Here is a 72,089-nt window from a genome sequence, read left to right on the forward strand (position 1 = left end):
GGTTGTCAGGGGGTACATGGTGATGTCCCATTTCTGACTATTTCGTCATCCACCCCTTCTGAGGTTCCAGAGTTCTTGTCTGATTACCGGGATGTATTTGATGAGCCCAAGTCCGATAAACTACCTCCGCATAGGGATTGTGATTGTGCTATCGATTTGATTCCTGGTAGTAAATTCCCAAAAAGTCGACTGTTTAATTTATCTGTGCCTGAGCACGCCGCTATGCGGAGTTATGTGAAGGAGTCCTTGGAGAAAGGGCATATTCGCCCGTCATCGTCGCCATTAGGAGCAGGGTTCTTTTTTGTAGCCAAGAAGGATGGTTCACTGAGACCTTGTATAGATTACCGCCTTCTAAATAAGATCACGGTTAAATTTCAGTACCCCTTGCCGTTGTTATCTGATTTGTTTGCTCGGATTAAGGGGGCTAGTTGGTTTACCAAGATAGATCTTCGTGGTGCGTATAATCTTGTGCGTATTAAGCGAGGCGATGAATGGAAAACTGCATTTAATACGCCCGAGGGCCATTTTGAGTATCTAGTAATGCCATTCGGACTTGCCAATGCTCTATCAGTGTTTCTGTCCTTTATGCATGACATCTTCCGAGAGTACCTGGATAAATTCCTGATTGTGTACTTGGATGACATTTTGATCTTCTCGGATGATTGGGAGTCTCATGTGAAGCAGGTCAGAACGGTGTTTCAGGTCCTGCGTGCTAATTCTTTGTTTGTGAAGGGATCAAAGTGTCTCTTTGGTGTTCAGAAGGTTTCATTTTTGGGGTTCATCTTTTCCCCTTCTACTATCGAGATGGACCCTGTTAAGGTCCAAGCCATCCATGATTGGACTCAGCCGACATCTCTGAAAAGTCTGCAAAAGTTCCTGGGCTTTGCTAATTTTTATCGTCGCTTCATCTGCAATTTTTCTAGTATTGCTAAACCATTGACCGATTTGACCAAGAAGGGTGCTGATGTGGTCAATTGGTCTTCTGCTGCTGTGGAAGCTTTTCAAGAGTTGAAGCGTCGTTTTTCTTCTGCCCCTGTGTTGTGTCAACCAGATGTTTCGCTTCCGTTCCAGGTCGAGGTTGATGCTTCTGAGATTGGAGCAGGGGCTGTTTTGTCGCAGAGAAGTTCTGATTGCTCGGTGATGAAACCATGCGCCTTCTTTTCCAGGAAGTTTTCGCCTGCTGAGCGAAATTATGATGTGGGCAATCGAGAGTTGCTGGCCATGAAGTGGGCATTCGAGGAGTGGCGTCATTGGCTTGAAGGAGCTAAGCATCGCGTGGTGGTATTGACTGATCATAAGAACTTGACTTATCTCGAGTCTGCCAAGCGGTTGAATCCTAGACAGGCTCGTTGGTCGCTGTTTTTTGCCCGTTTTGACTTTGTGATTTCGTACCTTCCGGGCTCTAAAAATGTGAAGGCGGATGCTCTGTCTAGGAGTTTTGTGCCCAACTCTCCGGGTTTATCTGAGCCGGCGGGTATCCTCAAAGAGGGAGTAATTGTGTCTGCCATCTCCCCTGATTTGCGGCGGGTGCTGCAAAAATTTCAGGCTAATAAACCTGATCGTTGCCCAGCGGAGAAACTGTTTGTCCCTGATAGGTGGACGAATAAAGTTATCTCTGAGGTTCATTGTTCGGTGTTGGCTGGTCATCCTGGAATCTTTGGTACCAGAGAGTTAGTGGCTAGATCCTTTTGGTGGCCATCTCTGTCGCGGGATGTGCGTACTTTTGTGCAGTCCTGTGGGATTTGTGCTCGGGCTAAGCCCTGCTGTTCTCATGCCAGTGGGTTGCTTTTGCCCTTGCCGGTCCCGAAGAGGCCTTGGACACATATCTCTGTGGATTTTATTTCAGATCTTCCCGTCTCTCAAAAGATGTCAGTAATTTGGGTGGTCTGTGATCGCTTCTCTAAGATGGTCCATTTGGTACCCTTGTCTAAATTACCTTCCTCCTCTGATTTGGTGCCATTGTTCTTCCAGCATGTGGTTTGTTTACATGGCATTCCAGAGAATATCGTTTCTGACAGAGGTTCCCAGTTTGTTTCGAGGTTTTGGCGAGCCTTTTGTGGTAGGATGGGCATTGACTTGTCTTTTTCCTCGGCTTTCCATCCTCAGACTAATGGCCAGACCGAACGAACCAATCAGACCTTGGAAACATATCTGAGATGCTTTGTTTCTGCTGATCAGGATGACTGGGTGTCCTTTTTGCCTTTGGCTGAGTTCGCCTTTAATAATCGGGCCAGCTCGGCTACTTTGGTTTCGCCCTTTTTTCTGCAACTCTGGGTTCCATTCTCGTTTCTCTTCAGGGCAGGTTGAGTCTTCGGACTGTCCTGGTGTGGATACTGTGGTGGACAGGTTGCAGCAGATTTGGACTCATGTAGTGGACAATTTGACCTTGTCCCAGGAGAAGGCTCAACGTTTCGTTAATCGCAGACGCTGTGTGGGTCCCCGACTTCGTGTTGGGGATTTGGTTTGGTTATCTTCTTGTCATATTCCTATGAAGGTTTCCTCTCCTAAGTTTAAACCTCGTTTCATTGGTCCGTATAGGATTTCTGAAGTTCTTAATCCTGTGTCTTTTCGTCTGACCCTTCCAGATTCTTTTTCCATACATAACGTATTCTGTTATGAAAGGCAATTCAGTACCACAATGGACATAGCGGTCAGAGCACATACAGTGATCTGACAATAACCCAAAATCATAGAACGAGCTCTGAGACGTGGGAACTCTGCAGACCGCAATCCCTAATCCTCTCCAAACAACACTAGAGGCAGCCGTGGATTGCGCCTAACTCTGCCTATGCAACTCGGCACAGCCTGAGAAACCAACTAGCCTGAAGATAGAAAATAAGCCTACCTTGCCTCAGAGAAATCCCCCAAAGGAAAAGGCAGCCCCCCACATATAATGACTGTGAGTTAAGATGAAAAGACAAACGTAGAGATTAAATAGATTCAGCAAAGTGAGGCCCGACTTTCTTAACAGAGCGAGGACAGAAAAGGTAACTTTGCGGTCTACACAAAACCCTAAAGAAAACCACGCAAAGGGGGCAAAAGGACCCTCCGTACCGAACTAACGGCACGGAGGTACACCCTTTGCGTCCCAGAGCTTCCAGCAAAAAATTAGACAAGCTGGACAGAAAAAATAGCAAACAAATAGCAAAGAAGAACTTAGCTATGCAGAGCAGCAGGCCACAGGAATGATCCAGGGAAATGCAAGTCCAACACTGGAACATTGACAGGAAGCCAGGATCAAAGCATTAGGTGGAGTTAAGTAGAGAAGCACCTAACGACCTCACCAGATCACCTGAGGGAGGAAACTCAGAAGCCGCAGTACCACTTCCCTCCACCAACAGAAGCTCACAGAGAGAATCAGCCGAAGTACCACTTGTGACCACAGGAGGGAGCTTTGCCACAGAATTCACAACAGTATTCCATAGGTCATTGTTGCGGAGATACGTGGCACCTATGGTTCCATCTGTTGATCCTTCTGCCCCGGTTTTGGTGGAGGGGGAGTTGGAGTATATTGTGGAGAAGATTTTGGATTCTCGTGTTTCAAGACGGAAACTCCAGTATCTGGTTAAGTGGAAGGGTTATGCTCAGGAAGATAATTCCTGGGTCTTTGCCTCTGATGTCCATGCTCCCGATCTTGTTTGTGCCTTTCATATGGCTCATCCTGGTCGTCCTGGGGGCTCTGGTGAGGGTTCGGTGACCCCTCCTCAAGGGGGGGGGGGTACTGTTGTGAATTCTGTGGCAGAGCTCCCTCCTGTGGTCACAAATGGTACTTCGGCTGATTCTCTCTGTGAGCTTCCGTTGGTGGAGGAAAGTGGTACTGCGGCTTCTGAGTTTCCTTCCTCAGGTGATGTGGTGAAGTCGTTAGGTGCTGCTCTATTTAACTCCACCTAGTGCTTTGATCCTGGCCTCCAGTCAATGTTCTAGTATTGGACCTGTTTCCTCCTGGATCGTTCCTGTGGCCTGCTGCTCTGCATAGCTAAGTTCCACTTTGCTATTTTGTTTGCTGTTTTTTTTCTGTACAGCTTGTCTATTTGTTTTTTCCTGCTTGCTGGAAGCTCTGGGACGCAGAGGGTGTACCTCCGTGCCGTTAGTTCGGTACGGAGGGTCTTTTTGCCCCCTTTGCGTGGTTTTTGTAGGGTTTTGTGTTGACCGCAAAGTTACCTTTCCTATCCTCGCTCTGTTCAGAAAGTCGGGCCTCACTTTGCTAAATCTATTTCATCTCTACGTTTGTCTTTTCATCTTAACTCACAGTCATTATATGTGGGGGCTGCCTTTTCCTTTGGGGTATTTCTCTGAGGCAAGGTAGGCTTATTTTCTATCTTCAGGCTAGCTAGTTTCTCAGGCTGTGCCGAGTTGCATAGGGAGCGTTAGGCGCAATCCACGGCTGCCTCTAGTGTGGTTGGAGAGGATTAGGGATTGCGGTCAGCAGAGTTCCCATGTCTCAGAGCTCGTTCTATGTTTTTGGGTTATTGTCAGGTCACTGTATGTGCTCTGACCTCTATGTCCATTGTGGTACTGAATTACCTTATCATAACAGGCGGCGCCCAGGGAGAAGACGGCCGGACGGACACCGGGAGGCCGGGTAAGTATAAGGGGGGGAGATGAGGGCACGGGGGGGCGTCGGAGCACGGGGGGTGGCATCGGAGCATGGGGGGGTGGGATTGGGGCACGGGGGGGGGCAGCCACACTGCAGCGGTTCTGCACCACAAACCGCAGAAAACCCGCAGATATTTTTTTCATCTGCGGGTTTTACTGCGGGTTTGACCTCACAATGGAGGTCAATGGGTGCAGAACCGCTGCAGTTCCGCAAAAAGAAGTGACATGGTACTTCTTTTTTACCGCGGCTATTCAGCGCGGCTTTTTTCGCGATTTTCCGCAATGTGGGCACAGCAGTTCCTGTTTTCCATAGGGTACATTCTAATGTACCCTGCATGGAAAACAGCTGCGGACCCGCAGCGGGAAAATTGCGGCGTTTCCGCATTAAAAAAAGGATGGTGTGAACATGGCCTAAAACGTAACTCCTTCCTTTCCGAGGCCTGCTGTGCACCCAAGCAGTTTTCCTCCACATATGGGGTATTGGTGTACTCAGGAGAAATTGCACAACAAAATTGGCGGTCCATTTTCTCCTGTTACCCTTGTGAAATTTTTGTGGTTAAAATGTGATTTTGTATTTTTATAGCTCTATGTTATAAACTTGTGTCAAGCACCTTGGGGTTCAAGGTGCACTGCTCACCAGACATCTTGATACATTCCTTAAGGGGTCTAGTTTCCAAAATGGGGTAACTTATGGGGGGGTTCTACTGTTAAGGCACATCAGGGGCTCTCCAAACGCAGCATGGGGTCTGGTCTCGATTTCAGCCATTTTTGCGTCCAAAATGTCAAACGGTGCTTCCCTTCCGAGATCTGCTGTGAGCCCAAATAGTAACATTCCCCCACATATGGGGTATCGGCGTACTCAGGAGAAACTGCACAACAAATTTTGGGGTCCATTTTCTCCTTTTACCCTTATGAAAATAAAAACATTGGAGCTAAAATAAAATTTTTGTGGGGAAAATGTGATTTTATATTTTCACAGCTCTACATTATAAACTTCTATGAAGCAACTGGGGGTTCAAGATGCTCACCACACATCTATATTCCTTAAGGCCGGGGTCACACTTGCAAATGTAATGCGAGAAACACGCACGAGTCTCTCGCATCAATAACTGCCGCTGGCACTCGGGACCGGAGTGTGTGACTGCATAGAAATACATGCAGCCGCACACTCCAGTTCCGAGTGCAGGCCGCAGTGCCGAGTATTGATGCGAGACTCGCAAGAGTTTCTCGCATTGCAGTTGCAAGTGTGACCCTGGCCTAAGGGCTCTAGTTTCCAAAATGGGGTCACTTGTGTTTTTTTTCCAAAGTTTAGGCACATCAGAGGCTCTCCAAATGCGACACAGCAGTCGCTCTCGATTCCAGACATTTTCATGTTCAAAAAGTCAAACTTCCCTTCCGCGATCTGCCACGCAAACAGTGGATTTCCCCCACATATGTGGCATCAGCATGCTTAGGAGAAATTTCACAACAATTTTTAGGGTCCATTTTCCCCTATTAGCCTTGTGAAAATAATAACTTTGGAGCTAAAGTCAAGTTTTTGTAAAAAAAAGTTAAATGTTTTTTTATCTTTCAAATTCTTTCAAATTTTCTTTAGTTCCTGTGAAACACCTGAAGGGTTAATACAATTCTTGAATGTGGTTTTAAGTACTTTGAGGAGTGCAATTTTTAGAATGGTGTCACTTTTGCAAAATTGCTGTCATATAAGTCCCCCAAAGTCATTATTTTGTGTAACATAACTCTCTCATTTAAGGGCACAAAAACTTAAAAGCTTAAAAATTGCAACATTTTCTAGATTTCTGTGAAAATTTAATTTTTTTCATAAATAAATGCAAGTCATATCGAAAAAATGTTGCCAGTATCGTGAAGTACAATATTTCACGAATAAACATTCTCAGAATCAGTGGGATCTGTAGAAGCATTCCAGAGTTATTGCCAAATAAAGTGAAGATGGTCAGAATTGTAAAATTTGGCTGTCATGAAGGTCAACATTGGCTCAGTCACTAAGGGGTTAATCAACAGATACATAGTTACATAGTTATTAAGGTTGAAGGAAGACTTTAAGTCCATCTAGTTCAACCCATAGCCTAACCTAACTTGCCCTAACATGTTGATCCAGAGGAAGGCAAAAAAAAACCATGTGGCAAAGAGTAAGCTCCACCTTGGGGAAAAAAATTCCTTCCCGACTCCACATACGGCAATCAGACTAGTTCCCTGGATCAACGCCCTATCAATGAATCTAGTGTATATACCCTGTAACATTATACTTTTCCAGAAATGTATCCAGTCCCCTCTTAAATTTAAGTAATGAATCACTCATTACAACATCATACGGCAGAGAGTTCCATAGTCTCACTGCTCTTACAGTAAAGAATCCGCGCCTGTTATTATGCTTAAACCTTTTTTCCTCCAAACGTAGAGGATGCCCCCTTGTCCCTGTTTCAGGTCTATGATTAAAAAGATCATCAGAAAGGTCTTTGTACTGTCCCCTCATATATTTATACATTAACATAAGATCACCCCTTAGTCTTCGTTTTTCCAAACTAAATAGCCCCAAGTGTAATAACCTATCTTGGTATTGCAGACCCCCCAGTCCTCTAATAACCTTGGTCGCTCTTCTCTGCACCCGCTCCAGTTCAGCTATGTCTTTCTTATACACCGGAAACCAGAACTGTACACAGTATTCTAAGTGTGGTCGAACAAGTGACTTGTATAGAGGTAAAATTATGTTCTCCTCATGAGCATCTATGCCTCTTTTAATGCATCCCATTATTTTATTTGCCTTTGTAGCAGCTGCCTGACACTGGCCACTGAATATGAGTTTGTCATCCACCCATACACCCAGGTCTTTTTCATTGACGGTTTTGCCCAGAGTTTTAGAATTAAGCACATAATTATACATCTTATTACTTCTACCCAAGTGCATTACCTTACATTTATCCCCATTAAAGCTCATTTGCCATTTATCAGCCCAAGGTTCTAGTTTACATAAATCATCCTGTAATATAAAATTGTCCTCCTCTGTATTGATTACCCTGCAGAGTTTAGTGTCATCTGCAAATATTGAAATTCTACTCTGAATGCCCCCTACAAGGTCATTAATAAATATGTTAAAAAGAAGAGGGCCCAATACTGACCCCTGTGGTACCCCACTGCTAACCGCTACCCAGTCCGAGTGTGCTCCATTAATAACCACCCTTTGTTTCCTATCCCTGAGCCAGCTCTCAACCCACTTACACATATTTTCCCCTATTCCCATTATTCTCATTTTATGTATCAACCTTTTGTGTGGCACCGTATCAAAAGCTTTTGAAAAGTCCATATACACTACATCTACTGGGTTCCTTTGGTCCAGTCCGGAACTTACCTCTTCATAGAAACTGATCAAATTAGTCTGACATGAACGGTCCCTAGTAAACCCGTGCTGATACTGGGTCATGAGGTTATTCCTCTTCAGATACTGCAGTATATCATCCCTTAGGATGCCCTCCAGGATTTTACCCACAGTAGAGGTTAAGCTTACTGGCCTATTGTTTCCAAGTTCAGTTTTTGTTCCCTTTTTGAATATTGGCACCACATTTGCTATACGCCAGTCCTGTGGTACAGACCCTGTTATTATGGAGTCTTTAAAGATTAAAAATAATGGTCTATCAATGACTGTACTTAATTCCTGCAGTACTCGATGGTGTATCCCATCCGGGCCCGGAGATTTGTCAATTTTAGTGATTTTTAGTGATCTTGGAATAAAAATAAGCACCACAATTGGGTGTGTTTAAAATAATATTCCCCTGCTGAGATAATCTTATAAATGTGTCCCTGCTGTGTACTGTGTAATGGCTGTGTCTGATCGTGCAGGAACATGGTCTGATCATACTACAGCTCCTAAGCACGGGAGGATGCAAAAGAGAGTATACAGACATTATAGCATGGGATCACAGCTGATTATTTTTGTGAGTAAAACATTTCATTGCCTGTCTTTAAACCATATTGTACCTCAAAGAATCAGCTGTGATCCCATGCTGTAATGTCTGTATAGTCTTTTGCTTCCTCCCCTGGCCAGTAGCTGTGGTATATCTGACCTGTTCCTGCACATAATCTTATACAGTTAGGGCCAGAAATATTTGGACAGTGACACAATTTTCACGAGTTGGGCTCTGCATGCCACCACATTGGATTTGAAATGAAACCTCTACAACAGAATTCAAGTGCAGATTGTAACGTTTAATTTGAAGGGTTGAACAAAAATATCTGATAGAAAATGTAGGAATTGTACACATTTCTTTACAAACACTCCACATTTTAGGAGGTCAAAAGTAATTGGAAAAATAAACATAACCCAAACAAAATATTTTTATTTTCAATATTTTGTTGCAAATCCTTTGGAGGCAATCACTGCCTTAAGTCTGGAACCCATGGACATCACCAAACGCTGGGTTTCCTCCTTCTTAATGCTTTGCCAGGCCTTTACAGCCGCAGCCTTCAGGTCTTGCTTGTTTGTGGGTCTTTCCGTCTTAAGTCTGGATTTGAGCAAGTGAAATGCATGTTCAATTGGGTTTAGATCTGGAGATTGACTTGGCTATTGCAGAATGTTTCACTTTTTGGCACTCATGAACTCCTGGGTAGCTTTGGCTGTATGCTTGGGGTCATTGTCCATCTGTACTATGAAGCGCCGTCCAATCAACTTTGCAGCATTTGGCTGAATCTGGGCTGAAAGTATATCCCGGTACACTTCAGAATTCATCCGGCTACTCTTGTCTGCTCTTATGTCATCAATAAACACAAGTGACCCAGTGCCATTGAAAGCCATGCATGCCCATGCCATCACGTTGCCTCCACCATGTTTTACAGAGGATGTGGTGTGCCTTGGATCATGTGCCGTTCCCTTTCTTCTCCAAACTTTTTTCTTCCCATCATTCTGGTACAGGTTGATCTTTGTCTCATCTGTCCATAGAATACTTTTCCAGAACTGAGCTGGCTTCTTGAGGTGTTTTTCTGCAAATTTAACTCTGGCCTGTCTATTTTTGGTATTGATGAATGGTTTGCATCTAGATGTGAACCCTTTGTATTTACTGTCATGGAGTCTTCTCTTTACTGTTGACTTAGAGACAGATACACCTACTTCACTGAGAGTGTTCTGGACTTCAGTTGATGTTGTGAACGGGTTCTTCTTCACCAAATTAAGTATGCGGCGATCATCCACCACTGTTGTCATCCGTGGACGCCCAGGCCTTTTTGAGTTCCCAAGCTCACCAGTCAATTCCTTTTTTCTCAGAATGCACCCAACTGTTGATTTTGCTACTCCAAGCATGTCTGCTATCTCTCTGATGGATTTTTTCTTTTTTTTCAGCCTCAGGATGTTCTGCTTCACCTCAATTGAGAGTTCCTTTGACCGCATGTTGTCTGCTCACAGCAACAGCTTCCAAATGCAAAACCACACACCTGGAATCCACCCCTGACCTTTTAACTACTTCATTGATTACAGGTTAACGAGGGAGACGCCTTCAGAGTTAATTGCAGCCCTTAGAGTCCATTGTCCAATTACTTTTGGTCCCTTGAAAAAGAGGACGCTATGCATTACAGAGCTATGATTCCTAAACCCTTTCTCCGATTTGGATGTGGAAACTATCATATTGCAGCTGGGAGTGTGCACTTTCAGCCCATATTACATATATAATTGTATTTCTGAACATGTTTTTGTAAACAGCTAAAATAACAAAACTTGTGTCACTGTCCAAATATTTCTGGCCCTAACTGTACATGTGCCCAAGTGTAATGAATGACAGTAAAGGAACATTTGTTTAAAAAAATATCCAATTGTGGAGTTTATTTTCATTTCAAGATCTGTTTGTGAAAATATACTTTTGTTAGTGACATAAGCCCTTTAAGGCAGAAAGACCCACAAACAACTAAAATCAGATGTAGTAACAGTCTGGCAAAGCATCACAAAGGAGGAAACCGAGTGTTTGGTGATGTCCATAGCTTCCAGACTTCAGGCAGTTATTGCTTGCAAAAGATTCTCTACAAAGTATTAAAAATACAAAACCCAAGACAGATACAAAATGAACATATAACCTGCTGCAAGTAAATAAGTAAAAGGAATAGTGCATACAAACAACATAGGGTACTTCGTAAAGTGTTTGATTAAAAAAAAAAAGCATAAAAGCCATCTCACCAGCATCAAGGTGGTCAAATAGGAAGCTACAATGGCATCTAAAATTTTGTGAAACCCTGGTCAGAATTAGTGTTATTGTGTACAGTTAAGCAAGTTGAAGATGAAATGATCTCTAAAATGAAAAAAGTTAAGGAAAATATGGTGATACAGAAGTTTGGGCACCCTGCATGGTTAGTACCTAGTAGCATTCCCTTTTGAAAGTATCACAGCTTGTAAATGCATTTTATAGCCAGCCAAGAGTCTTTCATTTTTTCTTTGATGGATTCTTCCTTGGAAAATTCTTCTAGTTCTGTGAGATACCTGGGTCGTCTTGCATGCACTGCTATTTTGAGGTCTAGCCACAGATTTTCAATGATGTTCAGATCAGGGGACGATGAGGGCCATTGTAAAACCTTCAGCTTGCGACTTTTCAGGTAGTCTATTGGGGATTTTGACGCGTGTTTAGGATCATTATCCATTTGTAGAAACCATCTTTTTTTCAATTTAAGCTTTTTTACAGATGGTGTAAAATTTTTGAAATTTCATTGAATCCATTCTTCTTTCTACCTGTGAAATGCTCCTCGTGCCATTGTCTGCAACACAACACAACACAACGCACGATTGATCCACCCCCATGCTTAATGGTTGGCGAGATGTTCTTTTCCTGAAATTCTGTGCTCTTTTTTCTCCACATATACCTTTGATCATTGTGGCCAAATAGTTCTATTTTAACCTCACTGGTCCACAGTAGAGATGATTGAACTTTTCAAGGTTCAGTTCGCCGAACGTTTAGATATTCACCGAACACGTTCACCAAATGGAACGTACCTGAACCCCATTAGATTCAATGGGAGGCCAAGCCAAAGGTATACACAACACCTTAAGGGGTGACAAAAAGCTTCCCAAACAGCTAAAATTAGGGACAGACACCATAAAAAGTGGCATCAATTGAGCCACAGTAGAAATTTGCAAATGGCCGAGCAGCAGTCAGCCATGTCCATGCATGAGGTATCAGGGTCTGGGCCAGCATTTACAGCTTGGAACTGAAAATTCAATGAGGACCTGGTGGTTAAGGCCTCTTTCACACTTCCGTTTTTTGCCATCCATCGCAATCCGTCAGTTTGGTAAAAAAACGGATCATAAAAATGTGCCCGCAGGATGCGTTTTTTTGCCATAGACTTTTATTGATGACGGATTGCGACGGATGGCCACACGTCGCATCCGTCGTGCAACGGATCCGTCGTGTTTTTGCGGTCCGTCGTGACAAAAAAACATTCAAGGGAACATTTTTTCGTCTGTCGGATTCGCCATTTCCGACCGCGCATGTTCGGCTGGAACTCCGCCCCCTCTTCCCCGGACTTCATAATGAGCAGCGAATGCGTCGGAAAACTGCATCCGCTGCCCACATTGTGCACAACATCCGTCGGGCCGACGGTTTGCGACGGCCCCGTACCGACGGAAATGTGAAAGAGGCCTAAGGGAGCGGTGTAAGACTTTTTAGCTGGGAACCCAGCTACCTCATGCAACAACTCCAATTTTTTTTTATCCAGCCACACTCAGATGGCACAAACGAAAGTGCAGGCCTGCCTGTCTGGGAGTTCTACTTACACAAGCAACCCACCAGTTGGGAGACTCAACTTGAAGTCTCCACATTTCCAAAAATTATCACACACCACTAAAGTGGCATCGATTTCCACATAGTAGAAATATTATTAACTCGATGGAGGACCGATGCTATTGCATCGGGAGGGCAGAAATGTCACGATGGGGGCAGGCTTTGCAGCGTTGAGAACCTCCCCCCCCCCCATGTGCTCATCCACCTATCCACTCTCTCTGTCTTGTGCTGACTTCTCCCGTCTGTGCTCTTCTTTGACCTTTCTACCCACTGTGTAATCCCCCTTGTCTGCTGTCGCTCTCCTTCCTGTGCTGAGTTCTCCCCTCATGTGCTGTCCCATTTGAGCTGTCTCCTGCCTGTGCGGTCTCTCACCCCTGTGCGCTTTCTCTGTCCCCCATTGCGGTCTTCTCCTCTCATCTCTTCTTTGACCTGTGTACCCCATGTGCTCGCCCCCACTGTGCTGTCTTCTTCCCTCATGGGTTCTCTTGTTTGAGCTGTCTCCCCCCTGTGTGTCCTCTTTCCTATGTGCACTCACCCCTCCCCCTGTTAAAATGATAGCAAAGTAGGTAAAGGCCATCTTTGTGCGGACAGATAGCAGCGGTCAAATTAAAATTGTGCATGTGCTCCTCCTGTTCAAAGATGGCGGCGGTCATTGAATCATTCGGCTGATCCTGGCGGCGGCGTGTTCATGACGGTGTTCCGCTGGTGGTACTGTGCAAGAGGCTGCGTACGGCGTAAACAGTGTGTGTGGTGTGTACGGCATATACAGTGTGTGTGTGTGGTGCGTACGCTGTATACATTTAAAGGGTGTGTGTCGGTGTTCCGCTGGCGGTACCGCGAAGAGGCTAGTACCACCAGCAGTTTCCATATTGAGACACCCATCACTTGGAATTCTGGGATCCGGACACATCTGGATGGAACAGGATGTGAAGACATTACAAGGTAAGTATATATTAAGATAAACCATTGCAATGCGGGAGCAGAGGCCTAACGATCAGGCTGCTGAAAGTCAAAGTCCCATAGTGGGAAAAAGTAAAAAAAAAGTTTAAAACAAAGTAAAAAAAAAATCTAATCTTTTTTTTTTAAAAAAATCAGAAGATGATAAAAAATAAAAATATATTGTTTAAATTTCTATTTTTATGTTATTAAAAATGTACACACTTGGTATTGCAGCGTCAGGAACAACCTGCCCCATAAAACTGTCAAACTAGTTAACTCCTACAGTGAAAAGCGTAAAAAAAAAGTCCAAAAAAAGATGCTTTATCATCATATTGCTGAACAAAGGTATAAAACGCAATAAAAAAAAGAATGTAAATAAAAATTGTATCACTGAAAATGTCTCCATGAGTTAAAAAAATAAAAAAGTTATAGCTCTCAGAATAAAGCCATGCAAAAATATTTTTACTGTGTAAAAGCAGCAAAACATAAAAAGACTATATAATAATTGTCTAAGCCTTAGACTCTAAGGGGTACTTTCGTCTGTTCCTCTGTAATGGAAATCCCGTGTCGCTGATTGGTCGCGATTAAAAAATGTCATGTGCCTGAAAATGAGACCACTAAAAAGGTTAACATGTCTCACAATATTGCTGTAATCACCCCAACCCGAATAATAGTGTCACCTAATCACTTATACATGAGGAACAGCGTAAAAAATAAATAAAACCAATTCTTCACATGCTGTTGATTTTTTGATTCCGCCTCCTAAAGATTGTAGTAAGGCTCGACACTTATCCTGTGCTCTGCGCTGAGCGCTTACACTGGGGTTCCGTGCAAATCTCTGAAATACGTGATTCAGATGGAACCCCAGGTGGAAGATTCCCTATATGTGCACTTTTGAAAAGGATACCGCTGAACAGAGGCCAGACGAAGTCCAGAGTAACTCTGCTGCCTCATTATAGTGAATGGATCCCTCGGGAGTTTCACCTGAATCCCGCCACTTGGAGATTTTGATGGAAACTCCAAAGTAAGTGCTCAGCATAGAGCGCTGGATAAATGTGATCCCAAACGTTATGAAAAAAGTTCCCAATAAAAGCTTCAACTCAATCCACAAAAAAGGCAAGTCCCCACTCAGGTCTGTCATCTGTTAACAGAAATATAGGGGGCTTCCACGTTACTGGTAGCAGAAAGGCTCAGGAAAAGCTAAATGGCTCCTCGCTCCCCAAAAGAAATTAAGCAAATTCTCCATTCCCAAATCCAAATGCCCCCTCGCTTCTGAGCCCCACAGTGTACCTAAACCACATATAGCACCCACATGTCTGGCATTTCTATAGTGATGAGAGCCCGCCTAACTTACAGGTGCATGTCTGCAGAAGCACAGGCTGGGCACTAAAATGCACTGGTCACTACAATAGCAGTTTGCAATTTACTCAGTAATATGCACTTCTGCTTGTTTCTGGAAAACACCCATGGAGTCAAAATAGACACCTGTAGATAAATTCCCAAAGGGGTATAATTTCCAAATTGGGTTCACTTGAGGGGTGATTCTGCTCTTCTAGCCATTAGGGGCTCTGAATATGGAGTCCGCAAGCTATTCTAGGAAAATCTGTGCTCCTGGAGGCAAATAGAGCTCTGTCCCTCCCGAGTCTCTCCGTATAGATAAGCAGCACTGTACGACCATATATAGGGTATTTCTACACTCAGCAGGAATTGTGGGACAAATTTTGGTGCCATTTTTACCCATTTCTCCTTGTAAAAATATAAAATCTGACGCTACATTTTTTTTCTGGTAGAAATTATTTATTCTTCAGTGCGAAATGGTATAAAATTCTGTGACGTCAATATGAGCAGCACCCCTAGATGAATCATTGAGAGGAGTAGTTTGTAAAATGAGGTCACTTATGAGTTCTGCTGTTCTGGCACCTCATGGGCTCTCCCAGTGGGTCATGACACCCGCAAACCAGGACGGTAAAATCTGCACTATAATATGGCGCTCCTTCGCCTCTGAGCTTTGCACTCTGCTTGAAAATATTTCCCGTTTACGTGTAGAGTATAGGCATACTCAGAAGACATTTTTATAACAGGTCCATTTTTTCCTATTAGCCCTTAGAAAAATTAAAAACTTGGGAAAATGGAATTATTTTTTCTTCACCGCCCAATGGTATAAAATTCTGCGAGACACTTGTGGTGTCAATATGATCACTGCACCCCTTTATGAATTCATTGGGGAGTATTGTTTGTAAAATGAGGTCATATATTTAGGGTTTCTACTGTTGTGGAACCTCGGTGGCTCTGCAAAAGTTACATGGCACCCTGAAACCTTTTCAGCAAACTTTGATCTCCAATATGGCTCTTCCTCCCTTCTGAGCATTGCACTGTGCCTCAAAAGTAGTTTTCATCCACATATGGGGTATTGGTGTACTGAGGAGAAATTGAACAACACATTTTGGGGTCCATTTTGTCCTGCTATCCTTGTGAAAATGAAAAAAACATTTGTGTGTGAAAAAAATATATTTATTTTTTTCATTTTCACAGATAGATGTTGTAAAATTCTGCAAAGCACCTGGGGTTCAAGGTGCTCACCACATATCTAGATAAATTCCTTGAGCGGTCTAGTTTCCAAAATGAGGTCATTTGTGGGAGGTTTCCACTGTATAGACACATCAGGGGCTCTCCAAGCAGGAAATGACATGTGCTTTCGATTTCAGCTAACTTTGCTTTCAAAAAGTCAAATAATGACTGCCGTGTGCCCAGACAGTAATTTCCCCCACGGCTCTGTACACCAGAATGGTAATTTTTATAGTGGTGACTGTGCAAGGTATTGCTGCCTAGTCCCATCCACTGCGGTCTTCGCTACAACCTAAATTACCACAATTGTTTGTCTACACATATTGCATGGATGTGTGCTTGATTTTATTGTCAGCCCCTTCACTTTTAGGAAAAAGGAATTGACGAAAGTGTGCAACCACTGTTTGATACAACTATACCCATGCATATAATAAAGAATAAGCAATATGAAGTCTTAGTATTTTTTAACAGCAAAACAGCACAGTCCATAGCAATTACTACTACGTTGCAAGCAAGTCAGCCGACAACTCCGGCAAACATTTTCACCTTCTTTAGAGTATTGTACTCCTACAGAAGATAATATGGATGCTCAAATGGAACGTGATGGTTTATGTCTTTTTTCTTTAATATGTACTATACACAGTGAAAAGGTAGAAGAAATGCACATCAATTCGTTTAAAAGAACAACATTCTTAATACATTTCATATAACACAATACTGTTACATACATGCAAAGTATCACTAAAAAAAAAATATTAGAGAATACGGATCAGAAATTAACAACAAAATGAGTTTAAATATATTAACATACAAACTAAAAAAAAAAAAGTCCCGTTAAGTAGTATATGCAGCAGGGTATCACACTAAATATACCATAAAGTTTGAACTGTAGCAATAAATAGGTTAATAAATGATGAAATAGACTAACTAAAAATCCATTCAAATATTACTAGTGCCATGAAGAGTTCATTCCATTGAATAGTGAGCACCCTGTGTGGGAATGACATAATAATACAAAATACAAATGCCGCAAACAGATGCAGAAACATTCTCAGGAAAAAGGATAACCACTTAGCAAGAATACCATGAAATGCCTACAATATCTGAACGATAAGGGAAGAAAAGCAGTTGACACTTTATGTAGCAGCATCACCCCACAGATCGCAGGGTCTCCCCCCCAAAAAAAATCTAGCAAAAATAACAACTAAGACAACAAATATTTGAATAATAATAAAACAAATTCTCTGATTGAGACTATAAAATTCATAATATTGCAATAAACAGTCCAATACATTCTAAAGACTAGAACCAAGCATAAATTGAATAAAGAAATACAAAAGCATTAGAGGTGGAGGGCGCACTACAGTAATGAGTAATTACCATGATCTGAAAAAGATAACAGCTACAGAGTTTCCTTGAAAATAATACCTACCCAAAAATAAATGTTTGCATGATATTGCAGAATTTTTGGAGTATTCTTGAAATATATGCCCTACGCTAAAAATAAGCTCTAGCTACAGTCAGGACCGGCGTTTTGGGATGGTGAGAAAAGTGGTCGATTGACCAGGGCCTCCACTCTTATGGGTTCCCAACATTTCTGTTCCAAGCTTAAAACTGCTTAAGGACCTTTGCTGATATCACGGTCATGTGACTATGATGTCACGAAAAGAGTTTTAACTGCAGGATTCTAGTGGAACTAAATAGATGGGCTGATAGGTAGGGCCGGTGTTAGAGGAAAGAGGGAGCAAACTGGGAAAATTCTCAGAATTTCTATTCTGAGGTTGAGACTGGTTTAGGACCTTTTGGCGACATCATGGTCATGTGACCATGATGTCACTAATGGTCCTTTAACTGCAGGTGCCTAGAGGAACTGGAGGAGACAGGGTGGTGTGTACTGTATGTGCGTGTGTGTGTATATACATGTCTATGTGCAGTGTGTATGTGTGTATATACACATGTGCATTGTGGGTGTGCATACGTGTGTATGTGCAGTGTTGTGTGTGCATACGTGTGTATGTGCAGTGTGTGTGCATACGTGTGTATGTGCGTGTGTGTGTATATACATGTTTATGTGCAGTGTGTGTGTGTATATACACACGTGTATGTGCAGGGTGTCTGTATACCTGTGTATGTGCAGTGTGTGTGCATACGTGTGTATGTGCAGTGTTGTGTGTGCATACGTGTGTATGTGCAGTGTTGTGTGTGCATACGTGTGTATGTGCAGTGTTGTGTGTGCATACGTGTGTATGTGCGTGTGTGTGTGTATATACATGTTTATGTGCAGTGTGTGTGTGTATATACACACGTGTATGTGCAGGGTGTCTGTATACCTGTGTATGTGCAGTGTGTGTGTGCATACGTGTGTATGTGCAGTGTGTATGTGCTGTGTGCATACATACGTGTATGTATAGTGTGTGTGCATACGTGTATGTGCAGTGTGTATGTGTAGTGTGTGTATACGTATGTGCAGTGTGTGTGTATACGTGTGTATGTGCAGTGAGAGTGAGTGTGTGTGTGTGTTGAAATTATTATATTTGAATAACTGTGTTTTTTGTTCAAGAATACATGTGCATTGCTGTTAATGGAAAAAAATACGACAGCCTCTGAAAATAAGCACACACTATCTTTCAGAACAAAAAAATAACAATAGCCCCAGTCTTATTTTCGAACAAACACAGTAAATGAGAACAGGTTAGCTTCTTAAATTAAATAGAGAATACATTCTAAATCTTAAATAACGATCAAAGTGCAATAACTAAACCTTAATGGTGCTGTATGAGGACACCCTGTGGTGTGTGGGGTAATGCTGCTACTAAATTGCTTTTCTTTCCTTTTGTAATTCAGACTTTATAAACATTTCATAATATTCTAACTTAATTGAGAAGAGAGTTTGTTCTTATGAAGTGGTTGCCCCTTTTTCTGGGGATGTGTATCGGCATTTGACTGCAGCATTCCCTCTTCAATTGTACCATTTCCCAAGTCAAACTTTACCGCATAGTTAGTGTGATACCATTAATAATCTGTATATGATTTCTGAATCATATTATTCTCCAGCATTTTCTCTAGTGATATTTTGAATGTATCTTTGGAGGGATCTGTATCTATAAGTTTTAGATATATATAGATATATATATAGATATATACACACATGCAAATGAATAAAGTTACAGCAAAATACTGCATTCAGACAAGTAGTGCAATAAATACGCCCCTTGATCTACAACCCAAACTGATCATTTACAGTAAATTCAAGTCATTTTGAAACAGTTATAGATCAGTGAAAAATTAAGATAAATGAATGTTCCCATACAGAGGAAAGTGTTACTACAAAGCACCCCCAGCAAAGATAAGCTCCAGAGCAGCCTGAATGTCTCCTCCAGTGGCCTGCAATGCTCGCAGGCTGAGTTCTTCATCTCGGATGCCCATATCCCGCAACTGTTGTAGTTGAGGCTGCCACTGACTCTACAAGACATATTAGAAAACAATGTATAGTATACAGAAAAACATGGAATATAGAGCATATTCAGATGAAATATGCCGCATTTCCTGTACCCCTTCCGGAGCATCTACTTAAAGGAGTTTTGCGGTTGTCTGATGAAAGTTTACAGTCACTCTATGCATCTGCAGAATTCTGAAACCTTTCATCAGGCGCACCACACACTGTCAGGATTCAGCCGTTCTTGCTGGCAGCACTGGGGGTTATGTCACCGCACATACGTGATTTATATACTTCCAGCCACGTTCTGAGTAGACATACTCGGCCTTACTCAATACACTTCAATTATTTCTGTTAATTGATGACTAATGACCAGAATCACAAATACATACTGTATTTTCAGACTATAGGACACACCGGACCATAAGACGCACCACAAATTTTCAAAAGGAAAATAGGGGAAATAAAATAATGTGTCAAATGGTGGGTCTGTCTTACAGTCCGAATTCAGCTTACTAGGGGGGAATAGGCACAAGTGCAGGAGTGGTCGGGTTGTTCTGTGGTCCAGGCTGGTGTGGTGGCCTCCAGGAAATCCTGGGAATGCAGCGGTGCTCTGTGCTGGGGCGGCAGCGGTGCCCTGTCGCCATTTTGTCAAAGCCCAGAGGCCACCGTGTCGTAGCAATGGAGCTGGGGGTGGAACATGCTCAGATTCAAATCTCGGCAACGAGATCTCGTCTCCCGAGATCTCGGTGCAGAGATCTCAATCTGAGCATGCGCCGCCCCCAGCGGCCTTTTTCCCGGAGGCCACCTAATCGCAGCAATGGAGCTGCGGGGGCCTCTGGGCTTTGACAAAATGACAGCGGAGCCCCCCCACAGCACAGAGCGCCACCGCCCCAGCACAGAGTGCAACTGCTGCCCCAACACAGAGCACCACTGCCGCAGCATCTGTAAGTATATTCCGACTATAAGATGCACCCTCATTTTCCCCAAAAAATTTTTGGGAAAAAAAATGCGTCTTATAGTCTGAAAAATACGGTAGGTAAAACAAACACCATTTACCATAAAACTCAGCTTGTAAGCCAACAGGCTCCTGTCATACACACCATGCCATTAGCCTGTTAATTTACATAGGGTTGGTAGGAAGGGGTTCATGTATGGTCTGCTAAATAGCCTATAGCTTACCTGTTGCGTTGTTTGACTGGAAGCTTGCAGTGCATGTTGTAAAGCTTGGCTGAACAAGTCGTTGGTGATGGGTGTTCCCGACTGGACACTAGAGGACATAGGGGATGTTCCCGAGGAATGACCCTGCGGAATATAAAACCCTTACAATTTAGTTCCTGTAATAAAGGAAACAAGCAGAAATATTTCAATGCTAGGACATAACATCAGGATGTAGGATGTGTTCAGGAAGCTTCCTGACCTGTGTTCCAGGTGTCGGTGTGTGAGAGCTGCTCTCCGGGGTGCTAGCAAGAGCTAGTGCAGTAGCCAGTTCACTCTGAGTTATCGGACGAGGACCCGAGGCTCCGGTATATCCAAGAGAAGCTGGCCGGGGACCAGATGTGCTACTAGACGATCCTGAGCGAGAGGTCTTCACAAATACCAAAAAGAAAAAAAAACACATGTTAAAATCATAAGCCCCAATTTAGCAAGGCTGATGTATCAATATGCCAGTCTTGTCTAAGTTAAGAGGTGCCAAATTGGTTAAGAAGCATGCACCGCTAACAGAATTTGGCACATCTTTAACCCCTTCATGAGCCAGCCTATTATGACCTTAGTGGCCTGGCCATTTTTTGCAATTCTGACCAGTGTCCCTTTATGAGGTAATACAGTTTCTTTGCAACAGCTATTTCAGTTTCATATATCTAATAACTGTTGGACACAGTAATGTTTCTGCCTTGAAATGAGGTTTATTGTACTAACAGAAAATGTGCAATCTGCATTCAAACAAAATTTGACAGGTGCATAAGTATGGGCACCCTTATCATTTTCTTGTTTAAATACTCCTACCTACTTTTTACTGACTTACTAAAGCACTTTTTTTGGTTTTCTAACCTCATTGAGCTTTGAACTTCATAGCCAGGTGTATGCAATCATGAGAAAAGCTACTTAAAGTGGCCACTTGCAAGTTGTTCTCCTGTTTGAATGTCCTCTGAAGAGTGGCATCATGGGCTCCTCAAAACAACTGTCTAATGATCTGAAAACAAAGATTATTCAACATAGTTGTTCAGGGGAAGGATACAAAAAGCGGTCTCAGAGACTTAGGCTGCCGACACACTAGCAGTATTCGGTCAGTATTTTACATCAGTATTTGTAAGCCAAAACCAAAAGTGGGTGATAAATACAGAAGTGGTGCATATGTTTCTGTTATACTTTTCCTCTAAGGCTGCCGTCACACTAGCAGTATTTGGTCAGTATTTTACATCAGTATTTGTAAGCCAAAACCAGGAGTGGAACAATCAGAGGAAAAGTATAATAGAAACATATGCACCACTTCTGTATTTATCACCCACTCCTGGTTTTGGCTTACAAATACTGATGTAAAATACTGACCAAATACTGCTAGTGTGACGGCAGCCTAATTGTTCCACTCCTGGTTTTGGCTTATAAATACTGATGTAAAATACTGACCAAATACTGCTAGTGTGACGGCAGCCTTAGTGAGGAACATAGTAAGGAAATGGAAGAACACAGGTACAGTTCTTGTTAAGGCCAGAAGTGGCAGGCCAAGAAAAACATCAGAAAGGCAGAGAAGAATGGTGAGATCAGTCAAGGACAATCCTCAGACCACCTCCAGAGAGCTGTAGCATCAACTTGCTGCAGATGGTGTCACTGTGCATCGGTCAACTATACAAAGCACTTTGCACAAGGAGAAGTTGTATGGGAGAGTGATGCGAAAGAAGCCGTTTCTGCAAGCACGCCACAAACAGAGTTGGCTGAGGTATGCAAAAAGCACATCTGGAGAAGCCAATTTCTTTATACAAAAAGGCATTATGCATGGCGGCCAAAAAACACAGCATTCCAAGAAAAACACTTGCTACCCACAGTAAAATTTGGTGGAGGTTCCATCACGCTTTGGGGCTGTGTGGCCAATGCCACACCGGGAATCTTGTTAAAGTTGAGGGACGCATGGATTCCTCTCAGTATCAGCAGATTCTTGACAATAATGTTCATGAATCAGTGACAAAGTTGAAGTTACGCAGGGGATGGATCTTTCAGCAAGACAATGATCCAAAACACCGCTCCAAATCTACACAGGCATTCATGCAGAAGAACTATTACACTGTTCTGGAATGGCCATGCCAGTCCCCAGTCCTGATTATCATTGAACATCTGTGGGATCATTTCAAGAGGGCTGTCCATGCTCGGCGACCAGCAAACCTAACTGAACTGGAATTGTTTTGTAAGGAGGAATGGTCAAAAATACCTTCATCCAGGATCCAGGAACTCATTAAAAGCTACAGGAAGTGACTAGAGGCTGTTATTTTTGCAAAAGGAGGATCTACTAAATATTAATGTCACTTTTCTGGTGGGGTGCCCATACTTATGCACCTGTCAAATTTTGTTTGAATGCAGATTGCACATTTTCTGTTAGTACAATAAACCTCATTTCAAGGCAGAAACATTACTGTGTCCAACAGTTATTAGATATATGAAATTGAAATAGCTGTTGCAAAAAAAACAATTTTTATAAATTATTAAGCTTAAGATTAATAGGGGTGCCCAAACTTTTTCATATAACTATAACTCAGGAACGCTTCAACGGATCCTAGCGATTCTGAGATTGTTTTTTCGCGACATATTGGGCTTCATGTTAGTAGTAAATTTAGGTCGATCATTTTTGCATTTATTTGTGAAAAAAAATCGGAAATTTGGCGAAAATTTTGAAAATTTCGCAATTTTCACATTTTGAATTTTTATTCTGTTAAACCAGAGAGTTATGTGACACATAATAGTTAATAAATAACATTTCCCACATGTCTACTTTACATCAGCACAAGTTTGGAAACATTTTTTTTGCTAGGAAGTTATAAGGGTTAAAATTTGACCAGTGATTTCTAATTTTTACAACACCATCTTTTTTTAGGGACCACCTCATATTTGAAGTCAGTTTGAGTGGTCTATATGGCTGAAAATACCCAAAAGGGACAGCATTCTAAAAACTGCACCCCTCAAGGTGCTCAAAACCACATTCAAGAAGTTTATTAACCCTTCAGGTGCTTCACAGGAGCAGAAGCAATGTGGAAGAAAACAAATGAACATTTAACTTTTTAGTCACAAAAATGATCTTTTAGCAAAAATGTTTTTATTTTCCCAAGGGTAAAAGGAGAAAGTGGACACCAAAAGTTGTTGTCCAATTTGTCCTGATTACGCTGAAACCGCATATGTGGGGGGAACCACTGTTTGGGCGCACGTCAAGGTCTCGGAAGGGAAGGAACGCCATTTGACTTTTTGAATGAAAAATTAGCTCCAATCGTTAGCGGACACCATGTTGCGTTTGGAGAGCCCCTGTGTGCCTAAAGATTGGAGCTCCCCCACAAGTGACCCCATTTTGGAAACTAGACCCCCCAAGGAACTTATCTAGATGCATAGTGAGCACTTTCAACCCCCATGTGCTTCACAAATTGATCCTAAAAAATACTTTTTTTTTTTTTACAAAATTTTTTTTTAGCCTCAACTGTTTTATTTTCACATGGGTATAAGGATAAAATGGATCCTAAAATTTGTTGGGCAATTTTTCCTGAGTACAACTATACCTCATATGTGAGGGTAAACCACTGTTTGGGCGCACAGCAGGGCTCGGAAGGGAAGGCGCGCCATTTGACTTTGAATGGAAAATTAGCTCCAATCGTTAGCGGACACCATGTCGCGTTTGGAGAACCCCTGTGTGCCTAAACATTGGAGCTCCCCCACATGTGACCCCATTTTGGAAACTAGACCTCCCAAGGAACTAATCTAGATGAGTGGTGAGCACTTTTTACCCCCAAGTGCTTCACAGAAGTTTATAACGCAGAGCCATGAAAATAATTTTTTTTTCCCTCAAAAAAGATTTTTTAGTCCGCAATTTTTTTTATTTTCACAAGGGTAACAGGAGAAATTGGACCCCAAAAGTTGTTGTCCCGAGTACGCTGGTACCCCATATGTGGGGGTAAACCACTGTTTGGGCACACGTCAGGGCACGGAAGGGAAGTAGTGATGTTTTGAAATGCACACTTTGATGGAATGGTCCGCGGGCATCACGTTGCATCTGCAGAGCCCCTGATGTGCCTAAACAGTAGAAACCCCCCACAAGTGACCCCATTTTGGAAACTAGACCCCCAAGGAAGTTATTTAGATGTGTGGTGAGCACTTTGAACCCCCAAGTGCTTCACAGAATTTTATATAACGTAGAGCTGTAAAAATAAAAAATCATTTTTTCCCCCCACAAAAATTTTTTTAGCCCCCAATTTTTTATTTTCCCAAGGGTAACAGGAGAAATTAGACCCCCAAAGTTGTTCTGCAATTTTTCCTGAGTACGCTTATACACCATATGTCTGGGTAAACCACTGTTTGGGCGCACGTCGGGGCTCGCAAGGGAGGGAGCACCATTTGACTTTCTGAACGCAAGATTTGCTGGAATCAATGGTGGCGCCATGTCGCGTTTGGGACCCCCTGATGTGCCTAAACAGTGGAAACCCCTCAATTCTTACTCAAACCCTAACCCCAACACACCCCTAACCCTAAACCCAACCCTAACCCCAACACACCACTAACCCTAATCCCAACCCTAACCATAACCCTAACTACAAGCCTAACCGCAACACCCCCCCAACCCTAACCACAAGCCTAACCCTAACCCCAATCTTAACCCTCATTCAAACCCCAACCCTCAGGCTATGTGCCCACATTGCGGACTCGTGTTCAGATTTTTCCACACCATTTTTGAAAAATCCGCAGGTAAAAAGCACTGCATTTTACCTAACTTTTACCTGCGGATTTCCTGCGTTTTTTGTGCAGATTTCACCTCTTGTTTTACACCTGCAGATTCCTATTGAAGAACAGGTGTAAAACGCTACGGAATCCGCACAAAGAATTGACATGCTGCAGAAAATACAACGCAGCATTTCCACGCAGAATTTTCCGCACCATGGGCACTGTGGATTTGGTTTTCAATAGGTTTACATTGATTGTACACCGCATGGAAAAATGCTGCAAATCCGCAGCAAAATCCGCTGTGGATCTGCAGCCAAATCTGCACATACCCTAATTCCAACCCTAACCCTAATTCCAACCCTAACCCTAATTCTAACCCTAATGGAAAAATAAATATATTTTCTTTATTTTATTATGCTCTCTACCTATGGAGGTGATAAAAGGTGTGGGGGGGGTTTACTATCTTTTTTATTTTGATCACTGTGATAGGGTCTATCACAGTAATCAAGATGTACCTGGAATGAATGAATCTGCTGGCCGGCATGCGCCCACTATTTTGGAAGATGGCGGCTATCGCTGAAGATGGACGGACACCGGGACTCGAGAGGTACAGGAGGTGGGATCAGTCAGCGGGGGAGGGGGGTTGGGGGCGGGCTTAGGACAGGATGGAGGGGTGAGGAGGGCAGTTGAGGACAGGACGGAGGGGAGGAAAGACTGATGGCAGCGGCAGATCGCCGCCGTCAGTCGGTGGCAGATTGCGGTCTACAGCCATGGCCGATGATATTGCAGCATCGGCCATGGCTGGATTGTAATATTTCACCAAGTTTCATTGGTGAAATGTTACAAATTGCTCTGATTGGCTATTGAAAGTGCAACAGCCAATCAGAGCGATCGTAGCCACTGGGCGGGGGCAAAGCCACCCCCCCCCCCCCCCCCCGGGCTGAAGTACAACTCCCCCTGATCCTGGGTTGGGTGAAATTTCAGTTAACCATTTCACCCGACCTGCAGGAACGCGATCATTCTGTGATGCAGCATATGCGTCACAGGTCGGATTGGCACTGACTTTCATGACGCATACGCTGTGTCACAGGTCGGGAAGAGGTTAAAGCTGTCATGTGGACTGGAGTACAGTAACATCGCAAGTTATACCAGAATAAATTACAAAGAATTTACTAAAAGCACTCAACAATAACCCCTCTAATGAAGCTCTGTCCGCTGACTAGAGTTATTGGAACTGCCAAGCACTGGCATAGAAATGGAAAAACTCATTTTTGTGCGCAAAGATTTAGCGATATCTCAAATTAACAACAGAAAACTGGAGTAAACTGCTTTATGAATTGGGGACTAAACGGTTTTCATGAAAATGTTCTCTATTATATACATCATATTGAATATCTGATCATCTCACCTGCGGATACTCATCCTCTTCATCTGACAGCCCATCAAATAAGAAGCCGCCTAACAGAAGACACAAAGGACGAAATGAAAACACAGAACTATAGATGTATAGGCTGGTAAGAAAGAACCTGTATATATCGTTTGGGCTCACAAAAAAAATATCAGACTCATGGAAGAGATACAGATAGAGACGGGAGAACGGATTGGCAGGACTCCGGTAATCTGTGCCCGCTGAAGAGTTCTGCAGATCTCCTTAGCTCGGCTGGCGTGACGTCATGTGTGCGTCATGCCGCAATGACTACTCCCAGAGGATAGGAATCTGTCCTCATCATGTAGATGACACAAAGGTGCACCGCTCACTAGTTACCATAGCCATGTGTCCATCACATGGCCTGATCAGCATGCAGAAATGTTGAAAGCTGTGAAGGAGTATATTGGAAACCTACATATGTTATTATGCAAATTTACATTTACTTTCTGATACTGTCATAACTAAAGACCAGCAGCCACATAGGCGGGGTCTAGCTTTCTACTACATTCATTTCTTACCTGGCATATGTAGGGTTGCAGGAGGAACAGTGTGAGCAGCGCCATCTGTTGGAGGCAGTGAAGAACTTCCAGTCACTGAATGTAGGATTAGTATTATAGCATTTACTAGGGCAGGGTGCGAGGACACAAGCCTGGGAGGGATCAGAGAAAACTGGAGTGTAAAACAAACAGGAGTGGAAAATATGGAAAATGTATGTTTATATGAACAATAATGAAAAACAGTCTACACCAAACCATGGCTGATATTAAGCAGAAGATATTATTGTCTACATTATACATTCTCTCATAACCCAAATGAAAGGCTACCCCTATCACAAATCCTGTGATTGACATGTAGGGTACATTAGGCTGCCTAAAACTGTCCAATCATAGTGGATGGATACTGCTTCCAATTTGTTATACATAGAATATATACATAGTTTATATATCTTTTATGTAGATGTGAAATTTAAAGGGTTTCTGGTTTCATAAAAGTTGTTTCCCCAAGTGCAATTTGCTATAAAGAAAAAAAAAAGCTAACAAATTGTACTTAACTTGTGTTCCTCAGATCCAATGCCGAGTCTCCAGCGATGCCCTGCCCTCTGTTTGTCTGCAGTGCTGATGTCATGTCAACAACATTGCAGCCAATCAAGGAGCTTAGCAGCTTGTGCTGTCTACACGGGCAGAACGGAGCTTAGTGATTGGCTGCAGCACAGTTCACGTGATGTCACCATTGCAGCCAAGCAAGAGAGACTGAGCAGGGAAGAATTGGTGACGGACCTGGGGAGGGCAAGTAAAGCCCTATGCAGCCAGCTGTCAGGCATCTGCATGAGCCAGTGCACAGAGTAGTGTATGGGGCCAATAGAAAGTCTAAAAACCAGTAAATGGCACAAGGCAGTGCGCACTCTGCACATGCTCAGAGAAGATAGCAATTCAGACTGCAGAGCTGCGTGCTTCAGAGTGACCTAATGAATGATCGGTGGGGTCTCAGGTCACAACATCGTTGTAAACATAAGCATGAATGACCTCGGGGAGATCAAAACATCCAACACCACGGAGACACCATCACGTGTTTCTCAACGCAGTGATCCAGAACACTGCCCCCATCTCTTATGGGAAATATGCAAATGCATGTAAAGAAGCTGCGGAGACACCATCACGTGTTTCTCAACGCAAGCAATAAATAGCCAGGTCTTTCACCGGGAAGGAACAACCACGGGAAGGTCAGCATCCAAAAAGGAAAACCACCTATGCCAAAACATGGTATCCATCCACAGACAGCTGTTTCGGTTATTTGCCCCTCATCAGTGTGGAGTAGGAAACTGTCTGTGGATGGATACCATGTTTTGGCATAGGTGGTTTTCCTTTTTGGATGCTGCCCTTCCCGTGGTTGTTCCTTCCCGGTGAAAGACCTGGCTATTTATTGCTTGCGTTGAGAAACACGTGATGGTGTCTCCGCGGCTTTTCTACAACATCGTTGTAGACATTCACTACTGGAAATAATGGTGAACCTCCCTAGCTTTCTTTAATCTTCTAATGGGCTGGAGCCATAATTATCTAAACTTTGTATGTGATATTAACACTTACGTGTCCAACATGCTTGGATCAGTGAATACTGTGAATAGATCTTTATCCTGCAGAACTCCTGTGAAGACAGTTGGAAGATCTGATGAGCATCCTTCTGTACTGCCCACATGTGCAGCAGTCATACATCCATGACCCATGCCTCTACGCACAGATCTATCAAGCTTGCTGTGTAAATCATCCACTATCAGCAGATATGTCCACTAGACCAAACATTCAGATTTTGCAAACTTTGAATAATGAACTCACCCATGGCTACAGGATCAGAACTAAGGCCAGGAGTTGCCACAACAATCTGCTCCAAGGACTCACGGCTACCAAGCAGCTTGAACACCTGAATGACAAAGACAAGGATTAGCACTTCCACTCGCTGATGTGAAATATTAGAGGTTATCCAATCCCACTAACATGTTCAGGTCTATCAGAAACCTCCCCTCTATATAATAATAATGCACATGTGGGAAACACTCTGCCATTTAACTTGAGTTCTAAGGGGTAACATTTCCCATTGTGGAAAACGAAAAGCCCAGCCTGGCATATCAGAGTGAGGAGTTAGAAGCCATGCACGATCCTCTGGGAAATAAGTCTCCTGATACTGGCATGTCACACCTGGCATGTCACGTAACTCAAGGAGAAACGTTACCCCTTAGATCCGAATCTTAAGCCTCTCACACACAGCCAAATCAGATCTCATACTTTGCACTGATGAGGGGTAACACACCGAAACACAGTGCCAGCAAATTGAGACTCTGATTTGGCTTTTATCCTAAGGGTACCGTCTCACAGTGGCACTTTGGTCGCTACGACGGCACGATCCGTGACGTTCCAGCGATATCCTTACGATCTCGCTGTGTCTGACACGCTACTGCGATCAGGGACCCCTGGGATTTAGGGAGCAAAAGAGTTTTACTTTTCTGTTGTTTCTGGTGGCGAATAGATCCACCACTGGTTGACCCCATCTGCGGACGATAAGTTTGAAAATGTCCTCGTTGAGAGACCATTCTCCCTGTTTTAACACATTTCGGCTGAGGAAATCTGCTGCCACATTTTCTTTTCCTTTGATGTGAAGAGCTGTCAAAGATAGAAAATTGAGCTCTGCCACCTGGAACAACCGACCCGTGATCTGCATTAAAGTTTCGGAACGAGTTCCCCCTTGCCGGTTTATGTAAGCGACTGCCACTCTGTTGTCCGACAGAATTCTGACGTGCTGGCCCTGCAGATATACGAGGAATTTTTTAACAGCCAATTCAACCGCCAACAACTCCCTTTGGTTTGATGAGAATGTTGTGAAGGGTTCCCACTGTCCCTGGAGCACCATGTCCCCCATATAGGCTCCCCACCCTGAAGAGCTGGCATCTGTGGTTATCACGTGGGTGACATCTACCATCCAGGGAACCCCTGCTGATAGATTCCGTTTATCTAGCCACCACCTAAGGGAATTCAATGTTATCGGCCCCAACGTCAATTTTCCATTCAATGCACCTCCTAAGGCTCCGTCATGGAACAGGACTTCTTTTTGTAGGGACCTGGTGTGGAACTGAGCCCACTTAACTGCTGGAATGCAAGATGTGAGTGACCCAAGTAGAGACATTGCTTGCCTAAGTGTCATGGAAGGTGTATTGATTGCTCTTAATACAAAACTCTGAATTTGGTCTATTTTCTCTATAGGGAGGAGACACTGCTGTGTCACTGAATTCAACATTAACCCTAGGAATTTTTGAACATTTAGGGGCTGTAATTTCGATTTTTCAAAGTTTATGATCCAACCCAACCGTTCTAGTTTGGTTCTAGCAATCTCCCATTGTGACAGACAATGATCTACCGAGTTACCTACAATGAGGAAATCGTCTAAGTAGGGGACTATAAGGATATTTGACTCTCTTAAATGCGCCATGACTTCCGCAATTATTTTAGTAAACACCCTAGGTGCCGAGGTGATCCCAAAGGGGAGCGCTCTGAATTGAAAATGTTGAATCCTACCCCCCATTAGTATCGCTACCCTCAGGTATCGTTGGAAATCAGCATGAATGGGTACATGATAGTAGGCATCTTTCAAATCCACTACTACCATGAAACAGTTGTTGAAAAGCATCTTTATTGCCGAATTAATGGACTCCATTTTGAAAGTATGTTTCACCAAAAACTTATTGAGACCCTTAAGATTTATAATGGTCCTGTAAGATTTATCAGGCTTCTGGATTAGGAACAGGGGAGAGTAAAACCCTTTCCCTGCCTGAGAATACGGCACTTCTACCAAAACATTTTTGGAGCAAAGAGTCCTCACTTCTTCTTCTAGGGCGAATTGTTCAGTGGGAGATGAGCGCCAGGGTGTTAAACTAAATTTGTCCTGTGGAATATGAACAAATTCCAGCTTAAGACCATGGGAAACAGTGTCTTTTATCTAAACGCTGTTTGTAATTTTCGACCACTCTGCCGAGAATTGCAATAGTCTCCCTCCCACTGGAATTGCCAGTCATTGGTCTTGTTTTTTGTTTTCCGTTTGGTTACGGCGAAACATGAGACCTGTACCTCGTTTTCGCCTATCCTCCCATCTGGGACGATCTCTCCCTGGTGAAAAGGTGCGCTTTCCTCCCCGGTTGAACCTTCTTTTGTTGAAGGGACGACGGTATGGATTGAACAGGTTGAGAAACTTTTTCTTATCATCTCCTGCTTTCTCCAGGAGTTCATCCAGGGTAGGCCCAAACAAATACTCGCCTTTACAAGGGATAGCGCAGAGCTTTGTTTTTGCCTGCATATCCCCCGTCCAGCATTTCAGCCATAGGGCTCTCCTTGCAGTATTAGAAAGTCCTGCTGCTCTAGCTGCCAATTTTACGGAGTCAATTGAGGCGTCCGATAAAAAAGCCGCCCCCTCCTGGATTACAGGTAATGCTGCGAGTATGGACTCTCTAGAGGCCCCTTGTTTTAATTGGGTCTCTAACTGGTCGAGCCAGACCATCATTGACCTTGCCGTGCAGGTTGAAGCTACCGCAGGTCTTAAGGAGCCAGCTGCCATTTCCCAGGTCCCCTTTAGGAAGGTATCTACTTTCCTACCCAGGGGGTCTTTAAGCGTTCCCATATCCTCAAATGGGAGAGAAGATCGTTTCGCAACCTTGGCAATTGCTGCATCCAGCTTTGGTGCTTTCTCCCAGTTACCTACTGCTGGGTCATCAAAAGGGTACCGACGTTTTTGCGCAGGTGGTAAGGAGCCTTTTCTCTCCGGTTTTCTCCACTCCCTATTAATAAGATCCTGTATTTTCTCATTTAAAGGAAACACTCTGCGCTTTTTCTGCTCCAATCCACTGAACATCATTTGTTCTTTGGATAGTTGAGGCTTGGGTTCCGATATACCCATTGTGCCTCTGACCGCCTTTACCAATTTGTCTATTCTTTCTATGGGTAGGCAAAACCGAGCAGCGTCTTCTTCCGAAGAGGAGGATGATGCTGCTGAATCGTCCGATTCTTCAGACTTGTCCTTTTCCACAGATGAATCAGATGCCCACTCAGTTCTCTGCCTAGAACCTCCTGACTGTGAAAGGTTTTTAAAGGACTCCTTAACCTCCATTCTAATCATCTCTTTGAGACTGGCCGTAATAGAGGAGGATTCTTTGGCTACCTACGGGGATAAGTAAGGTAGACTAGAGTGTAAATCTACATGCTATACCCCCTCCCCTCCTTCCAGAACCTCACCGTCTGCTGGATACAGGGGTCACATAGTTTTTTAGGGTGTGAGTCAGGCAAGGGAACCCCGCAGATGGCACATTCCCTATGCTTCGCCTTACTGACGTTTTTCCTTCCCTGCATAAGACATATGAGGGGAGACTAGTCACTAAGTGAACTTTCTCGAAGATCACTTACCAGTGGCTGTTCACACCCAGAAATACCGAAGCACGAGGGGGATCCTTTTTGGCTGATCCTCCAGACCCCTGTCTGGAGGAGCTTCTGCGGCCCGAACCATCGCTCCTCTTTTCATGTTCCTTCTCCTTGGGTTTCTGGGATGCTTGTTCCAGCAGCACCACCTGCTGATCCTGATCCGAATCCATTTTTAGTAAATTGGAGCCAGAACCCGGGAACATGCCGCTGGAGCCGCCTTATAAAGCCCCTCCTTCGGTCAACGCACCTTGCCCAGCTTGCTCGTTTAATTTTCCCGCCCTCCCGCAGCTGTGGGGGATCAATCGTCGCTCAGGAGGGATTGCGGCATGATCTCCGGTGGGCGCCGCCATCTTGGAGCCCCTGCGCATGCGCAGGAGCTCACCGACCCGGAAGTCGTCGCCGGCTCCGCCCCCCGACGTCACCACAGCTTACAGCGCTCCTGTCAGCGCTGCAGCCATCGTGGAACGCCGAGGCCGGCCAGCTACGTTCCGATCGGCGCCCCCTAGACGCTGCCGCGCCCCCCCTGCACAGAGAGACCCACAGCACACGGGAAGAGCGACTTACCATATGCTGGCCCCGGAGACCGGACACCCCCTGGCGACCGCTCCACGCTGTCTAGTCACCGCCGTGCCGCCCTGCCAGGGCCACCGTGACTACTTCAGGTACCCGCACCGGCCGAAGTGGGAGACCCCCTCGCCACCAGAATCGGTCCGGCCGGCCTGGACTCCTGTAGATTCTATATGCATCCAGTCCCTTCAGGAACAGGAAACCAACTGATGCATGGGGAGAGGTGCCGCCCTTTTGTATCTGTAGGTTTCCTGTTCCTTAAGGGCGGATCCCCTCTCTCGTGTGCTGTCATGGGAGTCCGAATAAACTTTCTTCAAGTGTCCCGCTGTGGCGGCATGATCGCATCGTGTAACAAAGGTGTGCACGATATTCTCCACCTCCTCTGCTGATTCTACATAGCAAATACGTCATGAAATTATCGCTCCAGCGCCGTGCATTGCGAAGTGTGACCGCAGTCTACGATGCTGGAGCGATAATGGAGCAACGCTGGAGCGTCACGGATCGTGCCATCGTAGCGACCAAAGTGCCACTGTGAGACGGTACCTTTAGTCATATTGCAAGGCTCGTTAAAGGGTCAATATTGACTTTGAGGATTGCTACTTCCAATAGGTGACATTAGCGTTCAAGTCCTCTTCCTCTCTGAAGAGACAATTTTCATATGCCATTTAAAGGTACCTTCACACTGAACAACATTACAATGATAATGATAGCGATTCGTGACATTGCAGCGTCCTGGATAGCGATATCGTTGTGTTTGACACGCAGCAGCGATCTGGATCCTGCTGTGACATCGCTGGTCGGAGCTAGAAGGCCAGCACCTTATTTCGTCGCTGGATCACCCGCTGACATCGCTGAATCGGCGTGTGTGACGCCGATCCAGCGACGTCTTCACTGGTAACCAGGGTAAACTTACATTCCGGTGGCTGTCGCGTCCCTCGGCGTTCTGCTTCCCTGCACTGTCAGCGCCGGCCGGCCGTAAAGCAGTGGTGACGTCACTGCTCTGCTTTACGGCCAGCCGGCGCTCACAGTGCAGGGAAGCAGAGCGCCGGGGGACAGACACCGGAATGTAAGTATGTAGTGATTGTTTTTTTTACATTTACTTTGGTAACCAGGGTAAATATCAGGTTACTAAGCGCGGCCCTGCGCTTAGTAACCCGATGTTTACCCTGGTTACCAGGGGACTTCGAATAGTTGGTCGCTGGAGAGCTGTCTTTGTGACAGCTCTCCAGCGACCACACAGCGACGCTGCAGCGATCGGCATCGTTGTCTAGATCGCTGCAGCGTCGCTAAATGTGACGGTACCTTAAGAAATGTATCTATCTCCAGCAGAACTGCTAATCACTGTTGTTCATAGTTTGATAGAACATATATATTTGAGTAACATTTATAAAATTCATATGAAAGTTCAATTATGAAATAATAATACATTTTTTTTTAAAGCTGGAGTCGGTACATTTCTACCGACTCCGACTCCAACCAAAACTAACTCTGACTCCACAGCTCTGGTTTGTAGCATAACTTTGTCATACAGGCCTCATCCACACTCAAACAATTCTTTTTTCAGTGACTAACACGATACAGCACGGCATATTTCTCCTTGGAATTTACTGCTGCTGAAATTCAGCTGTTTGCAGAGGTGGTGCAGAGTTTAAAATCTAATTTTTTGCTGCTAAAACTGTGCTTCTACCACACTGAGCAGCATGACTGCGAAAAAATGAGGCTGTGGTGGAAGGGGAATTAGGCTTGATGTTCAAGGTGTACGTGGGGTAGGTGGTAATGTTTGTGAAAGCACTAGTGAAGCAACGTCACGTCCTATGCAAAGACAACTGACGGCTTCTGTTACTGGACGAGCTACTGCACTACCTTTCTTTGGCAGACGCACAGCGGTACGCCTTGTTGATGATGCCCAGAAAGTGCATGTGCTCGACTGGATGGCAAGCGCAGCTTCAAGTGGCCTCTCCTCCTCTTCCTCCACCTCAACCTCAACATCACACCCAGTACAGTCCACAGAGGTGGCACCTAAATTTCCCATGCTTCCCCCCACGTCCCAACTCTCCAACCGTACAACTGACTGTACGGAACCACAGATGGGTGAGTCTGAAGAGCTGTTCACACATTCTATGCCATGGTCATCAGAAGTGTACTCAAAAGCTTCACAGAGTCAAGAGGAGGAAATCTGCACAGATGCCCAAATTTCTTTTAGCTTGGATCTGGGGCAGGAAGAAGTACGGTCCCAACAGCATCCTGACCCTCGTCATCAGACGCTAACCCCAGGGTGGGGAGGTGATCCTGATGAGACTCAGATCTGAGGCGCACACGGACTGTACTGTGCTGTCAGGGAAGGAGGGTTACTCCAAGAGCGAAGAATGTGATAACAAGAAGGATGATTATGATGAGGTGTTAGATCTCAGTTGGCGTGAACATAGAGACACACAGCTGAGTCCCCACAAACTGCATTGAACTACTGCACCCAATTTATTATATATTTTAGGAGTCGGACTATTTTATACCGACTCCACAGCCCTGGCGTCCGCGGGTCTGCAGCTCGCAGGGGTGGCAAGGGATGCATAGTTTGGGCATTTTTTGACACTGCAAAGGATGAGCCAACTCACATAATCTGCCAACTGAGTTGGGGTAAAACGTGCAATAATTTGACTACTACATGTATGAACCTTCACATGCATAATCGACATGCTTTACTGTGGGAATCCCACTGCAAAAAAAATTCAGACCAGCGGACCTCAACCACCATCAGCCAACCCATCAATCGCATCTGCTGTTTCTTCCTCCTCCTCTGTTATCATGCCAACTATTGAGAAGCTGGTCTTCGACCGCAGGACCTCTGGTTCCTGACCTGCTCCAGTCACGCTGACCGAGAGCCCACCGTCAGCTGCAACGGACGTGGACATGCCTGCTGTTTTTGACCGATCTCAGAGAACAAGTTTCCACTGTAACATCTCCGCCTGCACCTCTCTCACGTTCCAGCAGTTTCCGGTTCAGCGTACTTTGCCCTCTCTCAGCACTGCAGCAAACCCATGGTTCACTAAGAGGTTGAACTCTACCATCTCCAATCTGTTGGCCACGGAAATGCTGCCTTTCCACCTGGTAGATACAGACGGTTTCCGAAACCTGAAGGCCGACACAGTCCCCCAGTACCAATTGCCCAGTTGCCATTACTTTTCTAAGAAAGCTGTGCCTGCACTACACCAGCATGTCAAAGACATCACCCATTCCTTGACTAAATCTCTGTCTACCAGTGTGTATTTCACCACAGACACTTGGAAAAGTAAGCATGGCCAAGAGCGTTACATCTTGCTGACTGGACACTGGGTGACTGGTGGCTGTGGGGACAGGCGCAGCTCCACAAGTCTTGGAATCCCAAGGCTTGCAGGACAAACCTCTACATTTAACACTTCCTCCACTGCTTCTTTCTCCTCTTCTAGATATCTATCTCAGCGTTCCAATAGTGCAGAGCAAATCCCCACGACCTCCGTACTGTGCAGCCAGGACTCACCGCAATCAGGCAGTATTAAAATTGATATGCCTTGCATATCGCAGTCATACAGCTAAAGAGTTGTGGCAGCTCTCCAGGCTGAGTTTGATCAATGGCCATCTCCGCTGAACCTGCATCCAGGGAAGGTTGTGTCCGATAATGGTGAAAACCTGGTGGTGGCCCTACTTCGAGGCAAGCTCACACACGTGCCTTGCATGGCTCACGTCCTGAACCTGGTGGTACAGCGTTTTCTCTGCCACTATCCTGGCCTGGGTGAACTGCTCCAAAAAGCACGCAAGCTGTGTGCTCATTTTCGCTGTTCACATCCCTCAGGTTATTGACTTACATCGATACAGAGGTCTTTGTCCATGCCAGTTAACAGGGTGATATGCAATGGGCCGACACGGTGGAATTCCACTCTGCACATGTTGCATAGACTGTGGCAGCAGCAACGAACCCTGACGCAGTATGTCAGGTCATATAGCATGGGCCAACGCAATACGGACGCGGTGCATATCACGTTTAAAGAGTGGGCACAGATTAAAGACCTCTGCACTCTTCTGCACAGTTTTAAAATGGCTACTAAGATATTTAGTGCTGAGGACGCAGTCATCAGCATCACTATTCAGGTCAACTATATGCTGGAGCAGACTTTGTATAGCCTGCTGGAGGAGATGGTGGTCACAGAAGAAGAGGAGGAAGCAGAGGAGGATGCGGAAGGGATAACCCTGTCTCTAAGGTCAAGACTGTCGTCACACAGACGGGTGCCAAGGGAGGGTGGATTACTGCGATCGAGGGGGTAGGTTATAACAGACAAACTTATCCAAGGTGCAAGATTCGGGGAACAAATGGAGGAGGAAGAGGTGATGGGCGAGTCAGATGAAGATGATAATCCTCCTCTCTCTGTTGTTCGTGGTTGGTGGGAGGAGACGGAAGAATCAAGCCTCATTGTTACCCAGCCACCAACACATCATGGGCTTGGACCTCATGGTAGAGCCCAACATGAGTGCCTTTTTGCTGCACTATCTGAAACTGCACCCAGTATAGTTATGATTAGGAATACTGCTGACTACTGGGTTGCCACTCTGTTAGATCCACGTTATAAAACCAAATTTTGCCAGATGATTCCCGCCCTGGAAAGGGACCTGCGAATGCTGGAGTATCGAAACACGCTTTTACACAACCTTAATAGAGCTTTTCCCCAAGACAGAGATTTTCCTCAAGACACAGTTCGCATTGCAGCTCTAGACTTCGAACCTCCGGCACATCAATTCGTCAACGTCAAAACATTAGCAGCAGCAGCAGTAGTGGAAGTAGAAGAAGCAATTTCTGCGAGTCACTTTTTTTTTTTAGACCAACTCATGCACCAGCACAACAGAGTCCAAGTCTTACACGTCGTGAACGAATGGAGAGGATGGTGCAGGAGTATCTAGAACTGAATATTGATACCATCAGGGAGGGTTTGGACCCTTTCACATTTTGGTGTTCCAAACTGGATGAGTGGCCTGAGCTTGCCTCACACACCTTGGAAGTTTTATCGTTCCCGGCAGCCAGCGTTCTCTCAGAACATGTCTTCAGCGCTGCTGGTGGTGTCCTGACAGATAAGCGCAGCCAGCTGTCCCCTGAAAGTGTAGACCGCCTAACTTTCATCAAGATGAACAAGTCATGGATCTCCAAGGATTTCTGCACCCCAATCGCAGACTGAATAGACTTGGTGATATTGCATTTTTAGTGTGATGTATTAATGTCATGTAACTGCACTCTCTGATATCTTTAGTGTGGCTTCTGTGCCTGCTGCCGCTGATGTTAACACAAATTTGTGGAAATGTGAACAGTCATGGTTGGTCTACATCTGCTGGGTTAGCTGTAGTGGAAGATGTGTCGGTCCTAATTATACTATTTCTATTCTCGTGAAATTGATCCCACTTCTGTCGTGTCAGGCCCTCATTTGTTTAAATGTGAGCCCTCCTGGTTGGGTGTCCATCTGCTGGATTGGGTGTAGTGGAAGACCTGTCGGTCCCTATTATACTATCTATACTGTGGTGAAATTGATGCCACTTTGGTATTGTCAGCAATAATTTTTGTAAATGTGCAGACTCCTGGTTGGGTCTCCTTCATGCGTGTTGTCTGTAGCAGTAGGCCTCCGAGACCATCGTGCCTCCAATTCCTTGTACTCAACTACCCGTGTTCCTAACCTTAAATATTTCTGGCAATGGTAGTCTACAAAACTGAAATTTGTGACACCTGAGTGTGGCTCAGCATGAAAGCAGGTAGAGGTGTTGCATGTAGTAGCAGGGCTCCCAGCAATGGAGGTCTACACCGATCCTTCACCCACCTCATCGTACTGTGACGTTCAATTGAAAGCTGTAAATGCTGTGCCAGACCCCGATACCTCATGCCTGGCTGATTGTTGCAGTGCCATGCTACAATTAGTACTGTGGGTGAATTGAGGCCACTTTCCTGGTGTCTGGCCCTCATTTGATGTGTTTTGGCAGCATTTGGGGCTGTTATAAGGTGTTGTGCATGCGTTTGTTTTTTCCTCCCATTGAGATAAATGGCGTTCGGTTATGTTCTGCGAATATTCGACAAAGTAATCGACGAATATTGCAATTCGGCGATCTTAATCCGAACATTGAAATATTCACTCATCTCTAATCAGCAGCCCTTTTCACAGTCGTACCAGTATAACCTGAGATGAGTGGATATGCTCCTTCACCTGGACTTTCGTGAAGGGACCATATTGCTGCCGATTACTGTATATCCTGAAGGAGGGGGGTGTCAGTGGTCGCACAATAATGACTTATCTTAACCACAGGCCTGCAATACAAAGTGGGTTTATATTCTCCACTTCTCTTCCTGAGCCACTGACTTTCTACCAATGTAATTTTGGGGTTCTTTTTAAATTGCGGCCTCTGTCACATAATCCGGAATAAATGGAATATAATGGTCTTGAATCGTAGAAATCATTGCATTGCTCGTTCTCCGTGGAGCTACAATTATAATTTCTCTTAGATGTTTTGCACTGTGTAACACCATTGTAATAGGGGTAAGGCGCAGATATCTGCCATTTTCGGTTAGCTTTTCTCTCATCTGTGAGTATTATTCTATGGACTATGTATATGGTGTTGTGCTAAAGTATACACTGATATACTTACTGCATCACGGTAGGTAGAGCTTGTGTGCAGAGCAGTATGAAGAGCTCGAAACTCACGGCTGGCAGCAATTTTATCTACAGGTTCTAGAATGAGAAAACAGAATATAAAAAACTAAACATAAGACACCGGAGATTGCTGTACGCTATATACAGAAGATTGGTAATCTGCAGAATTTGGGGGAAATTCCTCTTTATCTTGAAATTGCCATTTGCTTAGCAAAAAAAAGAAAAAAGCTAAAACGACTGCAGAAAAACCTGCTCAACACAGACAGAAGCGTCGGTTTCATTTTTATTATGGGAACCTGTAAGAGGTTAACCTGCATAGGTTTCCACAGCTGAATGCATTCTTCAATAGGAAAAGATAATAATAAAAATGCAAGGCACACAAAATGTTGGCGTCTGAAGCATAATATGGATTTGCCTTACAGCGAGTTTCCAGTAACAGTAAGGACATAACCAATGTGTTGCCGAGATTTATCCAAATACTACAACCACATGCATTTTTACCAGAATTTGTCATGTTAATCAGGCTGGCACTTAACATATTTTAACGAAACACTTAACCAAAAGCTACAACTTTAACTGTCTCTAATTGTCACTTTTCCATCACCCATTGGATGTGGGGTAACTGCGTTGATACATCCCATAAACAGCACTCAAGAGAAAAGAAGAGATGCCGCTCCCCTATCTCTCTGTAGTACACCTTCAGAAGTAGCATGGAACATATTACGTAGCAGTACTGAGCTGTGTAACTGTGAATCCAACTGTGAAGATAAAAATCTTACAAAAAAGCTGCAGCACCATGAGTGTGGGTCTGTTTTCTTGATTCAGCTACTGCCTTATTACATTCCCACTTCCATAATGACCAAAAACACACAGACACCCCCATGCTCTCAACATGTTCACCACACTCATGCGCTGCTGCGAATAATCCAGTAGTTGTATTGCAAAACTGGGATGGTCCCCAAGAAGAACCTGAAAATTTCTAGGTATCCTCAAACACACAAACATGTCTACAATTCACCGGCTAATAACAAAGCAGCTTCATGAGCCCATCACTCACCAGGACGATGTGGGGGCTCTGGCCATGCTCTGCGCAGAATGTGAACGGTGCTCCCTGACTGCACTCCATAGAACTCCAGAGTCTGATCATCTCGGAGACGTCGACCGCAGTGGACCAGGTCTGTGCAGAAACAGAAGGAAGCAATTATCTGTAACGGATTGTCCAGGCACACTGGCCGGCCCGGCATCAATAGACGCTACTATATGCTGGACGGTACAGTTGCTGAGGCTTCTGTCTCATGCCCAGTGTGTATTCTGCAGCGATCGTAGGAAGTAGACTAAGACCCAGGCATGATAATTGCTGGCATCTGACACTGTGCCTGGACCACCCCTTTAAGGAGTGTGATGTTCATATATCGCATTGCTCCATATTTTAACCCCATCATTTCCTCTGAAGCGTCTGACTGTACACGTATATGTGATGGACACTGCTCACCGATCAGCTCCGGGTCAGGAAGAGACTCTGGCAACGTGGCAGTGATCATCTGTTTGACCACGGACACTCGGTGACCACAAGTATCGCCATCGGCAGAGGAATGTACCGGGAGGCGGACAATGGATTTAGGAGACAGAGGCTGATCTGCCAGCTGGACGCATATATGGAGCTCAGACATGATGGAACCTGGCGGGAAAAGAGAGAGCAAAACTAATCCATTACTCAGCACAGAAATTCCGATCCTTCCATGCCGCCTGCCGACCATTAACACATGATTGGTAAATCCATTCTACACATATTTAGCCCAAATATTACAGCCTTGTACAGGGAATGCTGGTGGGAGCCAGAATAGTAGTCACAAGTGTATAGAAAGCAGCTGCTCATAATGTTGTGTAACTTCCTCTAGTCCGGTACTCAGGGCAGCAGTGCCGGATTATCAGAATTGTGTCGTACAGGACGAGTATACGACCTGCACCTGCTCCGTACACAAACGCTCTAGTTGAGCCCCATCCACAGCGTGCGAGCAGGACACGTGGCCGACATTACACGGTTTTTTTTAAAGAAAGGCCACTATATAGCAAAGCAGACATGACCAACCTCCTGTACAGAGCCCCCGCAGGAAACAGACAGTGATACTTCCTTTGTTTACTGTGTCCTCGGAAGTGTTACACTAAAACTACATAGCCCATCAGCCCCCTGGCGGGCGCTGAGTGATTGCGTCACATTCCTGCATAGGACTTCCTACTTGAGGCGTTAAACAGCGTTACATTACAACTACATATCCCATCAGTTCCCTTATGGGCGCTGAGCGATGACGTCCATTCCTGTGTAGAACTTCCCGCTAGAGGCGCTACACAGCAATAAACTAAAACTACATATCCCATCAGTCCCCTTATGGGCGCCGAGCGATGACGTCACGTTCTTTTATAGAATTACCCACTAGAGGCGCTTTCTTTGTAAGCAAACATAAAATTGATATTCTGTGGATGTGGAGAAATTGGCGGCAGTCACAATGTTCCAGGCAGGATTGGAAATACTGAAACCATTTTAGAAATAAAGTTACAGGATTTAGTCTCCTAAAAATAAGTGGATAAGCAGATATGTAGGGTGTAGACGTGTATCCTGCACGAGGTGTTATCCAGCTTTCCTGATGTCCTGAATGGCAAATTTGCCCTGGTGTCCAAGCATGAGGTTATCAATGCTATGTCATTCAGGAGACTGGGAGAGGTGGGTGACAACCCTTGTTCGCAGTAGTAGCAGCTGCCTTGGTTGTCAGTCACACAACGTTCTTACATGTCTGGTCATCTTATTATTCCTTGTTTTTTGTTTCATAAGGTGGAATTCTTGCTAATAAGAGCGTCAGAATGACATGGGACGCTGAAGTTGGTTTCTTATTCGGAAAGTCATTTAACCCTTCAAATAACGCACTTTGACCATTTTTGTGCCAGTTTTATATTTTTTAAGCGGATTTACATGAGGGCACCTCGCTGCATTGTATTTTATTATTGTGTTTTTTTGTTATAAAAAAAAAGTTGCTGAATAAAGAAACCAACATCAGCAGTGTCCGCAGCGCAGTAATAAGGGGATGTCAGCGAGTGACAGTGTAATAGTATGCAGGTACTGAGTGTGTCACCACGGAACAGACAGACCAACTGGTGTGGGGAATTTATTAACAGGGACAATATTCTCCTCGCAGGGAGAAAACAGTAGAATATGAACTGAAAAGATAACGGTGCAAAATATGGGAGTCAAACAGTGTAACAGAATTAAGCAGGATTTCTTGAGAAAAAGAACACTTATGAGTCTGATGAGGACTTGCTTGAAGGGTATGGGGGCAGTGTTCTGGATTACTGCGTTGAGAAACACGTGATGGTGTCTCCGCGGCTTTTCTACATGCATCTGCATATTTCCCATAAGGGATGGGGGCAGTGTTCTGGATCACTGCGTTGAGAAACACGTGATGGTGTCTCCGCGGTGTTGGATGTTTTGATCTCCCCAAGGTCATTCATCCTTATGTTTATAGTCCTTTTACTAGTCACTGCTCCTAATAGCCAGATTCCTACTCCACACTGATGAGGGGCAAATACCCCGAAACAGCTGTCTGTGGATGGATGCCATGTTTTGGCATAGGTGGTTTTCCTTTTTGGATGCTGCCCTTCCCGTGGTTGTTCCTTCACGGTGAAAGACCTGGCTATTTATTGCTTGCGTTGAGAAACACGTGATGGTGTCTCCGCGGCTTTTCTACATGCATTTGCTTGAAGGGTCGTCTTCTCCAACGTAGGCGCTGAGAAACAGCGGCACTTGTCCCTCTGTTGTCCGTGGGCTGAGTAGTCTCTAGGAGCCCGCTGGCTGGGGTTTCGGGAGTTAATGTGATATGCACAGGCTCTGAGGCTTTAGCTTTTGCAGCACAGCCTATTCCGGGAAAACGATGCTTAGTCTATTATTAAGTCTCTTAACAGGAGTCAGGGGCTCTGCACTGATACCGTGGGTACCAGGGGTTACAGTCTCTGCAGGGGCCACCGTCTCTGCACGGGTGTCAAGGCGCCCCTCTCCAGTCACAGCAGAGTCCGCTTTCATGTATTCACCAGATGCAGTCTTTCTGGGCAATCTCCCTGTATTTGTCCTTTGACCGGGAGCCCTCTCTCCTCCCAAGAGGGCAGCTGCGTCCTGCCCTGACCACTGCACACGCTGCTCTGCCACTTGCGCACGCGCACACCTTTCCCGCTCTCTGCCGGGCTTCCTTCCTGTCCCAGTCTCTAAGTCTGCCCCCCGGAAAACCTGTAGCACAGCTCAATTGTCCCAGGCACGGAGCAGAGAAGGTAACCGCCCCTGACTCTTCTTGTGTTCCACCTCCTTACAACAAGACCACCGTATTTCATAATCTTCCTAGACCGAGATAAGACCACAATGAGGAGACATAAAATGGGGTCCACTGGGCCTTCCTGGCACATAGAAGAAGCTTTGCTGATGAGGAGTCACACTTCTCACCTGCCGCTCTGCATCTATCCACTGATGATTGTCAACTCCCCTCAAATATCCAGGATGCTCCCTGAAAAATGGGGTGACCACCTGGATTCCATAGAGAAATGGCAAATTTTCCAGATGCTCTGCAAAACCTCCTGTGTGCCTTCTATGGAAGAGAAGCGCCAGAGTCGGTGTCCATTTTGGTGGAGTTTGAGTTGGTATAAAATATATAATAAATTGGGTACAGTAGTACAATGCAGGATGTGCTATAAATGTTTTGTTAATCATTTGGGAAAGTTATGAAGTTATGTCTGTTCTGTTCCTGATCTAAGGATCTCAGCTTTTAGTGGAGATGAATCTGTGCTGCACTTTATGCACATGCTCAGTAGTGACCAGTGCTGCGGGGTGGAGGTCGTGGAGTTGGAGGTTTAGCTTAGCTGACTCCACAGCCCTGGTGAGAACACCATTTCCCATTTATCTGAAACAACCCCTACAGATGGACTGAACCAATTTTCAGTCTCTGTAATTTCTGCTACAAAATGTGCTCCATGATAATTTACTCTAAAAGTTCAGATGGGGGCACCACAATAAATCTTTGCCCTGGGTAAAGGAAAATCTAGCTATTCCTCTACACAAAGCAGTTTTTTTTAAGCTGTTTACAATAAGTAGATTTTGCTGTGTTTTTATTGCTACAGTTTTGTTGTCTCTTGTGCATGTTGATAAAGTTTAGTGGCCCCCCAAAAGCCTGATTTAAACTTCTTTAGGTTTTTACACCACAAATGCAGCAAAAACTGATACTTGCGTTTTTGCACTTACCCATTGTTTCCTGTGGGTGAAAAAAACACTGCAAATACACCAAAATAAGTGACATGCTGCAGTTTTCCAAATCAGTCAGGACAATAATACCAATGTGTGTGCATGAGATTCTGAAATCTCATATACTTTGCTGGTTGCATAAAAAAAATGTGAGAACATAGCCGAAGACTAGAACTTATAAAGAACGAATTACCCCACTGAGAATCCAAACATAAGGTGCAATGAAGCACAAGCCTAATACAGACAAAAACTGTATAATCTAAAAATCTGTATTGACAAAAACAGGAATGCTAAAATAAAAACTTTATTGTGAACATGACATGAATATAAAACATTAAAAACTAAAACAAAAAATGCTTAAATGAAGGCTGTGGAACGTATGCACAATGAGCAAAAGTGACAATATGCAAAATGTAAATAACATGAGAGCTAGATAAAATATATGATAACAAGTCAGAACCTGAAACATACTAATGGACCAATGGGGCCAAGAGAAGTGAAAATGATAATCTTTGATATAAGAGTAAAACGCGCGTTGGGGTGTGGGGACGTTTGGCAGCACTGCATAATGAACCTGGGTCAGTACCACTGTCTGATTATTTTTATCACATCACTACTAAGTTATAAACTTTCATTTTATGGAGATATTTTGTTGATATTTGTTGGCACTTGCATTTTCCGTACTTGCTGGTGATGAGCAAACGTGTTCGGGTATTATCAATGTATCTTGGGCATGCTCAAATAATATGTTCGAGGCTCTGCAGCTGCATGATTTGCAGCTGTTAGACAGGCCCAACACATGCGGTATTGCCTAGGGAAGAGCGCGTACACAGACCAGGAAACAGGAGCACGTCGAGGACGGGGCTGGTGTAATGCTTGCGCCTTAACTGGTTGACGCAGGCGTCTGGGGCTGTGGCCCCACTGGACCACTGTCCAGACTACCATGGAAGGGGCGTAACTAAGCAGCTTCCTAGGTGTTCGCTGGAGCCTGTGATGGTGAGGTCAGACTTGTGCAGCAGGTAGCTACCAGGTACCATTCCAGGGTGGTGTATGGCTGTGGGTGCTGACCCTACCGGGGGACGGGACACAGGCAGGCACGGCTGTGACACTGGCCGGCGGACGGGTACAGCAGAGACACTGGCGGGCAGACGGACACAACAGACACTGGCAGGCAGGTGGGCACAGCTGGCACTCTGGCAGACAGGCTTGCACGACTGGCACACTGGCAGGACTGGTGGACAGGGCTGGAACTCTGGAAGGTCAGGTAGGTACCGGAATACTGTCAGGAATATAGAAACAGGTAGGAACCTGTTCAGACAGGAGAGTATAGGAGAACAGGTAGGAACCTGTTCAGACAGGAGCAGAAACGTAGAAGCGGAGCAATGCAGAACCGCAAAGAGCAGAGCACGAGAGCAGAGCGGAGCCACAGAGTGCAGAGCCGAGAGCAGAGCAAAGCCACAGAGTACAGAGCCGAGCAAAGCCGCAACGTGCAGAGCAGAGAGGTGCAGAGCCACGGGTAGTCGCGAGCAGAGTAGAAGTGCAAAGCCACGGAGTTCAGACAGGAGCAGACATGGATACTAGAACTAGACACAAATAGGCCTGCATATTGCAGCCCTAAGAGACAGGAAACAGAACACAACCTGGCAGCTCAGTAGCAAATACTAACTTAGGGAAATAGTTTGCTCAGGCATCCTCCAATGAGTGAGGACGGCTTAAGTATCAGAGGCCTCTAGGCAATTAGCCGAGGACACCATAGGGTGGTGCACACAGTCTCAGTAAGAATCTAGATTTGCCAGTGCCGCCCCCCTAGGCACACAGCCAGGAAGTGTACACAGAGCAAGCAGCCATGAGGCACATGGCATGGAGCCGGCAGCAGACAGAACTCACAGCATTGCCCGGGTTGAGTGAGTTGATGTATCAGGCAGGTGGGGGATGGAAGGCCATGCAGTGATGCCGGCAGGGTTGTTACAGCTGGGGTGGTGAATAAGCCGGCGTGCCTGCATGGAGGGAGAAGGAGACACAATGTAACATACATAGTAACATAGTTAGTAAGGCCGAAAAAAGACATTTGTCCATCCAGTTCAGCCTATATTCCATCATAATAAATCCCCAGATCTACGTCCTTCTACAGAACCTAATTGTATGATACAATATTGTTCTGCTCCAGGAAGACATCCAGGCCTCTCTTGAACCCCTCGACTGAGTTCGCCATCACCACCTCCTCAGGCAAGCAATTCCAGATTCTCACTGCCCTAACAGTAAAGAATCCTCTTCTATGTTGGTGGAAAAACCTTCTCTCCTCCAGATGCAAAGAATGCCCCCTTGTGCCCGTCACTTTCCTTGGTATAAACAGATCCTCAGCGAGATATTTGTATTGTCCCCTTATATACTTATACATGGTTATTAGATCGCCCCTCAGTCGTCTTTTTTCTAGACTAAATAATCCTAATTTCGCTAATCTATCTGGGTATTGTAGTTCTCCCATCCCCTTTATTAATTTTGTTGCCCTCCTTTGTACTCTCTCTAGTTCCATTATATCCTTCCTGAGCATCGGTGCCCAAAACTGGACACAGTACTCCATGTGCGGTCTAACTAGGGATTTGTACAGAGGCAGTATAATGCTCTCATCATGTGTATCCAGACCTCTTTTAATGCACCCCATGATCCTGTTTGCCTTGGCAGTTGCTGCCTGGCACTGGCTGCTCCAGGTAAGTTTATCATTAACTAGGATCCCCAAGTCCTTCTCCCTGTCAGATTTACCCAGTGGTTTCCCATTCAGTGTGTAATGGTGATATTGATTCCTTCTTCCCATGTGTATAACCTTACATTTATCATTGTTAAACCTCATCTGCCACCTTTCAGCCCAAGTTTCCAACTTATCCAGATCCATCTGTAGCAGAATACTATCTTCTCTTGTATTAACTGCTTTACATAGTTTTGTATCATCTGCAAATATCGATATTTTAAATATTAAATATTGATATTTTATTGTGTAAACCTTCTACCAGATCATTAATGAATATGTTGAAGAGAACAGGTGCCAATACTGACCCCTGCGGTACCCCACTGGTCACAGCGACCCAGTTAGAGACTATACCATTTATAACCACCCTCTGCTTTCTATCACTAAGCCAGTTACTAACCCATTTACACACATTTTCCCCCAGACCAAGCATTCTCATTTTGTGTACCAACCTCTTGTGCGGCACGGTATCAAATGCTTTGGAAAAATCGAGATATACCACGTCCAATGACTCACCGTTGTCCAGCCTATAGCTTACCTCTTCATAAAAACTGATTAGATTGGTTTGACAGGAGCGATTTCTCATAAACCCATGCTGATATGGAGTTAAACAGTTATTCTCATTGAGATAATCCAGAATAACATCCCTCAGAAACCCTTCAAATATTTTACCAACAATAGAGGTTAGACTTACTGGCCTATAATTTCCAGGTTCACTTTTAGAGCCCTTTTTGAATATTGGCACCACATTTGCTATGCGCCAATCCTGCGGAACAGACCCTGTCGCTATAGAGTCCCTAAAAATAAGAAATAATGGTTTATCTATTACATTACTTAGTTCTCTTAGTACTCGTGGGTGTATGCCATCCGGACCCGGAGATTTATCTATTTTAATCTTATTTAGCCGGTTTCGCACCTCTTCTTGGGTTAGATTGGTGACCCTTAATATAGGGTTTTCATTGTTTCTTGGGATTTCACCTAGCATTTCATTTTCCACCGTGAATACCGTGGAGAAGAAGGTGTTTAATATGTTAGCTTTTTCCTCGTCATCTACAACCATTCTTTCCTCACTATTTTTTAAGGGGCCTACATTTTCAGTTTTTATTCTTTTACTATTGATATAGTTGAAGAACAGTTTGGGATTAGTTTTACTCTCCTTAGCAATGTGCTTCTCTGTTTCCTTTTTGGCAGCTTTAATTAGTTTTTTAGATAAAGTATTTTTCTCCCTATAGTTTTTTAGAGCTTCAATGGTGCCATCCTGCTTTAGTAGTGCAAATGCTTTCTTTTTACTGTTAATTGCCTGTCTTACTTCTTTGTTTAGCCATATTGGGTTTTTCCTATTTCTAGTCCTTTTATTCCCACAAGGTATAAACCGCTTACAGTGCCTATTTAGGATGTTCTTAAACATTTTCCATTTATTATCTGTATTCTTATTTCTGAGGATATTGTCCCAGTCTACCAGATGTAGGGGTGCCGACAGAAGCACTAGTCAGAATATTACAACACTTTTACAGACTAACAATAAAACAAAAGATCAAATGGATTATAATGTTAGAAACATCTTTTCCTGTATGATGACTTGTATATAAGGCAAAATTAAAAGGAGAAAAAAAAAGCCTCCTCCACCCCTTAAGAGTCGGGCCATTTCTCACCGCATTTTGCCATCACCTATGACTACAGTAGTTGACATATTAGAGGAAAAAGTAATACTACACCCAACATTAAATGTAATTTTAACATTCTACTACCACATCTGGGCATATGGTGTATGTTACATGGTCAGACATATCCTGTTTAATTTATGAAGGATGGACTCTGAAACTTTCAAAGCCTATGCAGACAATGCAAGAACTACCAAAAAAATTGAAGAAAGAGGGATTCCGATACACCCTGTATTAGACATTAATGAGGGCCTCCTACACAATCTGTTGAAATTGGTAGGTAGTGAGACTCCTAGACTCATAAAACCTATGTACTAAGTGAAAGTGCTGCCAAAAATTAGGACGGACTGCAATACACCGTGGAAGACAAAATTGAACAAGTTTCACATAATGACCTTCTAAAAAGATTGAATGAGTGCCGCATGATGACCCTCTAAAGATTGAGTGAAGGCTGTCTGATCAGATGACCCTATAAAATTATGAGTGATGGACGCCTGATGACCCTATATAGATTTTTAGTGAGGGCCGCCTGTTGACCCTTTAAGGATTTTGAGTGGGGGCCGCCTGGTGAGCCTACATTTAAGTTAACTTTATGTTCCATAACCCAGGCTTTGTTCATTTTCAATGAGGGCCACCAGAGGAAGGAGAGATACAAAGTCCTCCTTGTAGCGTCGAGAAGGGTGAACAACCAGTAATCATTGATCTCCAATATGCGTGTAACACAAGGTTCATGGCCCTTTGCTGTGGGACGTAAAGCCAGCCATATGTGCCAGACTCCCAACAGGCAAGACTTCCCTGTTCCCACTACGAGGACTACTCTCCATCTCCTCCTCTTCAGCTCATCCACGCTGAACAGATGGTATCAAGCTGTTGTGGGTAGTACCCAATTGTAACGCAGGCAACCATTTTCTGTTCCTCCTCCTCCTCATCACTCAATCTGCGCTGAGAAGATGAGATGAGGTTGGGCTGGATAGTATCACCATGTGTACTTTCTTCCTCCATCTCTACATGGTCCACATGCAAAGATTCCTCTTTAATTGTGAGCAGCAAGTGGAGCACCCACTAGGACCGTGGGGTACTCAGTATCGGGCCGATTCTGTTCTTAAAGGGGTGGTCACGGTGGCTGTGACCCGGTCCGTGGCCCTGGGCGTCCAGTAAAAGGGGTTAATGAAAATGGGAATAAAGTCCAAATGTAGGAATATTTGTGGTATTCGGCCAGGGATGGCCGACGCTGCTTAAAGGGGTCTACTGGGGATGATGGTATTGCAGCTTAGATGGTATAGCTCCTCGCAGGTAGAGCTTAGTCCCCAGTGTTCCTGGTGTAGTTGGAAAGGATGGTTGACAGTGGAATGCAGGAAAGAATTGGAGGATACAAGGTTGCAGTCTCTTTACCTTTTTACTGATGCAGTTCAGGTACAGGTTACAGGTGGTCTTTGGAGTGCGGGCAGCCTGGAAGCGGTTCGGAATCTCCCTAGCCAAGTGGGGTTGGAAGCCTTCCTTACTGCGCTGTGTTCTCAGTCCCTTGCTGACTGAGGCTTCATACAAGGTCCTATCTCTCTCTCTCTCTGTCCTTTTAGGTGGACACTACCCGCATGGCAGGCAACTCGAGCCTTTTTTACAGGTGCCCTTTCTCGTGGTGCCTTCAGGCGTAATGGTGGCCAGGAGACTTGGAATCTCCTGCCCGCTGGTTTCTGCTGTAGGGCACACGGTTACCCCTACAACCTCGGAATTTCGGCCTCCGGTTTCTGCGCTTGATCCTAGAGTGAGCCCACTCGCAGCTCCACTCCAGTTTTTCTCTCCTCCTTTGCTCCTACTGCCCTCACTGTCTCTTACAGACTGTCTGACTCTCCTGTCAGGAGCTGCATAGCCGAATGTCGACTCAGCTCCAGCTCTCCTCACAGACTCTCCTAACTCCTCCTCTAGCCAAAATATATAGGTAGACCACCCTCAAACCGGGTCTAGAGCTCTCCCTTCTGGCCTGGAATCAGGACTGTGCTGTATGTACATGTTACCTGCTAAAGGAATCCTTGTGCTTCCAGGCATGGCATCACCCTCCCCGTGAGGAAGGCAATACCACTGTAACAACCGGCTTCCTGAGGTGTTACATCCCCTCAGTTAAATCCAGTACTCCCGGACTGGGAAAAAAATATAAACAATAAATGGGTTAAGACATGCAAAATTTTAAAATGCATTAAAACAGGTCAAATAACTTTTTTTTCCCTTTATGGGAGGTTACTTCCTTCAACGTTACATATAACTATAATACAAGGTGAAAAATAGCTTTACTTGTTCATATATTAACCCCTTTCTGACATTAGACGCACTATCCCGTCGAGGTGGGGTGGGCCCCTATGACCACCGACGGGATAGTACGTCATACGCGATCGGCCGCGCTCACGGGGGGAGCGCGCGGCCGATCGCGGCCGGGTGTCAGCTGCCTATCGCAGCTGACATCCGGCACTATGTGCCAGGAGCGGTCACGGACCGCTCCCGGCACATTAACCCCCGGCACACCGCGATCAAACATGATCGCGGTGTGCCGGCGGTGCAGGGAAGCATCGTGCAGGGAGGGGGCTCCCTGCGGGCTTCCCTGAGCCCCCAGCAGCAACTGCTTACCTCCCTCCCTGCTCCAGGCCCGGATCCAAGATGGCCGCGGCATCCGGGTCCTGCAGGGAGGGAGGTGGCTTCACAGAGCCTGCTCAGAGCAGGCACTGTGAAGCCTGCAGGGCTGTAAGTCAGATCGGTGATCTGACAGAGTGCTGTGCAAACTGTCAGATCACCGATCTGTGATGTCCCCCCTGGGGGAAAGTAAAAAAGTAAAAAAAAATTTTTCCAAATGTGTAAAAAAAAAAAAAAAAAAATTCCTAAATAATGAAAAAAAATATATATATTATTCCCATAAATGCATTTCTTTATCTAAATAAAAAAAAAAAACAATAAAAGTACACATATTTAGTATCGCCGCGTCCGTAACGGCCCGACCTATAAAACTGGCCCACTAGTTAACCCCTTCAGTAAACACCGTAAGAAAAAAAAAAACGAGGCAAAAAACAACGCTTAATTATCATACCGCCAAACAAAAAGTGGAATAACACGCGATCAAAAAGACAGATATAAATAACGCTAAAATGTATATTGATGGTGGCGCGAAAGTGTTAAAAAGCTATAAATCCTTGCTGCGATACCAAACCAACTTCCACACCAAGTTGGTGATAAATAATCTAATAAAGTGATGTACCTGAGTACATGTAGGTACGCGCTAGATATTAGCCAAGAAAGAGCCACTAATAAATAAATAAAAAGATGAAGTCTGTATAGGTGATCAATGAAAAAAGTGCAACTAATCGGTTTATCCACAAGAGTCTGTAGTAACACCAAGGGTAAGTAAAATGAATAATGTTCGTAGGTGTTTTTCACATGACCGTAAACGAAGCCCGGGAGTGAGGTAGCTTCGTTTACGGTCACGTGACCAGTTACGTCACGCAGGTCCTGCACTGTATCCGGACTCACCGCTTTCACTCCACGCGGCGTCCGGCACCGCAGGACTCCGTCCCAGCCCAGAGGTTAGTTTTAGGTGGCTGCTACCGGCCGGGGCAGCCACCAGTTTGGATTTGTATTTCGCATTATTCTTTGGAATTCACTGGAACTACAGCGGCAGCACCGCGGCTTTCTACTTCATCGGGAGATGCGCAACTTGTGACAGGAGGTAGTAAACACCTACGAACATTATTCATTTTACTTACCCTTGGTGTTACTACAGACTCTTGTGGATAAACCGATTAGTTGCACTTTTTTCATTGATCACCTATACAGACTTCATCTTATTTATTTATTTATTAGTGGCTCTTTCTTGGCTAATATCTAGCGCGTACCTACATGTACTCAGGTACATCACTTTATTAGATATAAATAACCATGGTACCGCTGAAAACGTCATCTTGTCCCGCAAAAAACGAGTCACAATACAGCATCATCAGCAAAAAAATAAAAAAGGTATAGTCCTGAGAATAAAGCGATGCAAAAATAATTATTTTTTCTATAAAGGTTTTTATCGTATAATAGCGCCAAAACATAAAAAAAGATATAAATGAGGTATCGCTGTAAACGTACTGACCCGAAGAATAAAACTGCTTTATCAATTTTACTAAACTCAGAACGGTATAAATGCCTCCCCCCAAAAAAATTCATGAATAGCTGGTTTTTGGTCATTCTGCCTCACAAAAATCGGAATAAAAAGCGATCAAAAAATGTCACGTGCCCAAAAATGTTACCAATAAAAACGTCAACTCGTCCCACAAAAAACAAGACCTCACATGACTCTGTGGACCAAAATATGGAAAAATTATAGGTCTCAAAATGGGGTAACGCAAAGAAATATTTTTTGCAATAAAAAGCGTCTTTCAGTGTGCGATGGCTGCCAATCATAAAAATCCGCTAAAAAAACCCGCTATAAAAGTATATCAAACCCCATTTCATCACCCCCTTAGTTAGGCAAAAATTAAAAAAATGTATTTATTTCCATTTTCCCATTAGGGCTAGGGCTAGGGCTAGGGTTAGGGCTAGGGTTAGGGCTAGGGTTGGGGCTAGGGTTGGGGCTAGGGTTAAGGCTACAGTTAGGGTTGGGGCTAAAGTTGCGGTTAGGGTTTAGATTACATTTACAGTTGGGAATAGGGTTGGGATTAGGGTTAGGGGTGTGTCAGGGTTAGAGGTGTGGTTAGGGTTACTGTTGGGATTAGGGTTAGGGGTGTGTTTGGATTAGGGTTTCAGTTATAATTGGGGGGTTTCCACTGTTTAGGCACATCAGGGGCTCTCCAAACGCGACATGGCGTCCTATCTCAATTCCAGCCAATTCTGCGTTGAAAAAGTAAAACAGTGCTTCTTCCCATCCGAGCTCTCCCGTGTGCCCAAACAGGGGTTTACCCCAACATATGCAGTATCAGCGTACTCAGGACAAATAGGACGACTTTTGGGGTCCAATTTCTCCTGTTACCCTTGGGAAAATACAACACTGGGGGCTAAAAAATAATTTTTGTGGGAAAAAAAAGATTTTTTATTTTTACGGCTCTGCGTTACAAACTGTAGTGAAACATTTGGGGGTTCAAAGCTCTCACAACACATCTAGATGAGTTCCTTAGGGGGACTAGTTTCCAAAAGGGGGTTTCTACTGTTTAGGTACATTAGGGGCTCTGCAAACGCAATGTGACGCCTGCAGACCATTCCATCTAAGTCTGCATTCCAAATGGCGCTCCTTCCCTTACGAGCCCTCCCATGCGCCCAAACAGTGGTTCCCCCCCCCACATATTGTGTATCATCGCACTCAGGACAAATTGGGCAACAAATTTTGGGGCCCAATTTACCGGTTACCCTCGGGAAAATACAAAACTGGGGGTTAAAAAATAATTTTTGTGGGAAAAAATTTTTGTTTTATTTTTACGGCTCTGCATTATAAACTTCTGTGAAGCCCTTGGTGGGTCAAAGCGCTCAAAACACATCTAGACAAGTTCTTTAGGGGGTCTACTTTCCAAAATGGTGTAACTTGTGGGGGGTTTCAATGTTTAGGCACATCAGGGGCTCTCCAAACGCAACATGGTGTCCCATCTCGATTCCAGTCAATTTTGCATTGAAAAGTCGAATGGCGCTCCTTCGCTTCCGAGCTCTGTCATGCGCCCAAACAGTGGTTTACCCCAATATATTGGGTATCGGTGTACTCAGGACAAATTGTACAACAACTTTTGGGGTCCATTTTCTCCTGTTACCCTTGGTAAAATAAAACAAATTGGAGCTGAAGTAATTTTTTTTGTGATAAAAAGTTAAATGTTCATTTTTATTTAAACATTCCAAAAATTCCTGTGAAGCACCAGAAGGGTTAATAAACTTCTTGAATATGGTTTTAAGCACCTTGGGGGGTGCTGTTTTTTAGAATGGTGTCACACTTGGCTATCATATAGACCCCTCAAAATGACTTCAAATGAGATGTGGTCCCCCCCCCAAAAAAAAATGGTGTTGTAAAAATGAGAAATTGCTGGTCAACTTTTAACCCTTAACTCCCTAACAAAAAAAAAACATTTTGGTTCCAAAATTGTGCTGATGTAAAGTAGACATGTGGGAAATGTTACTTATTAAGTATTTTGTGTGACATATCTCTGTGATTTAATTGCATAAAAATTCAAAGTTGGAAAATTGCGAAATTTTCAAGATTTTCGTCAAAATTCCAATTTTTCACAAATAAACGCATGTACTATCAAAGAATTTTTACCACTATCATGAAGTACAATATGTCACGAGAAAACAATGTCAGAATCACTGGGATCCGTTGAAGCGTTCCAGAGTTATAACCTCATAAAGGGACAGTGGTCAGAATTGTAAAAATTGGCCCGGTCCATAATGTGCAAACCACCCTTGGGGGTAAAGGGGTTAAAAGTGTCTGAAATATAAAATACAATTCACCTTACGGATAAACTTTCTCTGGCTAACGCTTTTAATAAAGTGCAAAACAATGAACATTTTCTGGAACTGAGGTAGTGCAAACATTTAAAGGTTCAAACAGCATTCAAGTGTCATGTTACCTGTTAAAGGGATCCTTGTCGCTTCCAGGCATGGCATCACCCTACCCGTGAGAAGGCAATACCACTGTAACAACCGGCTTCCTGGGGTGTAACACAAGCGTTTGAGTAGACACGGAAGCGGGATGGTTTTGCTGATTATGGCTATCGCCGTTCACCATCTTGGTTGAGTCTTCAAAGTTTTGTAGAATTTCACAGATGTCAGACATCCATGCCCACTCGTGGGTTGTTATGTATAGAGGCTGACCTCAATACTGACAGGAATGTTAGATCTGGCATTCATCTACTGCCGTCTGCTTCTCACAAAGCCTTGCCAACATATGTAATGTGGAGTTCTGGCCCATGGTCACTGTTATGACCTGGTGGTCAGGACAATAATGGACCTGGTGGTTAAGAGCACACGGAATGACCTGATAGTTACTGATAATAAGGACGAGCTCTGGGACGTGGGAACTCTGCTGACCGCAATCCCTAAACCTATCAAACACACTAGAAATAGCCGTGGATTGCGCCTAACGCTCCCTATGCAACTCGGCACAGCCTAAGAAACTAGCTAGCCCTGAAGATAGAAAAATAAAGCCTACCTTGCCTCAGAGAAATTCCCCAAAGGAAAAGGTAGCCCCCCACATATAATGACTGTGAGTAAAGATGAAAATACAAACACAGAGATGAAATAGATTTAGCAAAGTGAGACCCGACTTACTGAACAGACCGAGGATAGGAAAGGTTACTTTGCGGTCAGCACAAAAACCTACAAAAAGACCACGCAGAGGGCGCAAAAAGACCCTCCGCACCGACTCACGGTGCGGAGGCGCTCCCTCTGCGTCCCAGAGCTTCCAGTAAGCAAGACAACAAATTAAATAGCAAGCTGGACAGAAAAATAGCAAACCAAAGAAATACAAGCTGGAACTTAGCTTCTGATGGGAAGACAGGTCACAAGAACGATCCAGGAGTGAACTAGACCAATACTGGAACATTGACAGGTGGCATGGAGCAAAGATCTAAGTGGAGTTAAATAGAGCAGCAGCTAACGAATTAACCTCGTCACCTGTGAAACTCAGAAACACCCACCAGAGGAAGTCCATGGACAGAACCAGCTGAAGTACCATTCATGACCACAGGAGGGAGCCCGACAACAGAATTCACAACAGGTCACATCACACACCAGTCAGTGAGCTGGCACTTGTAAGCGCTGCCGCAGAACTGCCAAACCGGTGGCAGCTGTAACTGACTTGTGGAAATTGGAGCACACATGCCGTACCTTCACAAGTAGCTCAGGCAAATCTGGGTTTGTTTTCAGAAAACTGCTGAACCACTAATTTGAGCACCTGGGCCAGGCATGGTACGTGTGCAAGCTTGTCAAGCTTCAGAGCCGCCACCAAGTTACGACCATTATCACACATGACCATGCCTAGCTGTAGATTCAGCGGCAAGAGCGACAGATCTGACAGGTCTGTTATACCTTTCAACAAGTATACAGTGGTGTGCTGTTTGTCACCTAAACAAATTAATTTCAGCAGAGCCTGTTGCCACATCACAGACTCATTGCTTCCAGCTTGCGACTGATATGGTTTACAATTCAGAGATGGAAGATGGTGAGGGGGGGGGGTAAAAGAATTGGTGTAGGAGGTGGCGGAAACGCTGATAGAACTAGGGTCCACAATCCTCGGTGTCAGTAGCACGTGTGCCATCACAGGTTCTGACCCGGTCCTGGCTTCCACTAGGTTCACCCAGCATGCCGTCAGGACAGCTGAACGCGGAGCTTGCACAAGTAAGTGGACATGGTTGATGATGGTGCTTGTGAATGTGCAATGACAGGTGCAGGGCAGGAAGCTTCCACGCCTGCGTCATGGACAGAGGATTGGCAAGCACATAGCACAGGGGATGAGGCAGTGGTGTCATCCGCAGACACTGATTGTGAACCCTTCTCTACAGCAAACGCTGCTGCAGGGAAGATATGAATCGCGGCTTCAGCACCAGATGCAGGGGACAGCGCTAAACTTTAGCGCTGTCTCCTGCACGGTGCGTGTGGTACCCAGTGGGCACACAGGCGGCACACGTGTGCCGAACGTGTGCCACACTGATGTGCCACAGAAACGCACCGGCACACGGACACGGATAATTCCGGTACCGATTTTTCCGGTACCAGAATTATCTGGACGTATGAGACTGCCCTTACAGAGACCAGCCATCCAGTAACAGCTGATGGGTCCAGGTTGCAGCTTCCCTTTGCAGTCATGGATACAATAAAAAAACGTAATTGCAAGACCCACTGAGATGGCCATAATCATGCTATGGGACTCAGATTTTTTCCAGCTACACTAGCCGACTCCTCAGAAGTGCAGGCCTTCTCTCAGTTCTCCATTAATAAAAGAAGATTTAGTTCTCAGGAATTTTATTGGCATTCCTGACTGTCAGGCCCTTATTGCCTCAGAAATAGACCAATGTCTCCATTCAGTCACTGTGACAATAGCTTCCAATGAGACTACTGATCAAATATGTGCAAGATTACAAATCTATTTGGTCCCCTGACTCACCGAGTCATAAATGTAATGAAACATGGTTCTAAAATGTGTAGTTAGGGAGTGTCTCTACATGGCCATGGGAAGATTTCTCCAGTAGATGTAGGGAAGGGGAAAAATAGCTGGATGAACCACATTTTTCCTTGTTCAGAAAGCAGAATGGTCGGTAAGACCTGTCTTACAAATGTAAAGGCTGCAAACCGGTTCCTAAAGTCCAAGAGCTTTTACATGGACAGCAAGACAGACTAGGTTTTTGGAGGAGCAAAAAGAAATAGATCTGGAGAAATATTCCAAAGATGCTTTTCAATCTATATCAGTAGCTCCAAAACAATACAAATGGAGAAGCAGAACTTACCATTAGAATAGTAGGATGTTTGGTGTCAACAATGCGTCTTACACCTTCCCATGTTACATTCCAGAGGTAATTCAGGCTGGATATACCTAGATGAAATTCTAGTTTTCCATACAAATTAAGACTTTCAATAGGGATAGTACCAGGTTACAGAGTCAGGATATTACAGCTGCTTCTCACAAAATTAGAATATCATCAAAAAGTTAATTTATTTCAGTTCTTCAATACAAAAAGTGAAACTCGTATATTATATAGAGTCATTACAACATGATCTATTTCAAGTGTTTATTTCTGTTAATGTTGATGAATTATCCCTTACAGTTAATGAAAACCCAAAAGTCATTTTCTCAGTAAATTAGAATAATTTATAATCCCAGCTTGAAAAATGATTTTAAAATACGAATTGTTGGCCTACTGAAATATATGGTCAGTAAATGCACTCAATACTTGGTCGGGGCTCCTTTGCATCAATTACTGCATCAATGCGGCGTGGCATGGAGTCGATCAGCCTGTGGCACTGCTGAGGTGTTATGGAAGCCCAGGTTGCTTTGATAGCAGCCTTCAGCTTGTCTACATTGTTGGTTCTGGTGTCTCTCATCTTCCTCTTGACAGTACATCTGCAAAAAAGACGTCTTAAGACGACAGAAAAATAACAAATTTATGTCACATATAATCCCTTAATGTATAAATTTTAATAATTACTTAAAAAAAAACACCGCCCAGTGCGTAAGACCAGAAAAATGTGTTAGAATACACACAATTTCAAAAAAATAAAAATAAAGGTTTTAATAAACACATAGACTGAAAATATCAATACAGCAACTTCAAGGGTCCCTTGTTTAACCCTAACTGATCACTGCCTAACTGTGGAGGTTGGCACCCTAAGAAGAAAGATTGTTTGGTGCCCACACTCAGCGATGACTGTCCCAATCTCTCCTTAGTACTCCCTGTACTAAACAGGTGGGAAAACATGGATTTAGAGAAGAAATTAATTATAAATATGGAAATAATTGTAATACAGCAATGTTTTAGAAATAATCTTTTTTCGTGTAACCAGGAAATCAATAAACCATAAGGTATACTTCAGAATAATACAAATTGAAAAAATAAGTTCACAGATTCACGGTGTTCCTTTAATAACAACCACAGGTATATTGCCCTTGTGGAACAAACAAAATTCCTTCTGTGGGAAAGAGGCACATCATGGTGCAATCAACACAAAGCCCAAAATATGAAGTGTAACCAAATGTGAAGGATACAGACAGAAAAGGTATACACAACCAACAGAGGGAGTGAAAATAAAGGGACTTATCACATGTAGGAGATCTCGCCTCGATGCATTTCCCCGTCCATGCGGTTCATCAAGAGGCCCAATAGGAGCCTAGCTATACCATAGATAGAAGGTGCTCCAATGAGGAAAGCATACCATGGAGGCGAACAGCCTGTGGCACTGCTGAGGTGCTATGGAAGCCCAGGTTTCTTTGATAGCAGCCTTCAGCTCGTCTGCATTGTTGGGTCTGCTGTCTTTCATCTTCCTCTTGGCAATACCCCATAACCTATGGGATTAAGGTCAGGTGGGTTTGCTGGCCAATCAAGCACAGTAATGCTGTTGTTTTTAAACCAGGTATTGTTACTTTTGGCAGTGTAGACAGGTGTCAAGTCCTGCTGGAGAATGAAATTTCCATCTCCAAAAAGCTTCTCGGCAGAGGGAAGCATACAGTGCTCTAAAATGTCCTGGTAGATGACTGCGCTGACTTTGGTCTTGATAAAACACAGTGGACCTACACCAGCAGAAGACATGGTTCCCCAAACCATCACTGATTGTGGAAACTTCACACTGGACCTTAAGCAGCTTGAATTGTGCGCCTCTCTACTTATCCTCCAGACTGTGGGACCTTGATTTCCAAATTAAATGCAAAATTTACTTTCCTTGTGGCGTGTGTCCATGACTGCCTTCTGGACATCTATCAAGTCAGAAGTATTCCCCATGATTGTGGAGCCGATGAAGGACGCAGTTCCAAAACACTCTTCGGAGTGTGTGCCACACCTCGAAACGGGGACCACCACTGGACCACCACCAGGTAACATCCATTGATGTTATGTATACTACCTTCATCCATACCTCCATCTCTAGGTGTTTAATGCGGTAAGTACGGTACATCTTTTCCTTATGATTACTCGCTTTCTTTTCTAACTAGTACATTGACTGACATTATACACCATAGATTATATATTTGCATTGTTGCAGACTTGGTCTAATATGGGTGTATTATAGAATGGTAGTACCACCTGCATCTGCTTGATATTCATGTATAACGTGCTGGGCACTCTGCTATTTATATTTAAACAATGCTTTATCATTTCATATTTATATAAACTTTAATATGTGCCCCATGTATTCCTTCTTATGATTATTTTCAGAGATATTTTGCACCTTTAAATTAGCAGTTTTTTTTATAACCTTTTTTTGTGGTCCCCTATTTGTTTGCATTAATTAGATGCTGTTTAGAGCTGCCCCTTTTTATCTCATTTAATTGTGCGGGCACTCTTGCATACAGTGCCAACTTTTGCCATTCACCTTTCAATAAAGGAATTTTATATTATCTGTACCAGTGTCCCATCATCTATTTTCTTCTATAATCCATGTTCAGTGGTTCCTTCAGCTTTCTCTACCCCCATATGGTTTGCCATTCAATGTTGATGACGTACATGCCACTATTATCCAGGTTAATGTTCAGATAAAGATTTTGTTCTTATTTAAGCTGTTCCTTCTGTTTTTTTCTGTTTGTTATAATATACAGTGGGTACGGAAAGTATTCAGACCCCTTTAAAGTTTTCACTCTGTTTTATTGCAGCCATTTGGTAAATTCAAAAAAGTTCATTTTTTCACATTAATGTACACTCTGCACCACATCTTGACTGAAAACAAACAGAAATCTAGAAATTTGTGCTAATTTTATAAAAAATAAAAACTGAAATATCACATGGTCATAAGTATTCAGACCCTTTGCTCAGACACTCATATTTAAGTCACATGCTGTCCATTTCCTTGTGATCCTCCTTGAGATGGTTGTACTTCATTGGAGTTCAGCTGTGTTTAATTAAACTGATAGGACTTGATTTGGGAAGGCTCACTCCTGTCTATATAAGACCTCACAGCTCACCATGCATGTCAGACCAAATGAGAATCATGAGGTCAAAGGAACTGGCCAAGGAGCTCAGAAACAGAATTGTGACAAGGCACAGATCTGGCCAAGGTTACAACAGAATTTCTGCAGTACTCAAGGTTCCTAAGAGCACAGTGGCCTCCATAATCCTTAAATGAAAGAAGTTTGGGACCACCGGAAGTCTTCCTAGACCTGGCCGTCCAGCCAAACTGAGCAATTGTGGGAGAAGAGCCTTGATGAGAGAGGTAAAAAAGAACCCCAAGATCACGATGGCTGAGCTCCAGAGCTGCAGTAAGGAGATGGGAGAAAGTCCCACAAAGTCAAATATCACTGCAGCCCTCCACCAGTCGGGCTTTTATGGCAGAGTGGACCAACCGAAGCCTCTTCTCAGTGCAAGACATATGAAAACCTGCATAGAGTTTGCTAAGAAACACATGAAGGACTTCCAGACTGTGAGAAATAAGATTCTCTGGTCTGATGAGACGAAGAAAGACCTTTTTGGTGATAATTCTAAGTGGTATGTGTGGAGAAAACCAGGCACTGCTCATCACCTACCCAATACAATCCCAACAGTGAAACATGGTGGTGGTAGCATCATGTTATGGGGGTGTTTTTCAGCTGCAGGGACAGGACTGGCTGTCATTGAAGGAAACATGAATGTGGCCAAGTACAGAGATGTCTTGGATGAAAACCTCTTCCAGAGTGCTCTGGACCTCAGACTTGGCCGAAGGTTCACATTCCAACAAGACAATGACCCTAAACACACAGCTAAAATAACAAAGGAGTGGCTTCAGAACAACTCTGTGACCATTCTTGACAGGCCCAGCCAGAGCCCTGACCTAAACCCAATTGAGCATCTCTGGAGAGACCTGCCTCGCTCACCTTGACTCTTTTGGCACTTTACCTTTCGCGATTGGAACTTTCAAATTTCAAAATGTTTTAATTGTGACTTTTCCCTTTCATATTTTTCTTTCTTTTTTTTTGTTATTACATTACCAAGATTCTTAGTAACCTTATTCAATGCCACAAAAGATCCACAGCATTTTGTTGGGACACATAGCAACTGGAGAGAATGCCAAAGGAAGTTACAAGGTTCATTTTGAAGCTTTTGTTCAGTCTATTGTGTCAATTTAGTTGTGCAGATCTTTTATTGTTTGGTATGTTGGCAGCTAGAAGCTTCTAAATGGCCTTAAGCCTTCTTCTAAATGTGACTGATTCATCAGATAGTATTATGAGATTCTCAAAAATGAAAATGTCTAAGTTTAAATACATCCTACAAGTTATAACCATTATAATACAGAAGTGCTTGAAACTTCAATGCTGGTCACACAAATTAAGTGTTAAATTAGCTTATTTTGCATATTCATTTATTAATGCAATATGCTAATGTAACTGATCTCTGAATATTGAAACACTCTAAAATGGAAAGTATTACTGTATTTTTCTTAGATCAGGGGGAAATGGTTTTTATAAAGCAATTTACAGTATTTCCCATTTGTAAAATAGTTTATACAGCCCAACTCTCACAACAGTTTGCTTATTTCGCACCTGTTATTTACTAGTATTAACCCCTGAAGGCACTGTCCCATCTAGCACTAGCACATACATTTTTCCAATAGATTCATGTACCACTGCTATCTATGTGAAGATGCGGGGCATGTTGAGCGCCACCATGGGACCCTCATCTATCAGACATTTTTGGCATATCCTTTGAAGACTAGAATTAATCCAGTTTGGGCCTTCTAATAGAAAATTTGATTAGCACTTACTTGTAGGTGCATAGTGGTAGAGATTACAGTCCCCACATACAGTGTAACCATGGCACTCAGCAAGTTGAGTAGTTTATTACTGTAATTTATTTTGACCTTTTAGACACAGCCCAATTTTTCTTAAATCTGCTTTATATGACAAAAACTATGGAATGCTTTTACTTATCCAAGTGATTCATTTTTTAATGACATTTGTTTAGGTTTATCACAAAACGAAATTTTGCGGTCTGCTATGCCATAGGCTGTGTTGCACTCATTTGCACCAAATTTCTCAAAGTGATTCACCAATTTATGCTCCACCCCCCTACTGGAGTGAGAATTGTAACTTTATCAGTTATGTCCCAATTATTCTAATAGTTTTCACCAGAATTCATTTGCGTAACTCGTAGTTGCAAGAAACTTGTGACCTCTGGTTGTTTTATGCCAGTTTTGGCAAGCTTCAATACGTTTTTGAAATATTTGGCAGAGCTCCGAGGAGAGGGGTAGGCGCTAGTGCATCCGACAAATTCATCACCATTTCGGCCACAAAAGTGGTGGAAATTTCTACAGAAATGTACTCCAGTATTTGGCTAGAGTACATTTCTTGTGGTGAAGCATGGTAAAGGCCTCCTGATGAATTTGCCATATCTTACTCCAATTCCTGTTCATCAAGAATGGTTTGCACATGAATTGATGCAATAAATCATATATTTGGCTTAAACCTAATAGGATAGCTAACCGTGCACATTTTGCCACCAACATTTCAGAAATGATGAGAGAAGCATTAAATCTCAAATAGTCACATATTTTTGCTCCAAAACAATATGCATCAAAATGTGCAAATTTTTGAAACGAGAAAACTTGAAAAAAAGCTTGCTAATTTCTATCCATTAAACTTTATTTAGTGGTTGTATCCATACTCCTTTCCTTTATCATCTCTCATTCATCAGTTGAAAATGATAGCTATGTGCTTTTTTTCTTTTTAAATATTTTTATTAATTTTTTGAATAAAAAACAGGAATTGGGAATAGGGGAGGGAAAATATAACAGTGAAGAATAGGGAGAGGGAATGGAAAGAGATACAGTTAGGGCCAGAAATATTTGGACAGTGACACAATTTTCGCGAGTTGGGCTCTGCATGCCACCACATTGGATTTGAAATGAAACCTCTACAACAGAATTCAAGTGCAGATTGTAACGTTTAATTTGAAGGGTTGAACAAAAATATCTGATAGAAAATGTAGGAATTGTACACATTTCTTTACAAACACTCCACATTTTAGGAGGTCAAAAGTAATTGGACAAATAAACATAACATAGTAACATAGTAACATAGTAAGGCCGAAAAAAGACATTTGTCCATCCAGTTCAGCCTATATTCCATCATAATAAATCCCCAGATCTACATCCTTCTACAGAACCTAATAATTGTATGATACAATATTGTTCTGCTCCAGGAAGACATCCAGGCCTCTCTTGAACCCCTCGACTGAGTTCGCCATCACCACCTCCTCAGGCAAGCAATTCCAGATTCTCACTGCCCTAACAGTAAAGAATCCTCTTCTATGTTGGTGGAAAAACCTTCTCTCCTCCAGACGCAAAGAATGCCCCCTTGTGCCCGTCACCTTCCTTGGTATAAACAGATCCTCAGCGAGATATTTGTATTGTCCCCTTATATACTTATACATGGTTATTAGATCGCCCCTCAGTCGTCTTTTTTCTAGACTAAATAATCCTAATTTTGCTAATCTATCTGGGTATTGTAGTTCTCCCATCCCTTTTATTAATTTTGTTGCCCTCCTTTGTACTCTCTCTAGTTCCATTATATCCTTCCTGAGCACCGGTGCCCAAAACTGGACACAGTACTCCATGTGCGGTCTAACTAGGGATTTGTACAGAGGCAGTATAATGCTCTCATCATGTGTATCCAGACCTCTTTTAATGCACCCCATGATCCTGTTTGCCTTGGCAGCTGCTGCCTGGCACTGGCTGCTCCAGGTAAGTTTATCATTAACTAGGATCCCCAAGTCCTTCTCCCTGTCAGATTTACCCAGTGGTTTCCCATTCAGTGTGTAATGGTGATATTGATTCCTTCTTCCCATGTGTATAACCTTACATTTATCATTGTTAAACCTCATCTGCCACCTTTCAGCCCAAGTTTCCAACTTATCCAGATCCATCTGTAGCAGAATACTATCTTCTTTTGTATTAACTGCTTTACATAGTTTTGTATCATCTGCAAATATCGATATTTTACTGTGTAAACCTTCTACCAGATCATTAATGAATATGTTGAAGAGAACAGGTCCCAATACTGACCCCTACGGTACCCCACTGGTCACAGCGACCCAGTTAGAGACTATACCATTTATAACCACCCTCTGCTTTCTATCACTTAGCCAGTTACTAACCCATTTACACACATTTTCCCCCAGACCAAGCATTCTCATTTTGTGTACCAACCTCTTGTGCGGCACGGTATCAAACGCTTTGGAAAAATCGAGATATACCACGTCCAATGACTCACCGTGGTCCAGCCTATAGCTTACCTCTTCATAAAAACTGATTAGATTGGTTTGACAGGAGCGATTTCTCATAAACCCATGCTGATATGGAGTTAAACAGTTATTCTCATTGAGATAATCCAGAATAACATCCCTCAGAAACCCTTCAAATATTTTACCAACAATAGAGGTTAGACTTACTGGCCTATAATTTCCAGGTTCACTTTTAGAGCCCTTTTTGAATATTGGCACCACATTTGCTATGCGCCAGTCCTGCGGAACAGACCCTGTCGCTATAGAGTCCCTAAAAATAAGAAATAATGGTTTATCTATCACATTACTTAGTTCTCTTAGTACTTGTGGGTGTATGCCATCCGGACCCAGAGATTTATCTATTTTAATCTTATTTAGCCGGTTTCGCACCTCTTCTTGGGTTAGATTGGTGACCCTTAATATAGGGTTTTCATTGTTTCTTGGGATTTCACCTAGCATTTCATTTTCCACCATGAATACCGTGGCGAAGAAGGTGTTTAATATGTTAGCTTTTTCCTCGTCATCTACAACCATTCTTTCCTCACTATTTTTTAAGGGGCCTACATTTTCAGTTTTTATTCTTTTACTATTGATATAGTTGAAGAACAGTTTGGGATTAGTTTTACTCTCCTTAGCAATGTGCTTCTCTGTTTCCTTTTTGGCAGCTTTAATTAGTTTTTTAGATAAAGTATTTTTCTCCCTATAGTTTTTTAGAGCTTCAATGGTGCCATCCTGCTTTAGTAGTGCAAATGCTTTCTTTTTACTGTTAATTGCCTGTCTTACTTCTTTGTTTAGCCACATTGGGTTTTTCCTATTTCTAGTCCTTTTATTCCCACAAGGTATAAACCGCTTACACTGCCTATTTAGGATGTTCTTAAACATTTCCCATTTATTATCTGTATTCTTATTTCTGAGGATATTGTCCCAGTCTACCAGATTAAGGGCATCTCTAAGCTGGTCAAACTTTGCCTTCCTAAAGTTCAGTGTTTTTGTGACTCCCTGACAAGTCCCCCTAGTGAAAGACAGGTGAAACTGTACAATATTGTGGTCGCTATTTCCTAGATGCCCGACCACCTGCAGATTTGTTATTCTGTCAGGTCTATTAGACAGTATTAGGTCTAAAAGTGCTGCTCCTCTGGTTGGATTCTGCACCAATTGTGAAAGATAATTTTTCTTGGTTATTAGCAGAAACCTGTTGCCTTTATGGGTTTCACAGGTTTCTGTTTCCCAGTTAATATCCGGGTAGTTAAAGTCCCCCATAACCAGGACCTCATTATGGGTTGCAGCTTCATCTATCTGCTTTAGAAGTAGACTTTCCATGGTTTCTGTTATATTTGGGGGTTTGTAACAGACCCCAATGAGAATTTTGTTACCATTTTTCCCTCCATGAATTTCGACCCATATGGACTCGACATCCTCATTTCCTTCGCTAATATCCTCCCTTAAAGTGGACTTTAGACAAGACTTTACATAGAGACAAACCCCTCCTCCTCTCCGATTTTTACGATCCTTTCTAAACAGACTGTAACCCTGTAAGTTAACTGCCCAGTCATAGCTTTCATCTAACCATGTCTCGGTTATTCCCACTATGTCAAAGTTACCTGTAGATATTTCTGCTTCTAGTTCTTCCATCTTGTTTGTCAGGCTTCTGGCGTTTGCGAGCATGCAGTTTAGAGGATTTTGTTTTGTTCCACTCTCCTCGCTGTGGATTGTTTTAGAAATGTTCTTACCTCCCTTCTGAGTATGTTTTCCTGGGTCTTCTTTGTTCAAGTCGAATGTTTTTCTTCCCGTCCCCTCTTCTTCTAGTTTAACGCCCTCCTGATGAGTGTAGCGAGTCTTCTGGCGAATGTGTGTTTCCCAGGTTTGTTGAGGTGTAGTCCGTCTCTGGCGAGGAGTCCATCGTACAAGTAATTCACACCGTGGTCCAGGAATCCGAATCCTTGTTGTCTGCACCATCGTCTTAGCCAGTTGTTTGCATCAAGGATCCTGTTCCATCTCCTGGTGCCATGCCCGTCTACTGGAAGGATAGAAGAAAAAACTACCTGTGCATCCAGTTCCTTTACTTTCTTCCCCAACTCTTCAAAGTCCTTGCAGATTGTTAGTAGGTCCTTCCTTGCCGTGTCATTGGTGCCAACATGTATCAGAAGAAATGGGTGGACGTCCTTGGAGCTGAAGAGCTTTGGTATCCTATCGGTCACATCCTTGATCATCGCACCTGGAAGGCAGCATACTTCTCTTGCAGTTATGTCCGGTCTGCAGATGGCTGCTTCTGTGCCTCAGTAGTGAGTCTCCCACCACCACCACTCTTCGTTGCTTCTTGGCTGTACTTTTTGCTGTCACTTGTTGCTGTGTGCCCTTTTCTTTTTTGCTTGCTGGTATTGCTTCATCCTTAGGTGTGCCATCTTCATCCTCTACAAAGATTTGATATCGGTTCTTCAGTTGTGTGGTTGGTGATTTCTCCATGGTCTTCTTGCTTCTTTTGGTCACATGCTTCCACTCATCTGCTTTTGGAGGTTCTCTGACACTTTTTTCACCTTCTGTGACCTGTAGAGATGCTTCTGTTCTGTCTAGAAAGTCTTCATTCTCTTTGATGAGTTTCAAAGTTGCTATTCTTTCTTCCAGACCCCGCACCTTTTCTTCTAAAAGGGCCACTAGTCTACACTTCTGACAGGTGAAATTTGATTCTTCTTCTGGTCGATCTGTGAACATGTAGCACATGCTGCAGCTCACCATGTAGGTTGTCACATCTGCCATGTTGCTCCTAGATCCTGCTGACTTGCTGTGTGTTTTCCTTCTTGTGTAATCTACTCAGCCAAGCTCTCTTGCAATAATGTCCTACAGGCAAAAATTACGGCGCGCGGTTTGGTGATGCTTTCCAAGCAGCTGGTCCCGGCTGTACCCAACGATCTTCTAGCTTAGGGAGACTCCTTGCTTTTCCCAGAAGGCACCTGGAATATGCAAATTAGCCTCCTCTAGCTTGAATCCCTGAATCCTTGAATCCAAACAAAATATTTTTATTTTCAATATTTTGTTGCAAATCCTTTGGAGGCAATCACTGCCTTAAGTCTGGAACCCATGGACATCACCAAACGCTGGGTTTCCTCCTTCTTAATGCTTTGCCAGGCCTTTACAGCCGCAGCCTTCAGGTCTTGCTTGTTTGTGGGTCTTTCAGTCTTAAGTCTGGATTTGAGCAAGTGAAATGCATGCTCAATTGGGTTTAGATCTGGAGATTGACTTGGCCATTGCAGAATGTTCCACTTTTTGGCACTCATGAACTCCTGGGTAGCTTTGGCTGTATGCTTGGGGTCATTGTCCATCTGTACTATGAAGCGCCGTCCAATCAACTTTGCAGCATTTGGCTGAATCTGGGCTGAAAGTATATCCCGGTACACTTCAGAATTCATCCGGCTACTCTTGTCTGCTCTTATGTCATCAATAAACACAAGTGACCCAGTGCCATTGAAAGCCATGCATGCCCATGCCATCACGTTGCCTCCACCATGTTTTACAGAGGATGTGGTGTGCCTTGGATCATGTGCCGTTCCCTTTCTTCTCCAAACTTTTTTCTTCCCATCATTCTGGTACAGGTTGATCTTTGTCTCATCTGTCCATAGAATACTTTTCCAGAACTGAGCTGGCTTCTTGAGGTGTTTTTCTGCAAATTTAACTCTGGCCTATCTATTTTTGGTATTGATGAATGGTTTGAATCTAGATGTGAACCCTTTGTATTTACTGTCATGGAGTCTTCTCTTTACTGTTGACTTAGAGACAGATACACCTACTTCACTGAGAGTGTTCTGGACTTCAGTTGATGTTGTGAACGGGTTCTTCTTCACCAAATTAAGTATGCGGCGATCATCCACCACTGTTGTCATCCGTGGACGCCCAGGCCTTTTTGAGTTCCCAAGCTCACCAGTCAATTCCTTTTTTCTCAGAATGTACCCAACTGTTGATTTTGCTACTCCAAGCATGTCTGCTATCTCTCTGATGGATTTTTTCTTTTTTTTTCAGCCTCAGGATGTTCTGCTTCACCTCAATTGAGAGTTCCTTTGACCGCATGTTGTCTGCTCACAGCAACAGCTTCCAAATGCAAAACCACACACCTGGAATCCACCCCTGACCTTTTAACTACTTCATTGATTACAGGTTAACGAGGGAGACGCCTTCAGAGTTAATTGCAGCCCTTACAGTCCATTGTCCAATTACTTTTGGTCCCTTGAAAAAGAGGACGCTATGCATTACAGAGCTATGATTCCTAAACCCTTTCTCCGATTTGGATGTGGAAACTATCATATTGCAGCTGGGAGTGTGCACTTTCAGCCCATATTATATATATAATTGTATTTCTGAACATGTTTTTGTAAACAGCTAAAATAACAAAACTTGTGTCACTGTCCAAATATTTCTGGCCCTAACTGTACAATTAACCCCCTTTCTGCCATTAGACGTACTATTCCATCCATGTGGGGTGGGCCTTACTTCTCAAGGATGGAATAGTACGTCATAGGCGATCGGCCGCGCTCACGGGGGGCTTATCGCAGCTGACATCCGGCACTATGTGCCAGGAGCGGTCACGGACCGCCCCCGGCACATTAACCCCCGGCACACCGCGATCAAACATGATCGCGATGTGCCGGCGGTGCAGGGAAGCATCGCGCAGGGAGGGGGCTCCCTGCGGGCTTCCCTGAGACCCCCGCAGCAACGAGATGTGATCACGTTGCTCCGGGGGTCTCCTACCTTCCTTCCTGCAGCAAGTCCCGGATCCAAGATGGCCGCGGATCCGGGTCCTGCAGGGAGGGAGGTGCCTTACCAAGTGCCTGCTCAGAGCAGGCACTTGGTAACGCTGCAGCGCTCTGAGACAGATAAGTGATCTGTCAGAGTGCTGTGCAAACTGGCAGATCACCGATCTGTATTGTCCCCCCCTGGGACAAAGTAAAAAAGTTTAAATTTTTTTTTACAAGTGTGTGTAAAAAAAAAAAAAAAATCCTAAATAATGAAAAAAAAAAAAAAATAATTCCCATAAATACATTTCTTTATTTAAATAAAAAAAACAAAACAATAAAAGTACACATACTTAGTATCGCCGCGTCAGTAACGACCCGACCTATAAAACTGTCCCACTAGTTAACCCCTTCAGTAAACACCGTAAGAAAAAAAAAAACGAGACAAAAAACAACGCTTTATTATCAATCATACCTCCGAACAAAAAGTGGAATAACACGTGATCAAAAAGACGGATATAAATAACCATGGTACCTCTGAAAGCGTCATCTTGTCCCGCAAAAAACGAGCCGCGATACAGCAACATCAGCAAAAAAATAAAAAAGTTATAGTCCTCAGAATAAAGCGATGCAAAAATAATTATTTTTTCTATAAAATAGTTTTTATCGTATAAAAGCACCAAAACATAAAAAAATGATATAAATGAGGTATCACTGTAATTGTACTGACCAAAAGAATAAAACTGCTTTATCAATTTTACCAAACGCGGAACGGTATAAACGCCTCCCCCAAAAGAAATTCATGAATAGCTGGTTTTTGGTCATTCTGCCTCACAAAAATCGGAATAAAAAGCGATCAAAAAATGTCACGTGCCCGAAAATGTTACCAATAAAAACGTCAACTCGTCCCGCAAAAAACAAGACCTCACATGACTCTGTGGACTCAAATATGGAAAAATTATAGCTCTCAAAATGTGGTAACACAAAAAATATT

General features: G+C 43.8%; 1 protein-coding gene across 1 annotated transcript; it reads right to left on the reverse strand.

Moving 5' to 3' along the window:
* Positions 1-16,310: 16,310 nt before the first annotated feature.
* UBL7 (ubiquitin like 7) lies at positions 16,311-42,020 on the reverse strand. Its single transcript, XM_069765651.1, has 11 exons — positions 41,899-42,020; positions 41,302-41,487; positions 40,867-40,986; positions 39,805-39,887; positions 28,969-29,053; positions 28,723-28,780; positions 27,157-27,287; positions 26,618-26,667; positions 20,720-20,887; positions 20,482-20,604; positions 16,311-19,325 (listed from the first exon to the last, which is right to left on the reverse strand). Exons 2-11 carry the CDS (start codon positions 41,477-41,479, stop codon positions 19,188-19,190), a joined length of 1,134 nt encoding a protein of 377 aa, XP_069621752.1. The 5' UTR covers positions 41,480-41,487; positions 41,899-42,020; the 3' UTR covers positions 16,311-19,187.
* Positions 42,021-72,089: the final 30,069 nt, after the last annotated feature.

Source organism: Ranitomeya imitator, chromosome 4 (genome assembly GCF_032444005.1).
Source record: "Ranitomeya imitator isolate aRanImi1 chromosome 4, aRanImi1.pri, whole genome shotgun sequence".
In the NCBI taxonomy this organism is placed as follows: domain Eukaryota; kingdom Metazoa; phylum Chordata; class Amphibia; order Anura; family Dendrobatidae; genus Ranitomeya; species Ranitomeya imitator.

Excerpts from the sequence above, each read along its gene's own strand:
- UBL7 (XM_069765651.1), bottom strand. The coding sequence starts at position 41,479 with ATGTCTGAGCTCCATATATGCGTCCAGCTGGCAGATCAGCCTCTGTCT. Across the intron at positions 40,987-41,301 it reads TCCTGACCCGGAGCTGATCG|ACCTGGTCCACTGCGGTCGA; the intron begins GTGAGCAGTGTC and ends GTTTCTGCACAG. Across the intron at positions 39,888-40,866 it reads AGAGCCCCCACATCGTCCTG|AACCTGTAGATAAAATTGCT; the intron begins GTGAGTGATGGG and ends TTCTCATTCTAG.